Source organism: Mobula birostris, chromosome 24, assembly GCF_030028105.1.
Source record: "Mobula birostris isolate sMobBir1 chromosome 24, sMobBir1.hap1, whole genome shotgun sequence".
NCBI classification, from domain to species: Eukaryota; Metazoa; Chordata; class Chondrichthyes; order Myliobatiformes; family Myliobatidae; genus Mobula; species Mobula birostris.
Genome location: NC_092393.1, coordinates 42,401,372 through 42,461,314, shown reverse-complemented (window position 1 = coordinate 42,461,314; position 59,943 = coordinate 42,401,372). Strand labels below are relative to the sequence as shown.

At 40.5% G+C, this 59,943-nt stretch overlaps 1 protein-coding gene across 1 annotated transcript; it reads left to right on the top strand.

The window, feature by feature from the left end:
- Positions 1-18,355: 18,355 nt before the first annotated feature.
- LOC140187384 (cAMP-dependent protein kinase type I-alpha regulatory subunit) lies at positions 18,356-58,860 on the top strand. The gene is made up of 10 exons (XM_072242677.1): positions 18,356-18,941; positions 41,107-41,280; positions 42,267-42,358; positions 43,214-43,275; positions 45,905-45,951; positions 49,816-49,974; positions 51,475-51,535; positions 52,214-52,335; positions 54,589-54,670; positions 54,953-58,860. Exons 1-10 carry the CDS (start codon positions 18,771-18,773, stop codon positions 55,123-55,125), a joined length of 1,143 nt encoding a protein of 380 aa, XP_072098778.1. The 5' UTR covers positions 18,356-18,770; the 3' UTR covers positions 55,126-58,860.
- The last annotated feature ends 1,083 nt before the right edge of the window (positions 58,861-59,943 follow it).

Genomic DNA, 59,943 nt, shown 5'->3' with positions numbered 1-59,943 from the left:
CAATCTATTAATAATTACCAGTTTTATTGATATACAAAATATCTCAGGTGCAATTTCTATAGAGTTCCTCTGATTTTTTTTTGGTGGAAAATTGTTCAAAATCCCATTGTGGACAGGCAGTGAGATGAGGAGGATGACTGTGAAGATTATCCGTGCTTCTATTTCCTTTCCTTAACTGTGTGCAGTTTCTTCCTGATCCTAGGGCAGATCTTCTGCGCAGTTGTGACTAGATCCCTTGCCAGTCATAGTTGGTGTCTCATTAATACATCTGCAAAGCCTTTCTCCACCATCTAAAATGTGCTGATATTTTTCCAGTATCAAAATTTCAAAATCCGTTGTTAAATCAGCAGTTTTTAACTTGTCACTTCCATTCTAAATTATTTACTTGAGGGCTGGATTAACATAGTTATGATTTGTTAGGTGGCTATTACTGCTTGAAAATTTATTATGTGAAGCTTTCACATTTTTATAGCCATTAACAAAACGTTTTTCTCATAAGTCGCAGGAAATGTTCCCTCAAGGTCCCTCTTGTAATGCTAATTATGCTGAAATACTGTATAGTCATTTTTAATTTTTTTGATTGGTAGGGTTGATATCAAGCTTATTGTTCTTAACCACAACAGTCAACCTTAATTTATCTTAAAATATCATCTTTTAAAAATTTCTGCTGCTGACATTTGATTTAAAATCAATGCATTATTGGGTATTTTGCAGATCATCAGGAATGCTTTCATGCCATATTGTGGCAATAAGGGTTTGCCTAGTGATAATGAATGTTGCAGTCTCTTTGATATGGAGGCTTGTTGGCTAATTAAAACCACAGGCAGCCAAATATTTGCTTAAATCCCATGCAGATTGCAATTCACTAATTATTATTGCCATAGGTGGATTATGGATGCATCAGAAATGTACTGCTTGTGACAGATTAATGCCTCATTGTTACATCCAACTACATTTACTAATTGATAATAATATTATTAATTTATATAATTAAACAAAATCTTAATTAAATATATACATGGTCTGATTTTCTAGGTTAGCTATTTTTTATTGAATGTTGTAGTGAGTGAGAGAAATTCTTTACACAGAATATACTTTATACTTTTACTTTATACTTTTACTTTATACTTTATTGTCGCCAAACAATTGGTACTAGAACATACAATCATCACAGTGATATTTGATTTTGCGCTTCACACTCCCTGGATTACAAATATTAAATATTAAAAATACTAAAAATAGTTAAAATTAGTAAATATTAAAAATTTAAATTATAAATCATAAATAGAAAATAGAAAAATGGGAAGTAAGGTAGTGCAAAAAAACCCAGAGGCAGGTCCGGATATTAGGAGGGTATGGCCCAGATCCGGGTTAGGATCTGTTCAGCAGTCTTATCACAGTTGGAAAGAAGCTGTTCCCAAATCTGGCCGTATGAGTCTTCAAGCTCCTGAACCTTCTCCCAGAGGGAAGAGGGACGAAAAGTGTGTTGGCTGGGTGGATCGTGTCCTTAATTATCCTGGCAGTACTGCTCGGATAGCGTGCGGTGTAAAGTGAGTCCACGGACGGAAGATTGGTTTGTGTGATGTGCTGCGCCACGTTCACGATCTTCTGCAGCTTCTTTCGGTCTTGGACAGGTCAAATTCCATATCAGGTTGTGATGCACCCTAGAAGAATGCTTTCTATGGTGCATCTATAAAAATTAGTGAGGGTTTTAGGGGACAGGCCAAATTTCTTCAGTTTTCTCAGGAAGTAAAGGTGCTGGTGGGCCTTCTTGGTAGTGAACTCTGCTTAGTTGGACCAAGTCAGGTCATTTGTGATATTGACCCCGAGGTACTTAAAACTTTTGACCTGTTCCACTTGCGCACCACTGATGTAAATTGGGTCGTGTGGTCCACTACTCCTTCTGAAGTTAACAACCAATTCCTTCGTCTTTCTGACGTTGAGGGATAGGTTATTGTTTTCGCACCATGCCACCAGGTTCTTAATTTCCTCTCTGTACTCAAACTCTTCATTACCCGAGATTGCATGATGTGACTCAAATGATTGCCGTACAATATATAGGATCAGATTACATTTTATGTTGCTGTGCACTGAGACCCTGATCTTAACTTAAGCCATGATATGCATTAAGTTATGCTGCTCTAGGTGCTTTTGAGATAATGCTGGAAAGTTTTTTTTACTTTAAAGTTGCATTTTCAAATAAACAGCCACAGTGAACAATTTCCAAAGTCTACTTAAATCAGGCATGCTTCTCTCAAAGCAAGGCTACATTTCATGTGTGGCTTGAGTTGCAAAAATGTTACTTTTTTTTCTAATGTCTCCTTTGAAATCCTGATGGACGAAGCAAAGGCAACAAGGGAAAAAACTGTTCTCCATAAGCCTTATCCATCTACCACAGAAAGTATCCTGGATAAAAGTATCAGCGTTATTATCATCACACCCCTGGCCATGGCTCAATGACCCCAGAAGAGTAACAAAAATGAATATAGTGCTTACAGAGGACTAGAAAGGATTTGCAGCATAGAAAGCCAGTTTTTTGGTCTAACCCATCTATCTTGTCAATTACACTCCTTTCTTTCCTTCTGTCTATGTAACCCTTTATTCCTGTTGATATAATTTGCTTGTCTAGCCTTCCCTTAAATCCAAAACCACTTTTCACTTCAACCACTCCCACTATGGAAGTGCTTCTGAATTCTCCATTGGATTTCTTGATAACTTGGTACATTAATGGCCTCCAGATGTACTGCACTCTTCTCACAAGTAAAAACCTTGTATCTAGGCATGCTATCAAAATTCATCCTAATTTTAAAGAAAAACACAGAGAATGCTGGAGGAACTCAGCAGGTCAGGCAGCATCTATGAAAATGAGTGGACAGTTGACGTTTTGGACCTAGACCCTTCTTCAGGACTGAGAAGGAAGGAGGAGGGGAAAGAGGTTAGCTGGAAGGTAATAAGGTGAAGCCAGGTGCGTGGGAAAGGTCAGGGGCTGGAGAAAAAAGAACCTTACAGAAAAGAATTTTAAAGACCTCTGTTAGCTTACCTCGTCACTCCCATCCCCACGACATACTGGAATTATTTTCTTAAGGGAGAAAATTGACCAGCTGCCTAAACAAATTTGGGGAACAAATATATTAAAAAACAAAATGCATTCATAAAAATATATGGAAGGAATACAAAACAGTACATAGTTTTCTCTACACATACAGATATATCTTGATATTTATATCTTTTCTCTACAGACTTCCTATGTTACATATATCTCAGTTAGTACAAACACTGGAGTAATAGCTGCACAGTCCTCTCTGCGTATGAAATGCAGAAGTAGTAAGAGTCTGTAATACACTTCTGCTGTGTAATAATATTGGCCAGCTATGGCAATGTGTTGTTCCTTTATGAGATTAAAATTGTAAGAATGTAAGATGTAAGAATGTTCCTTTATGAGATTAAAATTAAAGCCATTTCTGTGATTATTTCCAGTAAAAAGGTTTTGAGATTGTCCAAAAGTCTTCTGCATAAGACCTTTACAGCACCAGATGAAATTGTTTCTGTCTTGGATATTGATTAGACCATAATAAACAGGAGAAAGAGCAGACTATTTAGCCTAAAAATCTTCTCTTCCAATCAATAAAAACATGGCTCATCTCCTATTTTAACTCCACCACCATATCTCTTAATCCAAAAATGCATTTGACATCTCGAACATAATGAATGAACAATTGCAGCATCTTTGGTAGAACATTCCACAGCTTCACAATCTTCTGAATAAAAATATTTCTCTTCTTGTTGGTTCTAAGATAATCCTTTATTCTGAGATTGTGACCCCTAGTTGTACTCCTTTTTCCTGGAGAAATTTTCTGCCACCTTTCATTCAGTCAAACCTCTTAAGAAGTTAAATATTTTGGATGAAAAAAATGAAATCTATTCTGGTCCACATTTATAAAGGACTTGCCAATAACGTTTGAATGATTATATATTACTGATACTGAAATTCCCATATCTTGATGGATTCTTGATTTGTCATCTTAACAGTTGTCTCAACTTTCAAAATCCCACTCCAAGGAAATACTACAAGAGCTGTCATCTTCACTGCTCCACTTCTTCCTCTGCTGATGTATGAAATAATCCACCCAACATAGAGATATTAAAGGCATGTTTGTTAATACATATGAAACGTTTACAGTCCAGAAGACTAATAATCTTCTAATTGCTAAAGAAATGCTCTTTCTTTCCAAATTGCTCTTTTCAAATATGCATTTTCTGAGGATACATTTTAAAACTCACATTAATAGGCATCCGTTAGTCTCATGAGACCATGGGCTTGTGCCTTGGAAGGTTTCCAGGGCGCAGACCTGGGCAAGGTTGTATGGTAGACCGGCAGTTGCCCATGCTGCAAGTCTCCCCTCTCCACGCCACTGATGTTGTCCAAGGGAAGGGCATTAGGACCCATACAGTTTGGCACCGGTGTGAACTCACATTAAACTCACATATAAACTCACATTCAGAGAGGGGAAAAAATCAAATGTACCTCCAGTAATGATTCTTCAATATTTCTCATGCTAATAACTAGCTACTTAACTGATACGGAGGTTATACAGTTTAATAACCTGATAATGGAGATTACATTGAGAGATAAGTTCCCACAAATGCTGGTGGATCTGGAGACACTGAGGTTACACTACATTAGTTACACTTGCCTATGATACTTAGGTTTAAAAAAATACCCACATTGTTAAATTGGTAAATTGCCTTATTACTGTCACATGTACTGAGGAACAGGGACACATTTTATTTTTCATACCATCCATAGTTCCATAGGGAAACAAAAACAGAATGAAGAATAAACTATCAAAATTACAGAGAAAGTGTAGTGCAGGCAGACAATAAGCTGCAAATATGGTTGCTGAAAATGAGAGTTGATAATAGATCGGTGAGGTCAACAGGATAGACAATGCACCCCCATGAGATTTAACTGCTCTTTTAAAGTAAAGGAAGGCATGGTGAGAGCGAATTCAATTTAAATCAGTGCAGAAATAGAAATAAAGGGAGTTAAAAAAGGATAGCGAAAAAAAAGCAAGGAATGAAAACTAAGATTTTTTTGAGCAACCTTGAACAACCTTAGGTAATGAAGTGCATAACTCTTTAATTCTTGGGCAATGTTAGAAGTGTATTTACAGTTCCTATTGCTCAACTTAAGTTGTTATATGAGTTTCAGAGTCCATAAAACATTACAGATTCATTCAGCAGCCATCTTGTGTGTATCAGTTCAGTCCAACAACAGTAAAAAAAAATCCCCTACCTTGTTTTCTTCTTCTATTCTTCTTGTGCAGGCACGCTTCCACTTCATTTTTGAGGAGTGGAGGGCATCTGTCCATGAATTCTTATTATATAGGATGCATTTTACATACTAGTTATTAGGTAGTCCTGGTAGAGCAAAGTCTTGAATTGATGAGAAGGAAATACCCAGTATTCATACATGTACTTTTAATGTGAATGCTACTGTTGAGGATGATTTAAGTTTAAATTAATTTAAATTTAAACATTCAACAATCTGTAGCTCAGTTGCTCAATTGACATTATTCTGTTCCTCTTTACAAGTGGATTGACATTGCAGCCTCTCCAAGCAATGTTCCCTCTAAGGTGTGTGCACACGTCTTTTGCTACTAGTGCACAAAGGAATTTAAACTGCTCACAAAGGGTTGTCACCCTCTACCTCATTGACATGTTAAGCGTATTTCACGATTGTGCACGATCACATTTCCTTTTCTGGTTTCTGATGTGGACAGTGTTGACAATGTGGAGTTTGTGGTGATTTGTCCTCTGATTTTAGAACTGGCTTAACTATACTGTTTTTATAGAAGAAATTATTCAGTGTGCCCATGTTGTTGTGACTGGGCAAAAAATTGCACAGCACAAGATTTTTACACACACTGGTCATTACAAATTAGAGGGAACATTGTCTCCAAGTTACCTTTGTGTGTGTGTGTGTTTGTTTAAGTGGCATAATGCAGGATTATCAGAGCAGCTTTCCATGTTGTATGTTCATGTATAAAATTTGCGTAGTGTGCTTCTTTCCAGGTGTGCGCATCTGCATCTATTTTCATACATAATACTGATAAAATGTACTTGGTATGCTTTTAATAAAGAAGTACTCAACCATACTCTGAATACCTTACAATCTCAATTATTGCCTTTGCACTTACACTCGGAGGCTACATTATTAGGTACAGGAGGTACCAAGTAAAGTGGTCACATAGTGTATTTCTGTATGTTCGTTGCCTTCTGCAGCTGTAGCCCATCCATTTCAGGGTTGGACATGTTGTGTGTTCTGCACATCATGATCATTTGAGTTATTGTGGCCTTCCTGTCAGCCTGAACCAGTCTGTCCACTCTCCTCTGACCTTTCTCACTAACAAAGAGTTTACACCCACAGAACTGTCACTCACTGGATGCTTTTTTAAAAATTATTGCACTATTCTCTGTAAACTCTAGAGTTGTACATGGAAATCCCAGGAGGTCAACAGTTTCTGAGACTGCAGTAGACTACAGACCTGCACAGGACTACATAAAGTGCACAAAACAGTTCAGGGCAGTACAATAATTAATTAACAAGACAATAGGCACAGTAGAGGACAAATTACAATATAATAATAAATGATGTAGATGTCAGTCTAGACTCTGAGTATTGAGTATTGTGGATATCTGCGAAGAAAAAGAATTTCAGGATGTATATTTCTCTTATATTAAATGGAACTATTGAACTATTGAATTGCAGTGTACAGGATGTACACAATATTTTTCACATTGCTGAGGTGATATCAATGTTGCTATTGTGCTGGAACAGCTTTGCTCAAGGAATGAAGAGTCAAATTTTGATCCCTAAACCTGTGATGTTTTCTGGTCTCATTGTTTTTTTTGCAGTACTGTACCCAGCGTTCTCAGCTATGTTTTGGTATCACATCGAGAGGTCTGGCTTCATGGGGATCTCAGGAGTATGCTGAGATGGATTAATGATTCAGCACTTCTGAATGAAATAGAAGTGGAGAAATTGATGGCTTGGAAATGGTTTAATGGTAGCAGTTCCAGAAATCGGGGGTGGAACTTTCAAAATGAGGATGAAAATTTAAAATCAGAAGCCTGTCAGTAAGGACAATACTGGAAAATGTGCAAGGTTTTTTGGATGAGCTGAAACTTACATAGGGTGAGTAATGGGTATCAGGTGTTGGTGTATTTGAATTTGGTGGTCAAAAGGATGGGTGAGGGTTTGTTGAAGGTGACTTGAGATGCAGTAGGAAGCAAATGATGTAGAGGGACCATTGGTTACAATTTCTAATTCTGACAACATTACACAGATTATAACGTAACAGAAAAGTGCCAGTACTTCGATCTGTCGGATGTAATGAGACCTCATGTTGGTGAAGCAATGAAACACTATATTTATAATAACGAGATCATGGTCAAAGCACCTTGTCAGGAAAAGAACCCCGTTTGGAGTTAGGCTTCCCTATTCCTTCCTTGTTTATTATGTCTTCTGAGAGAGCTGCTTCTCTCATTCTCTTGCTGTTGAAGTTGACCAGCAGGCTCAACCGCTGGTCAGCTTAAAAATGGTGTCATAGAGGGTCATAAAGACAAGCTTCTAGCACATTGGCTTTCATAAATCAGAGTACTGAGTATAGGAGTTGGGATTTTATGTTGAAGTTGTATAAAACATTGGTGAGGTCAAATTTGGAGTATTGCGTGCAGTTTTGGTCACCTACCGACAGGAAAAATATCAATATGATTGAAACAGTACAGAGAAACTTTATAAGAATGTTGCTGGGACTTAAGGACCTGAGCTATAGGGGAAGATTAAATGGGTTATTACTTTTTTGCCTGGAGTAGGCAAATGGGGAGAGATTTGATACAGGTATACAAAAATATGTGAATGTAAGTGGGCTTTTTCCACTGAGGTTCGATGAGACTAGAACTAAAGGTTATGGGTTAAGGGTGAAAGGTGAAATATTTAAGGGGACCCGAGGAGGAACTTTACTCGCAGAGTGGTGCAAGTGTAGAACAAACTGTCAATGGAAATGGTGGAAGTGCTAGATGCGGGTTTGCTTGTGACACTTAGGAGAATTGGATAAGCATGTGGATGGGAGAAGTATGGAGGGCTATAGTCCAGGTGCAGGTTGATGTGACTAGGCAGTGTAACAGCTCTGTGTGGACTAGATGGGCTGAAGGGCCTGGTTCTGTGCTATAATGTTCTATGATTCTAAGGATTAACCAGATTGTCTTTCTTTGGGATGCAGGCAAGGCCTTATTCAGGATCAGTATAGAAACTCTCCTTGAAACTTCAAAGTTTGGGATTTATGACATTGATGTGTTCTTGCCATGTTAGAGTTAGAATGAACCAAATCATTAAAAGGTGTTCACCAATTCCAGAAGGGAAGTTTTAGAGACACCAGACCAGCTCTGATGTTCATTCATTTACCATTTCTGTTTGAAGGTAAAATTGATTTTTAAAAATGCTAGTTTTGGAGAACTATTCACTAACCCCTACTTTCTTTGCAGTCAAGAATCTACTTAAAATCCACACCTTTACCTTCACATCCTTGTGTCCCACCAGAGCACCAGCTATAAATATACAGAGAGATAATGTTGGAACTGTGTACAAGGCATTCTTCTTCTTGTTTGCTGCTCCAGAAGAAGGCATGCCCACTGTCTTTTCTTTAAACTACTTACTTCCTGCCCATAGTTTGCAGTAGTGTCAATGTCAAGGAGCCTAAGTTCATGGGTTATGATTTCAGAGCAGCGTTCAGATCTATTGTTATTGGATTGGAATTGTCCACAGAGGTTCCATGCTTTATACTGTGAAGAGGAAGTTGCCTGTGCATGGTTTCCTTCTACATGGGGTAGCTATTCATCATCAGCTGCTACAGTGACTCGACAGGGCAACGTCCCGATACAGTGGCAAAGTGGACCAAAATAACTGGACACTATGCTCTGCTACATGAGTATTGATGCTCAAATATACCCTTTGTATAGTTCACCAAACTATATAGAGGGTACATATACACTTTGTATAGTTTTCTGAACCATACAAAGGGTACACACACCAAATGCTGGAGGAACTCAGCAGGTAAGGCAGCACCTATGGAAATGAATAAGCAGTCTAAGTTCCAGGCTGAGACCCTTCTTCAGAACTGGAAAGGAAAAGGGAAGACTCCAGAATAAAAAGTTGGGGGGAGGGGAAGGAAGGTGATAGGTAAAGCCAGGTAGGGTTAGGGTGAGGGTAAGGAAGGGGGAAGACTCCAGAATAAAAAAAATTGGGGGGGGGGGGAGGCTAGCTTGAAGGTGATAGGTAAAGCCAGGTAGGGTTAGGGTAAGAGTAAGGGAGGGGGAAGACTCCAGAATAAAAAAATTGGGGGCGGGGAGGGGAAGAAGGCTAGCTTGAAGGTGATAGGTGAAGCCAGGTCGGGTGAGGGTAAGGAAGGGGGAAGACTCCAGAATAAAAAAGTTGGGGGGGGGTGGAGGGGAAGGAGGCTAGTTTGAAGGTGACAGGTAAAGCCAGGTAGGTGGGAAAGTTGAAGGGTTGAAGAAGAAGGAATCTGATTGGAGAGGAGAGTGGACTATAGGAGAAAGTGAAGGAAGAGAGGACCTAGGGGAAGTGATAGGCAGGTGAAAGGAAGTACAAGGCCAAAGGTGGGAATAGAAGAGGTGGGGAGGGGATTGTTTACTGCAGGGAGAAATTGATATTCACACCACCAGGTTGGACACTACCCAGACGGAATATAAGGTGTTGCTCCTCCACACTGAGTGTGGCCTCATCTTGGCATAAGAGGAGGCCACGGACTGACATGTTGAAACGGGAATGGAAGTGGGAATCAGAATTGAAATGTTTGGCCACCGTTAAGTTCCGCTTGTGGCAGATGGAGCATAGGGGCTCAATGAAATGTTTCCCCAATTTCCGACGGGTCTCACCAAGGTAGAGGAGGCCACATCAGGAGCACTGGACACAGTGAGTAGGCAACACCAGCAGATTTGCAACCACCAGACGGGCTAGTTAGGGCCCTGAATGGAGGTGAGGGAGAAGGGTATACGTTTTGTATAGTTCACCAAACCCTAAAGGCAGAAGGAAGGGTCAATTAAACAATGAAAAACAAAAATAAGGTGTTTCCCTTTATTATCTAAGACAAATAATCTAGGATCGGAGAGGTCATGCAAAAGATTAAAGATCAGCTTTATTTGTCACATGTACATTGAAATATTGAAACATACAGTTGCAACTGTGCAGGGTACTGGTGAGGCCGCATCTGGAGTACTGTGTGCAGTTCTGGTCTCCTTACTTGAGGAAGGATATACTGGCTTTGGAGGCAGTGCAGAGGAGGTTCACCAGGTTGATTCCAGAGATGATGAGGGGGTTAGACTATGAAGAGAGATTGAGTCCCCTGGGACTGTACTTGATGGAATTCGGAGGAATGAGAGGAGATCTTATAGAAACATAGAAAATTAAGAAAGGTATAAATAAGATAGAGGCAGGAAAGTTGTTTCCACTGGTAGGTGAGACTAGAGCTAAGTGACATAGCCTCAAGATTTGGGGAGTAAGATCTAGGACAGAGATGAGGAGGAACTGCTTTTCCCAGGGAGTGATGAATCTGTGGAATTCTCTGCCCAATGAAGCAGTGGAAGCTACCTCAGTAAATATATTTAAGACAAGGTTGGACAGATTTTTTTTGGATAGTAGGGGAATTAAAGGTTATGGGGAAAAGGCAGGTAGGTGGAGATGAGTCCATGGCCAGATGAGCCATGATCTTATCGAATGGCGGAGCAGGCTCGATGGGCCAGATGGCCTATTCCTGCTCCTATTTCTATGTTCTTACGTACAATGTGTAGTTTGTGTCAACAACCAACACAGCATGCTTCCCGTGCCAATATAGTATGCTCACAGCTTGCTAACCCATACGCCTTTGGGAGGAAACCAAACCACCTGGAGGAAGCACAGTCACACAGAAAATGTCTGAACTGCTTACAGACAGCCACAGGAATTGAACCCTGATTGCTGGTGCTTAAGGCATTATGCTAACTGCTCTGCTACCAGGACATGTATTGTATACTGTGTACAGTTCTGTTCACTGTATTACAGGAAAGGTGCGATTGCATTGATAAGGATGTAGTGCAGATTCATGAAAATATTGTCAGGCCTAGAAACTTACAGCCAAGAAAAAAAATTAGACAGACTAGGGTTTCTTAATTTGAAACAGGGGAAGCTGAGGGAAGTCCAAATCAGTATCAAAATAAGTTTTATTATCACTCACCTGAGTGTTGTGAAATGTGTTGTTTTGTGGCAGCAACACAGCACAAAGATAGAAAATCACTGTAAATTATAAAAGTAAATTAATAGTGCAAATTAAAGAAATAACGAGGCGGTGTTCATAGGTTTTATAAGACCATAAGATATAGGAGCAGAAGTAGACCATTCAGCCCATCGAGTCTGCTCCGCCATTCATTCATGGGCTGATCCATTTCTTCCAGTCATCCCCACTCCCCTGCCTTCTCCCCATACCATTCGATGCCCTGGCTAATCAAGAACCTATCTATCTCTGCCTTAAATGCACCCAATGACTTAGCCTCCACAGCTGCTCGTGGCAACAAATTCCACAGGTTCACCACCCTCTGACTGAAGTAATTTCTCCTTACCTCTGTTCTAAATGGACATCCTTCAATCTTGAAGTCGTGCCCTCTTGTCCTAGTCGTCCCCTACCATGGGAAATAACTTTGCCATATCTTATCTGTTCAGGTCTTTTAACATTCGGAATGATTCTCCGAGATCCCCCCCGCCAACCCATTCTCTTGAACTCTAGGGAATACAGCCCAAGAGCTGCCAGACGTTCCTCATGTGGTAACCCTTTCATTCCTGGAATCATTCTTGTGAATCTTCTCTGAACCCTTTCCAATGTCAGTATATCCTTTCTAAAATAAGGAGCCTAAAACTGCACGCAATACTCCAAGTGTGGTCTCACGAGTGCCTTATAGAGTCTCAACATCACCTCACTGCTCTTATCTTCTATACCTCTAGAAATCAATGCCAACATTGTATTTGCCTTCTTCACCATTGACTCAACCTGGAGGTTAACCTTTAGTGTATCCTGCACAAGGACTCCCAAGTCCCTTTGCATCTCTGCATTTTGAATTTTTTCCCTATCTAAATAATAGTCTGCCCCTTTATTTCTTCCACCAAAGTGTATGACCATACACTTTCCCGCATTATATTTAATTTGCCACTTCTTTGCCCATTCCCCTAAACTATCTAAGTCTATCTCTGGTCTCTGTTTCCTCAACACTACCCGCACTTCCACCTATCTTTGTATCATCAGGAAATTGAGCCACAAATCCATTAATCCCATAGTCCAAATCATTGACGTAAAAAGCAGCGGTCCCAACACTGACCCCTGTGGAACTCCGTTGGTAACCGGCAGCCAGCCAGAATAGGATCCCTTTATTCCAATACTCTGTTTTCTGCCGATCAGCCAATGCTCCACCCATGTTAGTAACTCCCATGTAATTCCATAGGCTCTTATCTTGCTGAGCAGCCTCATGTGCGGCACCTTGTCAAAAGCCTTCTGAAACTCTAAGTACACCATATCTACTGCATCTCCTTTGTCTATCCTGCTTGTAATTTTCTCAAAAAATTGCAGTAGGTTAGTCGCAGGATTTTCCTCTTAGGAAACCATGCTGGTTTTGGCCTGTCTTGTCATGTACCTCCAGATACTTCATAATCTCATCCCTAACAATCGATTCCAACAACTTCCCAACCACTGATGTCAGGATAACAGGTCTATAGCTTCCTTTCTGCTGCCTCCCACCCTTCTTAAATTGCAGAGTAAAATTTGCAATTTTCCAGTCATCCGGTACAATACCAGAATCTATCAATTCTTGGAAGATCATTGTTAATGCCTCCGCAATCTCTCCAGCTACTTCCTTCAGAACCCAAGGGTGCATTCCCTCAGATCCAGGAGATTTATCCACCCTCAGACCATTAAGCTTCCTGAGCACCTTCTCAGTCGTAATTTTCACTGCACATACTTCACTTCCCTGACACTCTTGAATGTCCGGTATATTGCAGATGTCTTCCACTGTGAAGACTGATGCAAAATACACATTCAGTTCCTCTGCCATCTCTGTGACTCTCAGTACAATATCTCCAGTGTCATTTTCTATGCGTCTTATATTTACCCTCAACACTCTTTTACCCTTTATATACTTAAAAAAGCTTTTAGTATCTTCTTTGATATTAGTCACCAGCTTCCTTTCGTAATTCATCTTTTCCTTCCTAATGACTTTCTTAGTTTCCTTCTGCAAGTTTTTAAAAAGCTTCCCAATCCTTTATCTTCCCACTAGCTCTGGCTTCCTTGTATGCCCTCTCTTTTGCTTTTACTTTGGCTCTGACTTCACTTGTCAGCCATGGTAGTGTCCTTCTTCCACTCGAAAATTTCTTCTTATTTGGAATATATCTGTCTTGCACTTTCCTCATTTTTTGCAGGAACTCCAGCCATTGCTGCTCTGCTGTCCTTCCTGCTAGTGCCCCTTTCCAGTCAACCTTGGCCAGTTCCCCTCTCATGCCATCGTAATTTCCTTCATTCCACTGAAATACCGACACATTGGAATTTAGTTTCTCTTTCTCAAATTTCAAAATGAACTCGATCATATTGTGATCATTATTCCCTAAGGGTTCCTTAGCCTTAAGCTCTCTTATCACCTCCGGATCATTACACAACACCCAATCCAGCACAGCCGATCCCCTAGTGGGCTCAACAACAAGCTGTTCTAAAAAGCCATCTCTTTCTTTTTCTTTTCATTCAACCAGCACAGGCATAGAGTCACAGAGTCATTGGAAAGTACAGCACAGAAACAGGTACTTTGGCCCACCTAGTCTGTGCTGAACCATTTAGACTGCCTACTCCTATGATAGCTCTCCATACACCTACCATCCATGTACCTATCCAAACTTCTCTTAAATGTTGAAATTGAGCTAGCATGACCCCCTTGTGCTGGCAGTTCATTCCACACTCTCAATATCCTCTGAGTGAAGAAGTTTCCCCTCATGTTCCCCTTAAACATTTTACCTTTCACCCTTAATCCTTGACCTCTAGTTAGTATCCCACCCAACCTCAGTTGAAAAAGCCTGCTTGCATTTATCTTATCTATACAAACTTATAATTTTGTATACCTCTATCAAATCTCCTCTCAATCTTCTACATCCTAAGGAATAAAGTCCTAACTTATTCAATCTTTCCATATAACTCAGGTCCTCCAGACCCAGCAACATCGTGTGCTCTTTCAAATCTATTTATATGTTTCCTGTAGATAGTTGACCAAAACTGCACACAATACTCCAAATTATGGCTCACCAATGTCTCATCCAACTTCAGCATAACATCCCATCTCCTGTACTCAGTACTTTGATTTCTGAAGGCCACTGTGATAAAAGTTTTCTTTACAATCCTATCTACGTGTGTTGCCAGGTTCAATGAATTATGGACCTGTATTCCCGGATCCCTTTGTTCTACCACACTCCTCAGTTCCCTACCTTTCACCGTGTGAGACCTACCTTCGTTGGTCCTACTGAAGTGCAACACCTTGCACTTGTCTGTATTTAATTCTATCCACCATATTTCAGCCCATTTTTCCATCTGGTCCAGATCATGCTACAAGGCATGAAAACCTTCCCTGCTGTCCACTACAACCCCAATCTTGGTGTCATCCGCAAATTTGCTGATCCAGTCAACCACATTATCATGCAGATCATTGATATAGATGACAAACAACGGACCCAGGGCCAATCCCAGCGGCACTCCACTAGTCACAGGCCTCCAGTCAGAGGGGCAACCATCTACTACCACTCTTTGGCTTCTCTAATGTCTAATCCAGTTTACTAACTCATCTTGAATGCTGAGCGACTGAACCTTCTTGACCCACCTCCCATGTGGGACCTTGTTAATGTAGACAACATCCACTGCCTTGCCTTCATCCACTTTCCTGGTAACTTACTCAAAAAACTCCATTAGATTGGTTAGACATGACCTACCATGCTATCTTTAATCAGCCCACTTCTGCCCCTCAGAATACCTTCCCACTACTGATGTCAGGCTCGCTGATTTTCCCAGTTTATTTTTAGAGCATTTTTTGAACATTCTCCAATCCTCACCTGTCACTAAGGATGCTTTAAATATCTCTGTTAGGGCCCCAGCAATTTTTGCACTTGCCTCCAGCAGGGGCCGAGGGAATACCTTGTCAGGCTTTGGGGATTTATCCACCCTAATATGCCTCAGGACAGCAAAAATCTCCTCCTCTGCAATCTGTACAGAGTCCATGAAGTAGATGCCACTTTGCCTCACTTCTATAGACTCTGTGTCCACCTCCTGAGTAAATATAGATGCATAAATTTCATTGAAGGTCTTTTCTATCTCTTTTGGCTCCACGCATAGATAACCATTCTGATTTTTCGGAGGACCAATTTTGTCTTTTGCTCTTAACACATCTCTAGAATCTCTTAGGATTCTCCTTCACCTTGTCTGCTAGAGCAACTTCATGCCTTCTTTTAGCCCTCCTGATTTCTTTCTTAAGTGTTCTCCTGCATTTCTTGTACTCCATAAACACCCAATTTTTCCTTATACCTGCTATGCACCTATTTTTTTCTTAGCCAGGGCCTCAATATCTCTTGAAAACCAAGGTTCCCTACACCTGTTATCTTTGCTTTTATTCTGACAGGCACATACAAGCTTTGTACTCTCAAAATTTCACTTTTGAAGGCTTCCCACTTACCAAGTACACTTTTGCCAGAAAACAGCCAGATTCCAATCCACACCTGGCAGATCCTTTCTGATACCATCAAAATTGGCCATTCTCCAATTTAGAATTTCAACCCGCAGACCAGACCTATCTTTTTGCATATTTAATTTGAAACTAATAGCATTGTGATCATTAGATGCAAAGTGCTCCCCTACACAAACTTCTGTCATCTGCTTTGTCTCATTCCCTAACAGCAGACCATGTATTGCACACTCTCTCATTGGGATTTCTATATACTGATTAAGGAAACTTTCCTGAACACATTTGACAAATTTTATCTCAACTAGTCCATGGGTCAAGTGGACTCCTGTAATATTGACTATTGTGACTCAGTGATTCTGTGAATGTGGAGACGATGGTCACTCCAAAGAATAACTATGAGAATAAGTCTTTATTGGGGAAAAGAAAATCAGGACGGGTGTCAAAAAACCATAAAACATGCGAACAAAATTAGACTATTTAGCCTATCGAGTCTGCTCTACCATTCCATCATGGCTGATCTATTATACATCTCATCCCCACTCTCCTGCCTTCTCCATAATGATCTTTCAAGAATCATTGGATTCTGGCATGGTTCTGGAGGACTGGAAAATTGTAAGTGTCACTTCACTCTTTAAGAAAGGAGGGAGCCAGCAGAAAGGAAATTGTAGACCAGTTAGCCTGACCTCAGTGGTTGGGAAGATGTTGGAATCAATTGAGATGAGGTTTTGGTGTAGTTGGTGATGCAGGTTAAGATAAGACAAAGTCAGCATGGTTTCCTTAAGGGAAAACCTTGTCTGACGAACCTGTTAGAATTCTTTCGGGAGATTACAAGTAGGATAGATAAAGGGGATGTAGTGGATAAGGTATATTTGTATTTTCAGAAGGCCTTTGACAAGGTGGCACACATAAGCTACTACCAAGTTAAAAGACTATGGAAAGTTACTAGCATGGTTATAGCATTGGCTGATTGGATGGACAGTGAATGGGAATAAAAGGGTGTTTTTCTGGTTGACTGACAATAACTAGTGGTGTTCCACTGGGACCACTTATTTTTATGCTGTACATCAATGATTTAGATGATGGAATAGATGGCTTTGTTGCCAAGTTTGCAGATGATACGAAGATTAGCGGAGGGGCAGGTAGTGTTGAGGAAAAAGGAAGACTGCAGAAGGACTTAGACCGATTAAGAGAATGGGTAAAAAAGTGGCGAATGAAATGCAATGTTGGAAAATGTATGGTCGTGCACTTTGATAGGAGAAATAAATTTGCAGTCTTTTTTTTCAAAACAGGGAGAAAATCAAAAAATCTGAGATGCAAAGGTACTTGTGCAGGACACCCTAAAGGTTAACTTGCAGGTGGTGAGGAAGGCAAATGCAACGTTGGCATTCATTTCAAAAGGTTTAAAATATTAGAGCAGGGATGTGATGCTGAGGCTTTATAAGGCACTGGTGAGGCCTCACCTTGATTATTGTAAACAATTTTGGGCTCCTTATATAAGAGGTGCTGGCATTGCAAAGGGTTCAGAGGAGGCTCACAAGGATGATTTCGGGAAAGGGTTATTATCTGAGGAACGTTTGTTGGCTCTGGGCCTGTACTTGCTGGAATTTAGAAGGATGGGGGGAGGGATCTCACTGAAATCTTATGAATGCTGAATGGCCTGGACAGAGTAGATGTGGAATCCCTTGGTGGGGAGTCTAGGGCAAGAAGGCCCAAACTCAGGATAGAGAAGCGTCCATTTAAAACAGAAATGTGGAAAAATTACTTGGGCCAGAGGGTGGTGAATTCGTGGCATTTGTTACCACAGGCAGTTGCAAAGGCCAGTTTGTTAGGTGTATTTAAGGTGGAGATTGAGAGGTTCTTGACTGGCATGGCATCAAAGGTTATGGGGAGAAAGCCAAGGAGTGGGGCTGGGGGAGGGAGGAAGATCAGCCATGATTGAATGGTGGAGTAGACTCAATGGGCCAAATGACCTAATTCTACTCCTATGTCTTATAGCCTATCCCTTTGCCCTCCATAGCTGCTGCTTGATCTGCTGAGTTTGACAGTTTTACCTCGCACTGTCTCGAACCTTTGAGTGTTGCACGCACCCAAGGCACATTGCTAACTCTATTTCTAGATGGCGGGAAGGTTTTGGGGAGCCGTTAATCTCCGATCCCTCAGCCTCTTCCTTGTACTGGCGACTGTGGTCAACCATGACGTCCAGGATGGTGGCAACAGCAAATATTTCTTCAATCCAGCCACCTCTCGATTGTGCATGTGAGGCAGGGAGGTGCGATGCCGCGGGAGTGCACTGACCGGCCGCCCGCTGTTTCCACCTCCCCGTGGCTGAGGGAGGGAGGCTGGCGGCCGCCCGCGGGTTCCACCTCCCCGTGGCTGAGGGAGGGAGGCCGGCGGCCGTCCGCCCGCGGGTTCCACCTCCCCGTGGCTGAGGGAGGGAGGCCGGCGGCCGCCCGCCCGCGGGTTCCACCTCCCCGTGGCTGAGGGAGGAGGGAGGCCGGCGGCCGCCCGCGGGTTCCACCTCCCTGTGGCTGAGGAGAGAGGGAGGGAGGCCAGCGGCCGCCCGCCCGCGGGTTCCACCTCCCCGTGGCTGAGGGAGGGAGGCCGGCGGCCGCCCGCCCGCGGGTTCCACCTCCCCGTGGCTGAGGGAGGAGGGAGGGAGGCGAGGCCGGCGCCGAGAGCGAGGCGGATTGACGTCAGTCGGCGCGGCTGATTTCCGGTGAGAAGTGACAGTGACGGTGACTGGGAACGCTCGCTCTGCTCCGCCGCTTGCATCAACGGGGGCCCCTTCGACTGGCGGCTCGAACGCTCGGCCGGCCTCTTTAGCCGCCGCCGGACGGAAGGCAGGATCGCTGTGCTGTCGGCCCGAGGTTTTGCTCTCCCGGGGGAGGCGGCGGGGCGGCGACTGGTCTCTCGGAGCCTGGCTGTAACCGGCTGTTGAGGGGAACGTCGGCTGGCTGGTTAAGATGGCGGCCGCGGGGAGCGGGGATGAAGAGCGCAGCCTGCGAGAGTGCGAGCAGTATGTCCACAAACACAACATCCAGCAGGTCCTCAAGGACTGCATCGTGCAACTCTGTATCGCCAGGCCCGAAAAGCCCATCACCTACCTCAGGGAATACTTCGAGAAACTCGAGAAAGTGAGTTCCGAGTGCTTTGTTTCTCCTTTCCGCACAGGGAGCAAAACTAATCTTATTTGTGCTCGTAACAGGCGTTGTTACTCTAACTTTGCGTAACTATTATGTGGTGGTTGGTTGGAGAAAGTGTTATGCAATGCAAATATTGCAGATATTAAAAGGGAATGGGGTGGGGGGAGGGTTGTGGTGGAAATGGACTTGTTTACGTTTTTACACAGTTTGTTGAGCCAGATGGAACAAAGACGTTGTAAAACAGGATACGAGTACGAGACATATACAAACAAGGTTAAAACTGAAAAGGCGCTTCGGCAGTAATAAAAAAAATACTTAATTGGTTAGTTGCAAAAGTACGATCTGTACTCCAGAAATTCTAATGCCATATCTGGATTAGACCCTTCAAAGATCAGGGAATTATTGCACTTAGAACTGAAGTGAAGAACTGTGCATTTATTTAGATGTAGTTGTCAAGTTATGGTGAAAACATAAAATCATATTTCATTGAATTTTCAAGGTGATAGTATGATTTTATATACACATTACCAGACCTGTCCAGTCACAGCTTACAAACCTGAGCTGTCACTTCTTGCTAGCTTTCTTTTTAATGGTTCCTTCCATTTTCTTATGTATGCTAACCCTTAGTGACCTCATCCAAATATGTTTTACTAGTTTATTCCAACTTGCCATGACATATCAGAAATTTACATTGCCTCCATATTTCAAAATGCATTGTTTATCATCTGGTCCCTGTTACGTCAACATTTTCTTCAGTTAAATATTGTGGTGGTGGGGGGGGGAACCAAATCTTACTGTTTTTAAGACTGTAATCCTGAATATATGTTTGCTCCTCTCCTCATCTGTTATGGTTTAACCATGATATCCAGTTTGGTGTCAAATTAAGACTTTTGTTAGTTTATATTGATTAATTCCAAGTCTGCTTCTGTTTTTATTCCCTCTGCTGCAAAATGGAGTCATAGATAGGCACAGGCCTTTTGGCTCAGTGATTCTGCTCTCTCCCCCCCCCCCCCCATGCTAATCCAACCCTAGTCCATTGTACTGTTCCCATATCTGCACTTCAGGAGCAATGTTCAGTAGCCATTGTACATTTTTGGGATGTGGGAGGGAACTGGAGGAAATTTACACAATCACAGTGAGAACATGCGAACTCTACCCAGATGGAGTTTGAGGTCAGGATTTAACCTGAGTTGCTGGAGCTGGGAGACAGCTGCTTTACTGGTTGCTTCAGGGTGCTGCTTCGTTACCTCCTGGCTATTTCAATTTGCTTTAGTTTGGTGTCTGATCTTATCACCGCCCTTAAACCTGTTCATCTGAAACCCTGCAGCCTGTTCCTTAACACCAAGACCTGTTCCCATCATTCCTTTGCTTTTCTATGCATTCTGGCTCATGGATCATCACTGTTGCAGTAATTATTCACTCCCTCCAACTACTTCATGTTTCTCTTCCTTTGTCCTTGCAAAGCTCTTGTATTTAAGAATTAGGACATTTGGTCTGTTGAGTCTGCTCCACCATTTCATCATGGCTGATCCAATTTTCCTCTCAGTCCCAACCTCCTGCTTTCTTCCTGTATCCCTTCATGCCCTGACCAATCAAGAATCTGTCAACCTCTTCCTTAAATATACATAAAGACTTGGCCTCCACAGCTGCATGTGGCTAAGAATTCCACAGATTTACCACTGTCTGGCTAAAGAAATTCCTATCTTCATTCTAAAAGGATGCGCCTCTATTTTGAGGCTGTGTCCTCTGGTCTTAGACTCCCTCTCCAGAGGAAACATGCTCTTCACATCCACTCTGTCAAGGCTTTTCACTATTCGATAGGTTTCAATGAGGTCAACCCTCATTCTTCTGAATTCTAGTGAATATAGACCCAGAGCCATCAAATGCTGTTCATATGACAAGCCATTCTTTTGTGAATCTCCTTTGAACCTGCCCCAGTTTTAGAATTTTCTTTCTAAGATCCAAACCTGCTCTCAGTGCTCCAAGTGAGGCCTCACCAATGCTTTGTAAAGTTTCTAATTCTAGTCTCTTGTTTCTCCTTTGCTCATCCTGCTATCAATGCTTATCCCTTTTAAAATTCTAAGCACTATTACCAGGCCAAAATCCTTAAATTCCTCCTTGGTGCTCTCTAACTAACCTTTTAATTGTTTGTCTTAATATCTCATAGCTGATATTTAGTTATGCTCTGGTAGAACCTTTGGTAATGTTTTGCTGTGTGAGTGTATCTGTCATCTCTTCAGTGAAGTGTAATTATACTGGCTTTTCATATTGAGATCTAGCAACTATTATTTGCTATTCTCATTTTCATATGGTAAATAGCATTATTTCTTTGGGCTTATAAAGATCAGAAAATTGAGTATTTACAAAAATGTTTATTACTTTGGAAATCAAACTGCAAGTGCAATATTTCAAACTTAGTCACAGAATGAACTTGAGGAACTCTTCAGCTTTGCTTCTCTTAAAATCTATTATCATTAGCCCTGAATATATTTGGATTTAAAGGCAAAAAACCGTAGCTGCCAACAGTTTGAAATAAAAAACGTGAAGTATTGTGAATACTCAGTGTGAACACTGAAAGGCCATTGACCTGAATTGTTAACTTATTAACTAAACAAGATTGTGAACTAATTTGAGGCCCTCTTTCCTTTTCCAATTACAGCGGTTTCAGAAAAAGTCATAGACATGTGAAATGTGGCTGACAGTCTGATTAAAGTAAACCAAATCGTAGTTAGTAATTCTGTGAGGAAATGATAGTGATGTGGTTATATCTGTTAAAATCTGACACAACATTTCAGTCAAGCAGTTAATTGAGTGCCTATATTTCTCTAAAGTTTCTAAACAGTGAAAGTATTTTTGCATATTGAAAGTGAGTACATCATCAGAATTTAAAGAACCTTGTTTCTGTAAGATCTAAACCTAAGAGAATAAATTGAAATGCTGAAACTTTTCAGAAATCACCTCTACGATATCCATCAATTTGGGAAAATGGAAGTAAAATGAGGATTGCAAATTTTAAATGATCAACTTTTGGACCATGGAATATTTAGTCTTCCTGGTATCACACACAATTGATGAGAAAGCTGATTAATTTATAATGCATAAATTATGATTCATTTTTAGGCTGGTCAGTTGGTTGATGAGATGCTCTGTGTTCTAATTATATCAGATAAGTTTATGGTTAGGAGTTGATTGTATTGATTGTAGTTAGGAAGGTATTGAATTTCACTTTGCATAATCACTGGCTCTCGTCATTGTATATTTGGAACAGAATTGCTTATTTAACAATTAACATTTAACAATTACAGCAGGAAACAGGCCATCTCGGCCCTTCTAGTCCGTGCTGAAAATATACCAGAATATTGTCTCAATATTTTAAAACTTCAACTGTCTGCACAGAAAGTTTGCCAAAAGTTGGGATATTGCTAGATTAGCATTTCACATTTTTAAAGCAATTCAGCTTTGATAAATTGGGGACAATTTTAAGAAATTCTCATGCAATAGACTCTTTAATGGATTGTTCATTTATTTAAGAACTAATTTTCCAAGGATACAGCAAGCAGTACCAAAGGCACACCAGTAAAGTGGTATAACCACTGACAAATATGTTACTGTGTTATAGCTTTGTATGTAAACATCACTTAATTGAGTCATGTGTTATGTTAAGAGCATGGTGGTTGTGCGTCATATCCGACAATGACAGGAAATCTGTGTGTGAGAGTTTTTAAAGTGGAAAAGGCGTTGCACTGGGTCAATTCCACTCTCTTAACCTCGGAAGTCTTCGTCCAGTGGTACAAATGTCATCATAACTGAGGTCTTCCTTGGTTGCAGTGGTTGTGCCTTTTCATGCCCTTCGTTCTCCAGAACGTTGCAGTACCACCTCCCTGGCCGTTATATTTCACTGTAGATCTCATCCACTCAGTTTCCCAGAGCTGATAACTTCGCATGCTAAGACAGGCATGTCTCTATCTTCCCCTGGGTATGAGGCTGCTGGCGACCCTCAACTGTTGTAGCCTACCTGTTAAAGCATGTACCAGGGTTGTAGCCACTGTCGCATGCAAACAGCTACTTGGAGCTGCAGGTGAGAGCTGAGTGGCGGGGACCAAAGGTGAGCGAACGGTTCCAGATTGGACATTTAAGCCCTTCACCAGTGGTGCTACCCTTCCCTGGACACCCCACACACCCCTGTTAAGAGAATATTGTGCATTCAATGGTGTATTTTCTTCTGAATCTGACCTTGATTTTAGACTTTTGTTGAATCCTGAATACAAGGTCATGGATCTGCCTGGGCTAATGAAGTAGCATGTGTTGTTGACTGTCAGTGAGTGTGATTGCAACTTTGCAATGATGTCTCTATTACTTCCTTTCAACTTAAGGATTTTTGATTTTTTTTTAATATTTAGAGGAAAGCAAGGCTAAATTTTGACTTGTGCTTTAGTGGTATGAGAAAGCCTGCACTGCACCATTGAATTCTAAATTAAGATATTATTTTGAAAACTTTGAATTTGTTTAAAGTCCTCGAACAATTTTTGTGTATGTGAATTGGTATGAAAATGTTTGGTCAGTGGTTAGTTGGAGAAAACTTGGATGAGTATGCAGTGATTGGGCCAGGATTAGGAAGAGGTCATATTGGTTTGGAAAGGTGATCTTTGAATGCAGGTGCTCATTAGAGCTGAACTGCTATTATCGATGACAAAAGCATATGCCTATCTTGGCCATTTGACAAAGCATGTAGAATACAATTGAAGTTATTACTATAGGGTTCCCCTTGTCCTCACCTACCACCCCACTAGCCTCTGTGTCCAGCACGTAATTCTTCATAACTTCTGCTATCTCCAGTGGGATCCTGGCACCAAGCACATCTTTCCCTCCCTCCCCCACTTTCCACTGCCACAGGGATTGCTCCCTATGCGACTCCCTTGTCCATTCGTTCCTCCCCACTGTTCTCCCTCCTGATATTTAACCTTGCAAGCAGAACAAGTGCCACACCTGCCCCTACACCACCTCCCGCACTACCATTCATGGGTCCCAAACAGTTCTTCCAGGTGAGGCAACACTTCACCTGTGAGTCTGTTGGGGTCATCCACTGTATCTGGTGCACCCGGTGTGGCCTTCCGTATACTGGTGAGACCTAATGTAGATTGGGAGACCGCTTCGCTGAGCACCTTTGCTCCATCCACCACAAAAAGTGGGGTCTCCTGGTGGGCACCCATTTCAAGTCTACTGCCCATTCCCGTTCTGACATGTCAGTCCATGGCCAAGATAAGGCTGTGCTCAGGTTGGAGGAGCAACACCTCGTATTCCATCTGGTTAGCCTCCAATCTGATGGTTTTTGAACTACTGGTAATTGACCCCCACCCCCACCCCAATCCTTTAACCATTTCCCACTCTTGTTGCCCTCTCTTGCTTTCTCTCCTTACCTGCCCATCACTCCTCTCTGGTGCTCCTCTCCTTTCCCCTTTCTTCCATGGTCTACTGTCCTCACCTATCAGATTCCCCCTTCTCTAGTCCCTTATCTCTTTCACCAGTTGTCTTCCCAGCACTTTGCTTCAACCCTTCCCTCTACCAGTTTGGCCTATTACCTGCCACTACTACTTTCCCTCCCTGCCCCCCCCCCCACCACCTTCTTACCCCTTCCTTTCCAGTCCTGATGAAGCATTCTTGGCTCAAAAGGTCAATTGTTTACTCTCTTCCATAGATGTTGCCTGGCCTGTTGAGTTCCTCCAGCATTTTGTGTGCATTGCTTTGAAAGTTTTTAAGTTTTTAGTCTTTGCTGGCAAAGCTAGTATTATTGCTCATCCTGTAATTGCTCTTGAAAATGTTGTGATCTAACTTTCAAGTTATTGTCGTCTTAATGAAGATCTTCCCAAATTGTTGGTCTTTAATAAATTTTTGAATTTGAATCAAATGACCTTGAAGGTGATAACTTGAAGGAGAACCTGTAGCTGGTGGTTTTCCTTTCCCCTTGCCCTCATTGGTAGACGTCAGTGATTTGCAGTGTTAATGGAATAGTGTAGGTAAGTAACTCTAGTGTATAAGACAATACAGGTAGTGGAGGGAATAAATATTTATGATGGATTGGGTGTAAATCAAATGGATTACTTTATCGCAATTCTTGAATAAATGTCATAATTGGGAAGTATAATCAGTCAGGCTTTGTAATAGCTGGAGTAGAGCAACTTGCTCTGAGCTGACCTGTAGTAATTATAATGTTTATATGTAATCTCAGTGGATTTTTGGTCTGTAGTGACCCTCATGGTGTTAATGTGTGTGTGGGGAGGGGTAAGGAGCATGGGAGAGAAGTAGAGTCTGTGATGAACTACTGTCAGGGTTAGGTATTTAGACACTTGTGACAGTTGGTAAATGCTACATTGGTGACATGCATCAACGCTGATCTTGCTGCAGGTAGGCACGGTGTATTACATTTTCTGCTTGGATCTTGCTGCATACAGGCATGGCCTATTACACTTTCTGCAGCGTTATGTGGGATTTAACAATAATTGAACATCTCCAATTCTGACCATATGATGGAATAGAAGCCAATGACATTGCATGTCTTGTGGCAAAAACAAAAACACAAACTCTTTTGTTAAGAATATGAGTATTTTCACCTTCATGCTCTTTCACCTTTTACTAGGGCTCACAGTGCTATCACTCATCACTGCTGATCAATTTTCCACATTCTACTTAATGCTGCTTTGCCTCACTTCTACTTGTATTTGGAAAAAACTCTACTAGAGATGTAGCTGGTTCTTGAGTGTTTGGTATAAGCCAAGAAGTTTGTTCCATAATCTTTGCTGTATGGCACTTGAGATGAATTGTATTGAAGATTTCTTATTGGAAGGAAGCAGGGATGGATTGTGCATTCATCTTGATGATATGATGTAGCTTTACAGAAGGGATGGTTTGCACCTGAAATGGAGGGGGACTAATATCCTAGCAGGAAGGTTTGTTAATGGGGTTTAAGTTAGAGTTACAGGGCAATGGGAACCAGAGTGCCAGGACAGTTAGTGGAGAAGTTTTGGAGACAGGTGTTGGTAAGACCTTAGACAAAGGCAGGAATCAAAAGGTTGAGCACTGAGGCAAAGCAGCATCAACTTCATGGACCCTGTACAGATTACAGATGTGGAGGTGTTTGCTACCCTGAGGCAAATTTTGGATGGATAAATTCCCAGGGTCTGACAAGGTGTTCCCTCTGACCCTATGAGAGGCAAGTGCAGACATTGCGGGGGCCCTAGCAGATATATTTAAAACCTCCTTAGCGATAGGCGAGGTACCAGAGGATCGAAGGATAGCCGATGTTGTTCTGCTGATTTGAAAAAAAATGCTTCAGATGGAAACCATGAAATATAGGCTGGTGAGTCTGACATCAATTGTGGGAAAGTTATTGGAAGGTATTCTAAGGGACTGGATATATAAGTATTTGAACAGACATGGAGTGATTAAGGATAGTCAGCAAGGTTTTGTGTATGGTAAGTCATGTCTAACCAATCTTACAGTTTTTTGAGAAAGTTGCCAAGAAAGTGGATGAAGGCGAGACAGTGGATGTCGTCTATGTGGACTTTAGTAAGGCATTTGACAAGGTACTACATGGGAGGCTAGGCAGGAAAGTTTAGTTGCTCAGCTTTCAGGATGAGGTAGTAAATTGGATTAGACATTGGCTTTGTGGGAGAAGCCAGAGAGTGGTAGTAGAGTGTTGCTTCTTTGACTGGAGGCCTGTGAGTAGTGGCTTTCATAAATCAATGTTATATTGAAGTTCTACAAGATGGTGAGGCCTAATTTGGAGTAATGTGTGCAGTTTTGGTCCCCTACTTATAGGAAAGGTATAAACAAGGTTGAAAGAATGCAGAGAAAATTTACAAGGATATTGCTGGGTCTGGAGGACCTGAGTTATAAGGAAAGATTGAATAGGTTAGAACTGTATTCTTTAGAATGTAGAAGATTGAGAGGAGAATTGTTAGAGGTATACAAAATTGAGGGGTATGGATAAGATAAATGCAAGCAGGCTTTTTCCACTGAGGTTGGGTGGGACTACAACCAGGAGTCCTAGGTTAAAGGTGAAAGGTGAGAATTTTAAGGGGAACGTGAGGGGAAACTTATTCACTCAGAGGGTCATAAAAGTGTGGAATGAGTCGCCAGCACCAGTGGTGCATACAAGTTTGATTTCAAGGTTTAAGAGAAGTTTGGGTAAGTACATAGATTGTGGGGGTATGGAGGGCTGTTGTCCCGGTGCAGGTCGATGGGAGAAGGTAGTTTAAAATGTTTTGGCAGGGATTAGATGGGCTGATGGGCCTGTTTCTCTGCTGTACTCTATAACTTTTAATCCTCAGTTTTTTTTTCCTTTGGTATTCTCCCTTTCTGGTGATTGTATTCTTGAGTGCCTATAGCCAAGTGTGACATGATAGTGTCATCACTGATCAGTTCCTGAAGTTCTGCACTTAGTATATTCTATGCCTTTGCATCTTTCAGTCTTTCTTCTAATTGTAGTGTACTGTTTCTTCAACTGCTGAAGGGGATGTGTGTTAATAAGGAAAAAATTGGTTTCTATATCTGACGTCTTGTCATGAGATTTCTCTGCCAATCATAGAACGGTAGAACATTACAGCACAGAAACAGGCCTTCTGGCCCTTCTTGGCTGTGCTGAACCATTTTTCTGCCTAGTCCCACTGACCTGCACTTGGACCATATCCCTCTATACACCTCTCATCCACGTACCTGTCCAAGTTTTTCTTAAATGTTGAAAGTGAACCCGCATTTACCACTTCATCTGGCAGCTCATTCCACACTCCCACCACTCTCTGTGTGAAGAAGCCCCCCCCCCAATGTTCTGTTTAAACTTTTCCCCCTTCACCCTTAACCCATGTCCTCTGGTTTTTTTCTCCCCCTGCCTCAGTGGAAAAAGCCTGCTTGCATTCACTCTATACCCATCATAATTTTATATACCTCTTATCAAATCTCTCCCCTCATTCTTCTACGCTCCAGGGAATAAAGTCCTAACCTATTCAACCTTTCTCTATAACTCAGTTCCTCTAGTCCTGGCACCATCCTTGTATACCTTCTCTACACCCTTTCAACCTTATTAGTATCCTTCCTGTAATTTGGTGACCAAAACTGCAGATTTGGCCTCACCAATGCCTTCTACAACCTCACCATAACATTCCAACTGTTATACTTAATACTTAGATTTATAAAGGCCAATGTACCAAAAGCTCTCGTTACGACCCTATCTGCCTGTGACGCCACTTTTAGTGAATTTTGTATCTGTATTCCCAGATCCCCCTGTTCTACTACACTCCTCAGTGCTCTACCATTTACCTTGTATATTCTACCTTGGTTTGTCCTTCCAAAGTGCAATACCTCACACACTTGTCTGTATTAAACTCCATCTGCCATTTTTCAGCTCATTTTTCCAGCTGGTCCAAATCCCTCTGCAAGCTTTGAAAACCTTCCTCACTGTCCACTACACCACCAGTCTTTGTATCATCAGCAAATTTGCTGATCCAGTTTACCACATTATCATCCAGATCATTGATATTGATGACAAGTAACAATGGACCCAGCACTGATCCCTGTGGCACACCACTAGTCACAGGCCTCCACTCAGAGAAGCAATCCTCCACTACCACTCTCTGGCTTCTTCCATTAAGCCAATGTCTAATCCAATTTACTACCTCTCTGTGTATACCAAGCGACTGAATCTTCCTAACTAACCTCCCATGTGGGACCTTGTCAAAGGCCTTACTGAAGTCCATGTAGACAACATCCACTGCCTTCCCTTCATTCACTTTCCTGGTAACCTCCTCAAAAAACTCTTAATTGATTTGTTGAACATGACCTACCACGCACAAAGCCATGTTGACTCTCTCTAATAAGTCCCTGTCTACCCAAATATTTGTAGATCCTATCTCTTAGTACTCCTTCCAATAATTTACCTACCACCGACATCAAATTTACCGGCCTATAATTTCCCGATTACTTTTAGAGCCTTTTTCAAACAATGGAACAACATGAACTATCCTCCAATTCTCCGGCATCTCACCCGTAGATACCAACATTTTAAATATATCTGCCAGGGCCCCTGCGATTTCGACTCTAGTCTTCTTCAAGGTCCAAGGGAATACCCTGTCAGGTCCTGGGGATTTATCTACTCTGATTTGCCTCAAGATAGCAAGCACCTCCTCCTCTTTAATCTGTATAGGTTCCATGACCTCACTACTTGTTTGCCTTATTTCCATTGACTCCATGCCAGTTTCCTTAGTAAATACAGACGCAAAGAAACCATTTAAGATCTCCCCCATTTCCTTTGGTTCCATACATAGCTGACCGCCCTGATCTTCAAGAGGACCAATTTTATCCTTTACTATCCTTTTGTTCTTAATATACCTGTAGAAGCTCTTTGGATTATCCTTCACCTTGACTGCCAAAGCAACCTCATGTCTTTTAGCCCTCCTGATTTCTTTCTTAAGTTTTTTTTTGCACTTTTTATACTCCTCAAGCACCTTATTTGCTCTCTCTTCTTCTTAATCAGAGTTGCAATATCCCTTGAGAACCAAGGTTCCTTATTTTTATTCACTTTGCCTTTAATCCTGACAGGAACATACAAACTCTGCACTCTCAAAATTTCTCCTCTGAAGGCCTCCCACTTACTAATCACATCCTTGCCAAAGAACAACCTGTCCCAATCCACGGTTTTTAGATTCTTTCTCATTTCTTCAAATTTGGCCTTTTTCCAGTTTAGAACCTCAACCCAAGGACCAGATCTATCTTTATCCATAATCAAGTTGAAACTAATGGTGTTATGATCACTTGAACCAAAGTGTTCCCCTACACACACTTTCATCACCTGTCCTAACTCATTTCCTAATAGGAGATCTAATATTGCATCCTCTCCAGTTGGTACCTCTATATATTGATTTAGAAAACTTTCCTGAACACATTTTACAAACTCTAACCTGTCTAGACCTTTAAAAGTATGGGAGTCCCAATCAATATGTGGAAAATTATAATTCCCTACTATCACAACATTGTTTCCTGCAGTTGTCTGCTATCTCTCTGCAGATTTGCTCCACCAATTCTTGCTGACTATTGGGTGGTCTATAACGGGTCCTCAACCTTTTTTTTGCACCACGGACAGGTTTAATATTGACAATATTCTTGTGGACCGGTGGGGGGGGGGGTGTTCAGGTAGGGTTAAACTCACCTCAACATGTCTTTTACAGTTAGGGTTGCCAACTATCTTGCTCCCAAATAAGGGACAAAAGTAGCAGTCAAATACGGGACACTTGTGTTTACGGGAGCATCAGCAGTTGGTCTGCCACCTGTCCTCAGGGGAAGGAGAGATAAGGAACAATGAAGCAGCATCTGGAGATGTGTAATGAAGGGACGGGAGAGAGAGCTGTCTAATGCGGCTCCCCCTTTGAACCCTGAACTGTTTGAAGTGATGGACCGGCGATCTGGAGATGTGTAATGAAGGGACGGGAGAGAGAGCTGTCTGGAGCGGCTCCCCCTTTGAACCCTGAACTGTTTGAAGTGATGGACAGGCGATGCCCCAGCAGGGCGATAAAAAGGGACAGGTTCGCTAAGGCAACACACACACGACACCCGAGGTAACGAGACCCTGGAAGCGGTGCACCTCTCACAAGTCGGTGGGAAGCTCTTGAAAGGCTGAACGGGGCATCAGCCTTAAACGCACAGGGTGGAAAGGTACGATCAGCGGGAACCCGGTGTGTGTCCACCCTCGCTTGGGTGCCGGGTTCACTGCAGAGGATTGACCGCATCTGGAGGAGGGGTCACAGTCGGTGACCTCAGGTGACATCACAAAGGACCCACCCGAAAGCTGCTTGTGAGCAATATCACCGGTCTGTGAGTGGAAGCCGTTTCTGAATGATCAGTCGTTCTCGTTCTCTCTCCCCCCCCCCCACGTTGTCCATCACCATGGCAACGATTACTGCAACCTGAACTAAATCGAACTGGACTTTTGTGTCACTTTGAAATTGGTCATTTACCCCTAGACAACGATAGAGCTTGATTGATGCTGTTATCTTAATTCTGTGCACATGTGTGTTTATCATTGCTGAACTGTTGCATTTATTATCCTTTCGATTACTGTGTTGCTTGTTTCTTTAATATAGCTTTCTTAGTTCTAGTAATCCAGACTCCAACTGAGTGATCCATTTCTGCTGGTTTGGCAACCCAGTTATGGGGTATGTAACAACCCCAAGAAAGACTACCATGACCATGAAGCCTTGCGCGGGCACCTGTGTGTGCATGCGCGTAGGTGCTGATTTTTTTCCACAAATTGGTTTTGGCTTAATCTTCCGGACTATACTGAACAGACATTATTTCTACTTTATATAGGCTGTGTATTTATCATATCATTTCTGCTTTTACTATATGTTAGTGTTATTTTAGGTTTTATGTGTTATTTGGTTTGGGAACGGTCAAAAATTTTTCCCATATAAATTAATGGTAACTGCTTCTTCGCTGTACGCCATTTCGGCACGAAAAGTTTCATAGGAACGCTGTACCTTAGCAGGGGAAATATGGGACAAGGGTGGTCCTGTATGGGACAAACTAATTTAGCCCAATATACTGGATGTCCTGGCAAATAAGGGACAGTTGGCAACGCTATGTTCAAGTTCAACAGTGCATGACAGGACATGAGGAAGGTGCAGCTGACTTGTATCGTTTTCTCGTGGCCCGGTAGCACATGCTTTGCAGCCCGGTGGTTGGGGACTGCTGGTCTATAATACAACCCCATTAATGTGGTCATACCTTTTCTTTTTCTCAGCTCCACCCATATGGCCTCAGTAGACAAGCCCTCTAATCTGTCCTGCCTGAGCACTGCTGTAACATTTTCCCTGACTAGCAATGCCACCCCTCCACCCTTCATTCCTCTGCCTCTATCACGTCTGAAATACCAGAACCCTGGAACATTAAGCTGCCAGTCCTGCCCCTCCTGTAGCCAAGTTTCACTAATGGCTATAATGTCGTAATTCCATGAGTCAATCCACGCCCTCAGCTCGTCAGCCTTCTCCACAATACTCCTTGCATTGAAATAGACACCCCTCAGAAGATTATTACCACCACACACAACCCTTCTATTTGTGACTTTGCATGAACTTTTAACATCATTTATTTTCACCCCCGCTCCACTATCTGCTCTGGCACTCTGGTTCCCACCCCCCTGCAAATCTAGTTTAAACCCTCCCCAATAGCATTAACAAACCTCCCTGCAAGGATATTGATCCTCTTGTAGTTCAGGTGTAATCCATCTTCTACCTGCCCCAGAAGAGGTCCCAATGATCCTGAAATCTGAAACCCTGCCCCCTACACCAGTTCCTCAGCCACGTGTTCATCCGCCAGAGCATCCTATTCTTACCCTCACTGGCACATGGCACAGGTAGCAATCCTGAGATACCACCCTCGAGGTCCTGCTTTTTAACTTCCTACCAAGCTCTCTATACTCACTCTTCAGCACCTCCTCACTCTTTCTTCCTATGTCATTGGTATTGATGTGTACCATGACATCTGGCTGATCACCCTCCCACTTCAGAATGCTGTGCACGCGATCAGAGACATCCCTGATCCTGGCACCCGGGAGGCAACAAACCATCCAGCAGTCTCTGTCACGACCACCGAACCTCCTTTCTGTACCTCTAACTATCGAGCCCCCTATCACTACTGCTCTCCTCTTCTTCCACCCTCCCTTCTGCGCTGCAGAACCAGACTCAGTGCCAGAGATCCGGCTGCCGCAGCTTATCCCAGGAATATCATCCCCCCCAACAGTATCCAAATCGGTATACTTGTTGTTGAGGGGAATGGCCACAGGGGAACCCTGCTCTGCCAGCTCTTTCCCCCTCCCTCACCTGATGGTAACCTGATTACCTGCATGCTGCTCCTTTGGCATAACTACCTCCCTGAAGCTACTATTGTTAAACACCTCATTCTCCCGAATGATCCGGAGGTCATCCAGCTCCTGCTCCAGTTCCTTAATGAGGTTTGTTAGGAGCTGCAGTTGGATGCACTTCTTGCAGGTGTCGTTGTCAGGGACACCAGAGAACTCCCTGACTTCCCACATCCTGCAAGGGGAGCATTTCAACATCCTGCCTGGCATTCTCTCTAAACTTACTAGTTAAAAAAGAAATCTAATGAGAAAAAAAAACAACAACTTGCCAGAACCTAGCCTCACCTCTGCCTGTTTATGTCGAAGCCTGTTGAGCCAAAGCCGTCCCACTCTTACTCAGTCCACTCCGACAATGGCCGCTTCGCTAGACGAAATTTCTTTTATAGTGCGCTAGCTGACCGGCTGTCTTCAGCTCCTCTGCTCCCAATTGGTTGGCCGTTTAAAAAAAACTGAAAAAGCGGACGAATCCTCTCCTCCTGTGCTCTGACAACAGGATTTTACAATCCTTTGTAAAAGCTGGAGACCGTCCACAACCTCAGCCTGCTTGTCATGGTGTCTGAACGGCAATTGAAAGTCAATTCTTGCAAGCAATTAAAGTTCCCTGACTTCATCACATTATCATCACTGAGGCCTGACGTGGTCATTCTGTCATAAACCTCGAAGCAGGTGGTCATGGTAGAACTCACAGTGCCTTGGGAAGACTGGATGAAGGAGATGTTCTTGCATAAGAAAGTCAAGTACCAGGAGCTGGTAGAGCAGTGAGACATGGGTGGAGGACATGAGCAATAGAGATGGAGTATAGAACTGTTGCTGGCTGCTCACTGTACAGAATCTATTCTTTCCTTGGCATAATGGGGGCTGCAAAGGGAAGAACCACCTAAACCATCAGAGGTTGCTGACCGAGCCTTCAAATGGCTGTGGATCAGTGCTGCTGGAACATAAGCCAGGGCCCGATCAACCCTGTCTGTCTCCTGGGCGAGAGTTTCTGATATTGAAAGACCCGAAACACCTGATGACCCCAGGTTACATCACTGATGATGTGTCCCAGTGCATTCTTGGATGCATCTCAGCAGCAAGGGATCAGGAGTCAATGTTGAGAGCTCTCTGTGGGGTTACTCCAGGGTATTGGTAGGCCTATTTGCTTGGTCTATTCTTGTGGGGTAGATCATGATTCTGTGATGGAATCTTAAAACTGGCTTTGTCCTTGCAATTTAATGAGTAGGCTATTTCATAGGGCATGGAGTGAATAACTATGGTGTGATCGGTTGTCAGATATGGGCCAGACTGGGTAAGAGGCAGCTGTGCTTTTATATTGTTTTTTGAATGTTTAAATTTTCAAACTGAATTGAACTTTAACGACGGTTGTAAATTTTAACAATTGGCTCTGGTTCTAAGATGGCACCATTCAGTGGCGACGGCGTACTGCTCTGAAAGGAATAATCAAATATTCTCGTTTAGGACTATTACGACTGAAGTCCAGTTACAGCCATGGATACTTCAGTTAGCGGGATTGTTTTAAGGCATTAAAAAAAATCTAGTGATATGCAAAATTGACAAACCTTGGATGGCAGACTTGGGTCCTGAGTGCAGTTCTCCATTAAGAAAGTAGAAGTGGAGCACCGTGCCGCCAGACAAGTTTAATTGAAATGCAGATGCTTCACACTTGTACTTCCAACTATCCTGCTGGTGAATGTACAGACACTGGAATATAAAATTGAAAACCTCAGAACAATATTGCTGTACCAGAGGGATATCAGGGGCTGCTTTGTACTTTGCTTCATGGAAACATGGCTCACACCCACCATTTCGGATGCAGAGCTGTAGCTCAATGGCTTCACCATTATCCACAAAGACAGGACAGCTCAGTTTTTTTTAAAGGCAGAGGAGGTGGAATATGTTTTATGATTAACTCATCGTTGTGCACAAACATGGCAGTTCTCTCTCAGTCTTGCTACTCCGACCTGGAATATCTATTGGTCAAATGCTGTCCGTTTCATCTGCCGCCATCCTGGTAGTGGCGTACATTCCACCTCAGAACCTGCCTGATGCTGACCTGAAGAAGCTGAGCAATGTAATCAGCAGGCATGAAAATGTGCACCCTTATTGTGGGAGATTTCAGCTAGGCCAGCTTGAAGAAGTCTCTGAACAGCTAACACCAACATATCTCATGTGGAACCAGAGGAGCCAACACAGTTGACTAATTTTATACCACCATCAAGAGCACTTACTCTGCCATCCCAAGCCCATACTTTGGAAAGTCTGATCACCTGGCGGTACTTCTACTCCCAGTGTATGGGCAGAGACTTAAGACCGCAGCACCAGTGGTGAGGAGTGCTGACAGGAGTTGGTCGATTGGACAATATTCAAGGATTCATCTCAGAATGTAAATGATACATCACCATTTTCATTGATTTCATGAAAACCTGGATGGATGAGTGTGTGCCTTTAAAGAACATTTCGGACATACCCAAGTCAAAAGCCATGGGTGAACCATCAGATTTGTAGTCTGAGGGCTAGATCTGTGGCACTCAAGACTGGTGATCCAGAACCAGACAAAAGTACAGGCACATTCTACGGAAGGCTATCTAAAGAGCAAAACAGCAATTCAGATTGAGATTAGAGTCTAAATCAGATGCAGGTCAGCTTTGGCAGCTTTTGCAGGCCATTGCTTCCTACAAAGCAAAACTTAACATGATGAATGTCTTGCACATGAGCTCAACACCTTTTATGCACACTTTTAAAGGAAGAATGAAACTAGATTTGTGCAAATCCCTGCAAGATTTGGTGCCCCTGTGATCCCTCTCAGAGGCCAATGTCAGGACATTTTTCAAGAGGGTGAACCTTCAATGCGTCAGGCCCTGATGGTGTACCTGGAAGGGCTGTGAAAACCTGTGCCCAACCAACTGGCAGGAGTGTTCAACGATATTTTCAATCTTTCACTGCTGTAGTTGGAGGTTCCTGACTGCTTCAAAAGGGAGACCAGTGCCCAAGAGCAGGGTGAGCTGCTTCAATGAATTTCACCCAGTGGCTACTGTGATGAAGTAAGAGGGTGGTCATGGCTAGAATTAGCTCCTGCACAAACAAAGACCCAGACCTGCTGCGACTTGGGAAAAGATTTGTTTTCCAGCAAAACAATGACCCCAAGCATAAAGCCAAAGCTGCACAGGAATGGCTTAAAAACAACTTAAGTTAATGTACTGGACTGGCCAAGTCAGAGTTCAGACCTCAATCCAATTGAGCATTTGTGGCTGGACTCGAAAAGGGCTGTTCACTCAAGATCCCTGTGCAATCTGACAGAGCTTGAGCAGTTTTGTTAAGAAGATTTGGGAGAAATTGCCATGTCCAGGTGTACAAAGCTGATACAGACCTATCCACACAGACTCAAAGCTGTAATTGCTGCCAAAGATACATCTACTAAATACTGACTTGAAGGGGGTGAGTAATTATGTAATCAATTATTTTGTTTAATAATTGTAATGTAGACAAATTTCTCTCAGGATTAATAAAGTGTGTCTATCTATCTATCTATCTATTTGTAGAAAGTTGTTTTCACTTTAACATGAAAAAGTCTTTTCTGTTGATCAGTGTCAAAAAAGCCAAATTTAATCCACTGTGATCCAATGTTGTAAAAACAATAAAATATGAAAACTTCCAAAGGGGATGAATACCTTTTTATAGGCACTTTAGTAAAAGAGACACGAGCGGACATTAGACTGCTGAAAATGACACTGGAAAGATAGTAATGGGGAAGGAAGAAAGAAATGGCAGACAAACTAAGTATTTTGCGTGAGTCTTCACTGTTGACACCAACCACATGCCAAAAATTTGAGCGTGTCAGTAGGCAGAGTGAGTGCAATTGCTATTACTAAGGAGAAGGTGTTTGGGAAGCTGAAAATTAGAGTAGGCAAGTCAACTGGAATAGATAGAGTGTGACTTTATAAGGCATTGGTCAGACCACATTTGGAATATTGAAGAGTTTTAGGCCCCGTATCCAAGGAAGGGTGTACTGGTGTTGGAAAGTATTCAGAGGAGGTTTACAAGAATTATCCTGGGAATGAAAAGGATAACATAAATGCTGTGCAAAGGTTGGAGCTATACCATAGCTACACATATGTGCCTGAGACTTTTGCATAGCACTGTATGAGGAGTGCTTGATGACACTGGCCCTGTGCTTGCTGGGTTTTAGAAGAACGTTGGGGGATCTCACTGAAACCTGTTGAACGCTGGATGAAGTGGGTGTGGAGAAAATGTTTTCAAAAGTGGAAAGCCTGGGACCAGAGGGCACAGCCACAGAATAAAAGAACATCCCTTTAGAACAGATGAGGAATTTCTTTATCCAGAGTGGTGATCTGTGGAGTACATTGCCAAGGTGACTCTGGATGTCAAGGAACTGTGTATATTTAAAGAGGAGTTTGATAGGCTTTGATTAGTAAGGATGTCAAAGGTTATGGAGAGAAAACAGGGGAATGGGTTTGAGAAAAAAAATATATCAGTCGTGATGGAATTGCAGAGCGGTCTTGCCTAATTCTGTTCTTATGTCTATAAACTAATGAATACTATGTCACTAATTTGCTCTTTTTTGCACTATTTTATGTTTCTTGTTATAACTTATATTAACTTTGTATTGCACTGTATTGTGCAACAAAACAAATTTCACAATATTATGTAAGAGATAATAAACCGGATTCTGATATTTTTGATTCTAAACTTGTATGCATGTGCATAGCAATTTCTTGATGGAACTTTCTTAAAACTTCACTTGTTCACTTTTACTTAAAAAATGGTCTTGAGCTTTACTGGTGCGTTAGTTGTGGCAGCTTTCACTTTGCCATCAGGAGTACTGCTGCTAATTGGGAACAAAATTGCTTGAGAGACTCCTGGATAGGTACATGGAGCTTAGAAAAATAGAGGGCTATGGGTAACCCTAGGTAATTTCTAAGGTAAGGACATGCTCGGCACAGCTTTGTGGGCCGAAGTGCCTATATTGTGCTGGCGGATTTCTATGTTTCTATGTAACAATGTTCTTGGTGGGCAGAAGGTGATGAATGAAATTAATTCATCCACCCACTGTTTTGGTCCATTTTAAACATCTATGCTATTGCTAAGTTATTACTGGAAGAGATGGTTTTGGGAAAGGCCAACTCCTGCTCTTTCGAATCTTTTACTTGCTATAAACTTGCAAATCTACACTCTGTCATCTTCAAAGGTGATGATGTTGAGCTGTTTTTGAATTCCTTCATGCAGTTAGGGAACAGGGTTCCAGCCAGAAATGCATATGTAATTTCCTAGGCAGTTTGGTGTGTGTACTGCTCCCCTGCACCTGTTGCTGTTGTCACTCCAGATTTGAGAGGTACTTTCACAGAAGCCTTCAAGTTCCTATATTGCATATTCTAAACTGGAGAATCAGAGAGGTAATGTATTGAGTGCTGAAGAAGAAAACAATGTTACTGAGGCTCCTCGCTCATCCAGGCAAAGGTGAAGCATGCCATCATATTTCTGTATTGTGCAACAAAAGGCAAATCTGTTGCTGCAGTGTAGCTTCGGATGGATATTAACTTGCATCTCTGACTAAACATGTTGAAGTTGATGGAATTCAAAGTTCAAACTAAGTTTATTATCAAAGTACATATGTCACCATATTTGTCAGCGTGAGATATTGATTTCTTGTGGACATACTCAGTAAATCCAAGAAACATAATAGACTCAATGAAAGACCGCATGCAACAGGACGAACAAAGAACCAAAGAGACGAAAAACTGTGCAAGTACAAGAAAAAACTAATAAGCAATAAATATTGAGAATATGAAATGAAGAGACTTGAAAGTGAGTCCACGAGTTGTCAGAACAGTTCAGTGATGGGCGAGTGAAGCTGAGTGAAATTGCCTCCACTGGTTCAAGAGCCTGATGGTTGAGGGGCAGTAACTGTTTCTGAACCTGGTGGTGTGGATCCTGAGGCTTCTGTACCATCTTCCTGATGGCAACAGCAAGAGGAGCATGGTTCATTGCCTGACGCCTGATAAAGTAACAGTCATGTCACATTAGGCGAAGCTCAAATCTAGTCTAAGTCATTCTGCAAACTCATTCACTTCAGGTGGCTTTTCATTACGAAGGTTAGTTTATTTACAGTGATAATAGTGTTCTTAATTTAAAAATATTAATTTTTGAAGGCCTAACCCCAGGGTCTGGTGATAAAATGATAGCTATACCAAGCTTGTGATCTTTCAGAATCAGGTTTATATCACTGGCATATGTCGTGAAACTTGTTGTTTTGCAGCAGCAATACATTGTAATAAAAACTATAACTTATAAAATGTATATAAAAAAATAAATAAGTAGTTTAAAAAGAGAGGGACAAAACTACTGAAGAAGTGCTCATGGGTTCATTGTCCATTCAGAAATCCAATGGTGGAGGGGAAGAAGCTGTTCCTGAAACATTGAGTATGTCTCTGTAGGCTCCTGTACCACCACCTTGATGGTTGCAATGAGAAGAGGGCATGTCTGGGTGATGGAGGTCCTTAAAGATGGATACTGCCCTTTTGAGGCATTGCCTTTTGCAAATGTCCTGATTGCTGAGGAGGCTAGTGCCCATGATGGAGCTGGCTGAGTTTGCAATTTTCTGCAGCTTTCTCCAATCCTGTGCAGTGGCCCCTCCATATCAGATGGTGATGCAACCAATCAGAATGCTGTCCGTGGTATATCTGTACTATGTGTCCTTGGTGATGTATCAGATTTCCTCAAACTCCTAATGAAACATAGTAATTGCCAAGTCGCCTTTGTAATTGGATCAATATGTTGGCCCTAGAGTAGTACCTCAGATGTTGGCACCCAGGAACTTGAAACTGCTCACTCTTTCCACAACTGATCCCTTTATGAGGACTGGTGTGTGTTCCCTCAAATTCCCCTTCTTGAAGTGCACATCAATTCCTTGGTCTTACTGATGTTAAGTGAAAAGGTTGTTGTTGAGATACTACTCAACTAGCTGATCGATCTTACTCTTTTATGTCTTCTCATTACTGTTTGAAATTCTGTCAACAGTGTTGTTATAGATAGTTTGAGCTGTGCCAAGCCACACAGTTGCAGGTGTAGTGAGAGAAGAGCAGTAGCCTAAGCATACATTCTTGAGGTATGCCATTGTTGATTGTCAGGAAGAGATGTTATTTCGATAATAACATCGAAATCTGTGGTCTCCTGGTGAGGAAATCAAGGATCTAGTTGCAGAGGGAGGTACAGAGGCCCAGATTTTGAAGCCCGTGTATTAGAATTGAAAGTACGATTGGGTTGAACGCAAATTGCAGCAGGTCCTTAGGCAAGAGGGGATTCTAGCCATGACCAACCTCTCGAAGCTCTTAATCACAGTAGGCGATGGTACTGGGCGATGGTAATTGAGGCAGTTCACCTTGCTGTTGGGCACTGGTATGATTGGTGCCCTTTTGAAGTGGGTGGGAACCTCTGACTGCAGCAGTGACAGACTGAAGATGTCTTTGAAGTTTCCTGCATTTGGCTGGCTCGGGTTTTTGGAGCTCTACCACCTATGCCATCGGGGCCTGTTGTCTTGTGTGGTTTCACCCTCTTGAAAGATGTTCTGATATCGGCCTCTGAGAAAGATCATACGCTCACCAGATGCTGCAGGGATTCATGCAGGTGTAGTTTTATTCTCCCTTTCAAAGTGTATATAAAAGGCATTGAACTCATCTGGACATGAAGCATCACAACCATTCATGGTGTTAGGTTTTGCTTTATAGGAAGTAATGGCCTGCAAACCCTGCCAGAGCTGACGTGCATCGATTCCAACTTTAACCTCAATTGGAATTTTTTTTTTCATTCTTAAAATAGCCTTTTGTAGATAATTTAGATGGATTGCTGGATGGGGTAGGTTCTCATCTGTTGCTTGACTAATCACTGAAAATTGATTTATTGTACTGTGGATGTCCTAATTTGAAGGAAACCATGAATTGTATGTCCAGTCAAAGCTGCAGCATTTTGTGTGAAATTACTGCTAGACTGTTCTTTAAAATAACAAAATGGTGAAATATTCCTTTTTCATCCAGATTCCTATGTTGATTATTTTGCATTAAGTTTCCAATTATGCTTTATTATGAAGAACATGGCAAGGATTTAGTGCAAATGATGGTACTTAGTTGTTTTGTTTTCATTGTCTTTATTTGTACACGAATCTGGCACAGATGAAGGCCACCTAGAGCTTTATGTCTAGGTCAATTAACATTTCCCCCCTTTTTTTTTATATAACAAAAGGAGGAGGCCAAACAGATGCACAATCAGCAGAAATCGGGTTCTCGATCTGACTCGCGTGAAGATGAAATCTCTCCCCCGCCACCCATGAATCCGGTAATGAAGGAGCGAGGACGCCGCGGGGCAATTAGTGCTGAAGTTTACACAGAGGAAGATGCAGCATCATACGTAAGAAAGGTAGGTCTGCATTCTGGCCAGATGCTGAGATACTTACTGAAATTCTTTTGCATATCAATCACTGGTCCTGTTGATTTTTCTAACACATTACCACAACAAAGGTGTGTTTTGTTAGACTAGAAGCAGTAAGGTAGATTTTCAGTTAGTACTATCAATGTATTGGACAGATTTACTCACATCAGCATGCAAAATTTAGAATATTACACCCAATAGAATTGTGGTCAAATCCACAAATTTGTGAGTTTGTTAGGTGTTGAAAAATGGAATTGGGTTTTACTGCCAAAATTTTTTCTAAGGTCTTATGTATATTAAAGACAATTAAATAGGTCAGTACAGTTTTTAAGTACAGTCGGCCCTCCTTATTCGCGGGTTCCGCATGCGCGGATTCAACCAACCACAGATCAGGAAAACCCGGAAGTTCTCTCTCCAGCACTCGTTTGAGCATTTTTCTTGTCATTATTCCCTAAACAATACAGTATTTCAACTATTTACATAGTATTTACATTGTATTAGGTATTATAAGTAATCTAGAGATGATTTAAAGTATACGGGAGGATGTGCATAGGTTATATGCAAATACTATGCTATTTTATATAATGGACTTGAGCATCTGTGTTTTTTGGTATCCGTGAGGGGGGGTCCTGGAACCCATCCCCCACGGATAAGGAGGGCTGACTGTTATTGCCATTCATCTTTATGGCTTCTCACAGGTGGAGGCTGGTTAAAGTCCTTACCACTTGTAAATCCAGTTAAGGAATGTATTTTAGTGGAAATATCTGAAAGGAGACGAGTACAATTTTATGCTATTTGATTAGGTTATTGAACATTCTGTGTATGGCTATACAAGTCATTTTTTATTTTGGAAGCTGTAATCTACCGAACAGAATTTTCCACAGTATCCATAAGCAGGAAGGCTACCCTACAATGTATTGTATTTTATCAGTCACCCATTATAAGCAGTACATATTTATTTTGCAACTACTTAGGTAATTACTAAGGATTACAAGACTATGGCTGCCCTGGCTAAAGCCATTGAAAAGAATGTGCTATTCTCTCATTTGGATGACAATGAAAGAAGGTGAGGAGTTTTTAATATTAGAGATTTTGGCATGAATGTAAAGATTGTTTTGGGCTATATAATTAGTCTTTCAGCTTCAATGATTTAGCAGCATTTGTTGGGCTTCAGTTTAACTTAAAGATCTGAGAAGTCACTTAAGATTTGGTTTAGTGCAGAGTGATGTATTGCCTAATATGTAAAAGAGCAACCTGTTTTGCTTCGGATGTTCAGAGTTCTTTGGTGAAGTTTTCATTCAGAGTTCTTTAGTGAAGCTTTCAAAATGGAAAGTTTAGATAAATATTCAAGATTTTATGGCTATTGATCTTTAATGTTCACAGCAATTGCTTACATATTCTTCAAAATTATTTCTTTGATTATAAATTGAATTGAGTTTCTTAAATGTAAGCTCTCATGAATAGACATGTGGAAAATTGACTTTTGATTTGATTAGAGAAAATGCTTATTCAGTCTTTAGGTCCTTATTGTCTGCACATTATCTTTGGGTTAAGTTGATCTCTAATCATAAACTTTTAAAGACCCTCCAATGATGGACCATTTCATGGCTTAGATTATTTATACAAGGTTTGTCACTGTATGCATATTTTAATAATTATCTGCATTTTCGCTTCTCACTCTCCCACCACGTTAGTTGTCTTTGGGTTAATAGTGCTGCTTTGAAATTGTCAAAATAATGGTCCATGATACCTGTGGTGTTCTCGCCTAATATACTGCAATGTTCCTGATGGGAATGGATGACAGGGTTGAATGCACAGTGGCCATTGGTCTTGTTCGAATTTAATCTGCAATTTTAAAAATTTGAAGTGTTGTCTATTTCTGCATTTGCTAACTTCAAGTTTTAATGTTTATTTCTTATAGTGATATTTTTGATGCAATGTTTCCTGTCACATACATTGCTGGTGAAACAGTCATACAACAAGGTAAAATCAAAACTTTGACCATTGGAGGGAAACAATATTTAAATTTAATGTTGGTAAACATCATGGTTCTTTCTTGTGCTTCTGCTTTTAATTCTCATAGTTCTAAACTGAAGGATAGATGGAGTCAAAGTGAAGATACTTGATTTTTAGCTTTCCATCCAAGCCACCAATTGTTTGAAGGGGGATTCTTGTTGATTTGTTTTCTAGGCTTTTCTCTAAATACCAAGTTTATATAGTGTAAGGTGCAATATAGCCACATTTGCTTTTAGTTCTATCCATGACGTAGCATTATTGCAACTATGTTTTTGTTAGCATATGATATTAAAATTAACATTCAAATATAATGAGAAAATGTACACCACAATAATGAATAATCATGAGGAGGAAAAATTTAATTGAAGGGAAATAATATCTTGATAGTCATAAACAAAAGGGTGAAGAACTCCAGGAATCTATGTCCAACCCCACCTCATGTTACCAAGGTAGAATTTGTAGGTTTTCCTTTGACCATGTGGGTTTCCTACAATGATTTGGTAGTCACCCACATCCCAAAGATAAGCTGGTAGATTTATTAGCCTCTCTGAGGAGGGGACAGATAGGCTCATATGTGAATTGGCTACGTGGAAATCAAATGCTGCTGCTGGAATAGATGGAGAGTTGGCATGGAAGCTTTCGACCTGTTTACTCCTATGTCGGGAGAAAGTATGAGAAAGGTTGAAACAAAATTGCTTTTTTGTGTCTGTCTTTGATTATCAAAATCTGAAACTGATATCTCCTGTTAGGATAGTAAGCTCAAGTGCTGCAGAATTTGGATTTTGAATGTTGTCTATTTAGAACCATCTGTGACATGCCCTTTTTTCATTACTACCATCAGGGAGGAGATGCAAGAGCCTGAAGGCCCACACTCAATCCTTTAGGATTTCAGCTGCTTCTCCTCTGCCATAAGATTTTTGAACGATCCTTGAAAACTACTTCACTTTTCCTCTTTTGTACTTTTATTTTTTCTTTGTAACCCATAGTAACGTAATGCCTACATTGTACTGCTGCCGCAGAACAACAAATTTCACAGCCAGTGTCAGTGACAATAAACTTGATTCTGATTTGCTGCTCTTTAAACACCATTTGGTGTAGAGATCCAATATTTAGTCTCAATGCCTTTGAAGGAATCGTGATTATGTATCAAAGTCAGGACGGCCTGAAACTGAGAGGTGAACTGACAGGCACTAGTGTTACCCTGTGCCTGCTGTCTTTGTTCTTTGTGATTTGGTCATAAGTTTGATAGCTGAATTTGGAGAATCTTGGCAAGCAACTCAATGTACACACTATAGGTATGATGTACAAGTGGTGGATGAGATACCAGCCAAGTGGGCTTCTTTGACTTGGATGCTATTGATCATCATGAGTATTCTGTCATACGTCTGGTTTGTACTTTAGATGGTGGAAATCCAGCTGCAGGCCTTCTACCCATAGCCTTTATGTGATTGGTCTACTTGAATGTCAGGGTAATAGTAACCCCAGAATATTGGTCAGGGACTTGGACCTGTAAATATATATAGATAGGTTAATACTATATTGATTCCAAAGGAAATTGCAGTGTCACAGTACCATTGCAAGTGCACAGTTTTACAAATATTAGAAGAGAAGTAAGAAAGAGTAAAAAAGTTACCTTAAAAATAAGATTTCCAAGTTCACACTGATAAGATGGTAGTGCAAGAATTAGCACAATATTATACAGTAATGGGTGCACATTCACACGGTCCAGATAAGAAGTGATGGTAATATTGCACAGAGTGTCCCAGATAGAAGGGTGTGATAAACCCTGAGCTCTGGTAAACGTAGGTTAATAACAGTCTAACAGGAGGGTTCATCACTTCCCAACAGTAGGTTGACTCATGATAGAGCCTAATGGCTGAGTGTAGAATGACCTCTTATAGCACTCTTTGGAGCAGTGCAGTTGTCTTAATCTATTACTGAAAGTGCTCTTCTGTTCTGTCAAGGTGGCATGCAGAGGGTGAAAAAAATTCAGTAAGTGTCAAAGATAGATAGTTTGGCTTCATTGAACTCAGAATTGAGTTTGTCATCATTGACACGTTGTATATTTGTTGTTTGGTGGCAGCAGTACAATGCAAGACTTATGTTACAAAGTAAATAACTCAAGATGATTATTGAGATGGTGTTCATGGATTCATGCACCTTTCAAAAAGTCTGATGGTGATACTGTTCTTAAAACATTGAGTGTGCATTTTCAACCTCCTGTACTACCTCCACGATGGTTGTAAAGTGAAGAGGACATGTCCTGGATGGTGAGAGTCTTTAATGATAGATAATGAGATTAGTTTATAGTCTGGTTTTTTTTTTGTTGGGGGTGGGAGGATGAAGAGACTGTTTCTTGTGCAATGGATAGAAAGGGATGAAAACCAGAAATCTGGTTGAAGATTGGATATTTGAGTCTGTGGTAAGGGAATGAGGGAAATGATTGTGATGTAAGCTTGATTAGTCGCGAAATGTTATATGTTGATGTCTTGGTCATTGTTTTGGTGGGGTAAATTTTTTTTAAATCCTTTATAATAAAGAATTAAACATACAGCAATTTTTTGATGTAAGATTTCAATGTATATTTTTCTTTTAGGCGATGAAGGAGATAATTTCTATGTTATTGATCAAGGAGAAATGGATGTAAGTTTGCAGCCTACTCAATGGAATTAGTGATTTATTTTGCACTGCTATTTCAATGTGTGAATGCTGAATTGTACTTCTGTTATGATTTGTCTTTTTTTTAAATCTTGTGCATAATGTATTTATTCATAATAACTTTCATTGATGAAAAAGGCAGATTATTGCTAATTGTTAGCAAATTGTACCTACCACCAATTTGGTACAGATTTAAATGTAAAAATACAAATACTGCATGCTTTTTTAATTGAAATACCACTCAATTAATGGCCTGTGGGACTGCAGTATAATGGAACCGATGCACTGTTCCAATGGATGATTAAATTTCAAATGTTGACAAAATATCTTTCTCTTCCCTAAAATTCATCATGGTAAATTGGTCATGTGTCTTACTGGGAAATACAAATGATGCCTGAAGTGTTCATATTCCCACATTGCAGAAGAAGCCAGTATAGTTTTTCTGAAGGTTTTTGGGCATTGTGTGATCACGCACTTAAAGTAATTGCAAGATAGATTTTTTTTATTGCATATAATATTGCTATTTGATGAGTTACACTTCTGGAACACTGGTAATTTTTGATGTAGTATTTGAGTTGGATGCTTCCAGCCATCCCTACTTTACAGGGTACTGTATGTGGATATAGTGTAACACTTCTGAGAAATTGGCTGTATGTATTAAAAAATTAATCAAGTTTTTCAGAAGTTCAGCTGTTGTTTGAAGTGCACTGACAATTTGGTATTGCTAACATGCTGTTTAAAATGTTGTCCTTGCATCTGATAAATGTAGCTGATTTCTCAATGCCTATATAATTGAACTCCAAATGGTGAAAGTCAGAATATTTTAATTCTGAATAAAAGTAAGAAATGCTGGAAGCACTCAGTTGGTCAGTAGTATCTGTACTGTGGGGGGGGCGGTGTGGAGAAGGAGTGGCAGGTCAGTGTATTGGGGCAAGATCCTATATCAGAAATAGAGAAGCAAGAAAGCAAGCATCTTGTTTAAGTTGTGGAAGGGGAAAGGGGTTCAGACCAAAATTATGAGAAAACAGTTAATTCTAAAGTTAGTAGTAAGAGGGAGCACAAGTGAATTAAAGATGCAACCACATCTATGATGGATGGGGGGAAAATGGTTCCTTGAAATTATTTGATTTATTATGAAGTTCCAAGAACTGCAACATTCCAAGATGGAAATAGTATGGTGCTGTTCTTCAAGCTTCTATTGAATGTCATAGGATCAATGTACAGTACTGTGTAAAAGTCTTAGGCACCCTTGCATAGTACTGTTACCAGGGCAAAGACAGATGAAAATGGGTTAGGATTGGCGTAACAGGCGATGGAAGCTCAGGGTTACCCCTATAGAGTGTATAGAGCTGTTCAGTAAAGCTGCAGCCCAACTTGTCTCTCACTAACACCCTGACTTCTGCTTCTGTTGCTCCTATTATGGCAAATTCAAGCTTGAGGATTAGTGGCTTGTCTTCCTTCTGGGAATTTTGCAACTTGGGGATTTAATGTTCAGCTTAATTTTGGATAACTGCCTTTTTGTCCCTTGCTCTTCATAGTTGTGACTATTTCAGTTTTTTTGCTTCATCTGTCTCTAACCTTTTTCAAAGTACAGGGGATTCTGGTTAATTGGGCCATTGGTTAATTTTGGTAGCTGCTTATTTGGTACAACTCTTAAAGAACAAAAACGGATGGATAAAATAGCAAGAATTCTCTGTTTATTTGGGTCACTGCTGCTTAATTGAGTCAGGGGACAGTCATTTTATTTATTGAAATACAGAGCAGAATAGGCCTTTTGAGCCACGCTGCCCAGCAGCCCCCTATGTAACACTAGCCTAATCATAGGACAATGTACAATAATCAACCTACCAACTGTCTTTGGATTGTGGGAGGAAACTGGAGCATATGGAGGAAACCCAGGCGGTAACTGAGAGGATGTATAAATTCCTTACAGACAGTGGCGGAAATTGAACCTGGTTAACCACTATGCTACCATGCTGATGACCAGTTTCTAACTAGCGTCAGACATGTGCACTTGTGTGGCTGTTAAACACAACACCATGCTTAGAATAAACAGTTTTTAAATAGCACCAATTATATGTGCTTGTATTCAAAAGCAGTGATTTTTGTCACCGGTAGTTGCCAAGAAATAAAGCAGTAAAACAATTTAGAACTGTTTTGTTCACTGCAGTTTCAAGCATTTAGTCTTGAAGATGCCACAAAATGGCAGAGAATGAAAGTGAAACTATTTCACTACAGCAAAGTACAAAGTGAATTTATTATCAACGTACATGTCACCATATACAACCCTGGGATTCATTTTCTTGTGGGCAGACTCAACAATTCTATAGAATAGTAATTATAACGGAATCAATGAACGACTGCCAAACTAAGGCTTTCAACCAGAGTTCAACAAACTGCAACTGCAAAAGGACGAAACAGTAATATAAATAATAAATATTGAGAACATGAGATGAAGAGTCCTTAGAAGTGATTGCATTGGTTGTGGGAACATTTCAATGATGTGTGAGTGAAGTTACCCCTTTGCTCAAGAGCCTGATGGTTGTGGGGTAGTAACTGTTCCTAAACCTGATGGTGCAAGTCCTGCAGTTTTTGTACCTTCTTCCTGATGGCAGCAGTGCAAAGAAAGCATGTCCTAGGTGCTGGGATCTCTAATGATGGATGCTGCTTTCCTGCGAGAGCATTTCATGTAGATGTGCTCAATAGTTGGGAGGGCTTTAGCCATGATGAACTGAGCTACATCCGCTACTTTTTGTAGAATTTTCCATTGAAGAGCATTGGTGTTTCCATACCTGGCTGTGATGCAGCGAGTCAGTATACTCTCCAGTACACATTTATAGAAGTTTGTCAAAACTTTTGATGTTATATCGAATCTCCGCAAACTTGTAAGGAAGTTGAGTTGCTGCCGTGCTTTCTATATAATTTGCACTTGCATGCTGGGCCGAAAACAGGTCTTCTGGAAAAATAACACCTAGGAGTTTAAAGTTCCTAACCCTCTCCACCTCTAATCGTCCAATGAGGACTGGCTCATGGACCTCTAGTTTCCTTCACCTGAAGTCTATAAACAGTTCCTTGGTTTTGTTGACATTGAGTGAGAGATTGTTCTGATGAAACCACTCAGCAGGATTTTCAATCTCTCTCCTATATGCTGATTCATTACCACCTTTGATTTAGCCTACAACAGTGGTGTCATCAGCAAATTTGAATATGGCATTTCAAGTTAGGAACTACAAAGGATTTTAAGGTATTGACACTCATCTTGAATGTTCCAATGAAAACAAAGATTTGGAAGATACAGTCATCGAAAGCATTGTATGAAAACAGTCCATTATCTGCAAGGTGCGCTGATCTTGTTCATTTATAGTCAGTCTGAAGAAGACGTACACTCGATAAATCCCTCTGTTGATAACAATTAGGAAATAAATACAGCTTTATAGTACTGTAGTGGTGTTGATAGTGCTCTAATTTGTTCTGTATTTCATTTAAATACATAATTTGTTAATCAGTTAAATGGTAGTTTAGCTTTTGTACCTTTTAACTATTTCCATGCAACCTCAGCTAATTGAGGTAGCTGCTTAATTAGGCAAAAATGTACTGGTCTCTTTGTGTCCCAATTTACCGGAATCTACTGTAACTGAAATTGATTTTGGTCTGCATCCAGGTGAAACTCTATTTTGTAACTTCTAACATGCTTCATTTTTTATTTTTTCTAGTTCTGTTGAAGGGTCCTTGACCTGAAATGTTGCATCTGTTTTCCCCATGGATGCTGTCTCACCTGCCGATTGCTACTGTCATTTTGTGTTTCCAGCATCTGTTAACTGTTCATTTTGATTCTGCTTTTGATTTTAGGTTTATGTTAACAATGAATGGGTGACTAGCATTGGAGAGGGTGGCAGTTTTGGAGAACTTGCATTGATTTATGGAACCCCAAGAGCTGCAACTGTCAGAGCAAAGACCAATGTGAAACTATGGGGTATTGATCGAGACAGCTATAGGAGAATCTTGATGGTAAGAGTAACACATTTATATTACCTTTCTGTAAATTAAGTTTATAATTTGCCTTTATTGTTCTAGTCAATGCATACATGTCATTTGAATTTGATAGTTGCCAGGTGATGGTGAAAGATGTGCAGCCAAAAATAAATCTTAGTCTGCAGGGTATTAATTTCACCATTATGATGTTGAGTTTCATTCTTGCCCAGGGCAATCCAGATAATTAATGAAAAACACAACTGTCTTTCTGATCCTGTAACTCCTTTTGACTTCGAGCACTGACCTTCTTTCCTCTGTTAAAACTGCTTAATTGCAGCAAACAGCTAAATGATCCCCTAACGAACAGATCAGGTAGTTCTACACATTTGGTCATGAATGTTGGAAGGCCATCATTAAGCTAATGGGATGATTTGGCTCCAAGAGCAATCCCAGGTGACAAGCTGAGCATCATCCTAGGCAAAGTAGTCTGCTTGATTGCCAGTGTAAGTGCACCCATTTCCTTCTCCATCAGTGTTAGTATGACTGAGTGTAAATATCTACAAAGTGTGTCAGGCTACTGTAACAGAACTTCCCAAAACAGTGTACCCAGGTGTTCTAGGCAGCACATACATGAGAATAACACCACCTATAGGTTCCACACCAAATTGCGTATCATCTTGGAATTGTTGTCTGTACGTTATTGCATGGCTAAATTCTGGATACTTTAAGTGAGCAATATTGTGGATGTACCTTCAATAGGTGGATTGCAGTGTTTCAAGCTGCATGACCTCATCTTTGAGGACAATTAGCTACTAACTCTGATATTCCATTGTTGGACTGTATAGTGTGAATAATGAAGCAAGTAATGTGAATGTTTTTGAAGTATTTGCACTCTTTACCATACTAACCTGAAGTACATTTTGAAACTCTCTGGTTAGGATTAACAATCTTAAAATTCATGTTCTCAAGATCCTTCAGAATCTTAAAATCTTTAAATATTGTACAACGTTATTCATAATGTTCAGGATCTTGCTGTTTCTGTCAGATTTGCACCAATTTTGGAAAGCCTTTTTACTTGTACTAACCCAGTATGGATTTAGCCCCAAACTCTAATATGTGGGATACTGCTGCTTACTTAAATCATCTAGCTGCCCTATTGAGTTATCAGTGGAATTGGAACCCCTCCTGTAACAATGTTATACAGTGATTGTACATGCCTATTAGTGATCCATTTTGCACAGCAGCTTCAGCAGTTTTCAATATTTTCAAATTGATCATCATATACATATTTTATATTAAAAGTTGCAAGGTTAAATTGATATCTTGGTTTTCCTGAAAACTGCATTTGCACTACACCAAGGGATTGCTTAACATATGTAAAAGGATATATAGCATTTATCTTAAATGTCTTTTAAACCTTGTGTATTATTCTGTTAATAAAACACATAAAATTTCAAGATCTGGGCAAAAAGCATCAAAATATAAAACTGTTAGATGTGAAATCTTGTGGTAATTTTATAATATTTCCTTTTATAGGGAAGCACACTGAGAAAAAGAAAGATGTATGAAGAGTTCCTCAGTAAGGTCTCCATATTAGGTAGGGAAAAAAATGCTTTACTTTCCTCTATATGAGCAAAAATTTGTCCAGGTGTTTGAGAATTTTGGTAAGGAGAATTATGGATCTTGAATTTATGCAGAACCCTTTGAAATCAAAGTCCCAAGTGTTTTGTACTCAATAATGCATCTTCTGAAGTGAAGGTTCTCAAGAGAAGCCCCACCCCACCATCCCTTCTCCCTCTCTGGCACCATTCTTTCTTTCCTTTCTCCCTTGGTTCACCCTCTCTCCTATCAGATTTTGTCTTCAGCCCTTTACCTCTTCCACCTCTCACTTCGCAGCTTCTAACTTTATCTCCCCTCACCTGGTTTCACCTGCCACCTGGGACTCTTCCCTGCCCACACCACCGTATTCTGGCTTCTTCCCCCTTCCTTTCCAGTCCTGAAGAAGGTCCCAATCTGAAGTACCTACTACTTATTCCCCTCCATAGATACCGCCTGATCCGAGTTCTTCCAGCATTTTGTATGTTGCTGATGCGCTTAGCTGCATTCTAGTTTGAGAAACCTATAGTGCAAACAGAATTATGATTAATAATGTATTGAAGAGGTGATTGTATCAATATTTTGTAATTTTGTGATGTTTATTTGATATAATTAAACATATGTTATTCAAAACATAAAATAATTTTTCTCCTTTGTTCCATTTCCTGTCCCCAAACAGAGTCACTGGATAAATGGGAACGGTTGACTGTGGCTGATGCATTGGAACCGGTGCAGTTTGAAGATGGACAGAAGATTGTGGTGCAAGGAGAACCTGGCGATGAATTTTTCATTATTTTAGAGGTAGCAATAATATGAGACAATATCCCATTAGAATATAGATTAAGTATTTAACAGACTATTTTGTTTACTAATATACCAGCAAAATTTAGATCATGCAGCCACTTGGTGTTGTTGGTTATGGCTATTTTGCAAGTCATTGGCTCTTCAGGAGTTCTTTGATTTGTACTGCCATGGGTGCCACAGTAGCGTGGCGGTTAGCACAACGTTATAGCTTGGGGCATTGGAGTTTAATATTGGGGCCATCTGTAAGGAGTCTCTATACAGCTTCTCTGCGGAATATGTGGGTTTTCCCTGAGTGCTATGATTTTCCTCCCACAATCCAAAGATGTACTGGGTAAGTTAATAGGTCATTGTAAATTGTCCTATGATTAGGTTGGGGTAATTGAGGCTGTCAGGGGAGTTGCTGGGGCAGTGTGGTACAAAGAGCTGGAAGGCATACTCTATTGCTAAATAAATTGGTAGCAATTGTTCAATGTTTACTGTCCCTTAAGAATGAAATTTCATATAATTTTTCTCAGCATTGTATGTTCTAATTTGCTTTTCTGAACAACAGGTTTCTTAGCTACAGTATTGTCAATTTTTTAAGGTCTTGCACTATGTCCTTTTTATAAAGATATTTTGTTCATTCAGAACATGCCTTCTGCCACAGATTGTTTAAATTCTGATAATAAATTTAGTGGTATAATCACAAAAACTCCAATTACTTGCCCTGTGGTGATGTCCCAATCAAAGAATTCCCATTTTATCAAAAGACTAAAAATCAGTTGTGCTGTGTATTATAACCATTTTGCAATTAATCTCAGTCTAGAAAATGAAGTAGGAATTTGCATGAAGTTTGAACGGGGACTTCCATTGGACATGAAATCCATTATTTTGTGAATGCTCTTTCCAGAAGCTTAACTATTTCAAGTAAAAATATCCAAAAACTCAAGTTCTTGGCTGATGTTTCTGACAGGTGTTGCCATTGTTCACTGTTGTTGGAGATATTCTGCTGAATGCTGTGCAAAAGTTACCTTTACTTTACTTTATTGTCGCCAAACAATTAATACTAGAGTGTACAATCATCACAGCGATATTTGATTCTGCACTTTGCGCTCCCTTGAGTACAAATCAATAGTAAATACTAAAAATTTAAATTATAAATCATAAATAGAAAATAGAAAAGGGAAAGTAAGGTAGTGCAAAAAAACCGAGAGGCAGGTCCGGATATTTGGAGGGTACGACCCAGATCAGAGTCAGGATCCGTTCAGCAGTCTTACCACAGTTGGAAAGAAGCTGTTCCCAAATCTGGCCGTACGAGTCTTCAAGCTCCTGAGCCTTCTCCCAGAGGGAAGGGGGACGAAAAGTGTGTTGGCTGGATGGGTCGTGTCCTTGATTATTCTGGCAGCACTGCTCCGACTACGTGCGGTGTAAAGTGAGGTTCATTCACTTTTTCTTTAAACTCAAATTCTTAATATCCTGGAATCGACAAAATATGTATTGTATCTGTTAAGGCTTGATTTTTGTTGTGAATCTTTGGCATCTGCTTTCAAGCTGCAACACATTTAAATTCTGGCTGTTTCCTTTTAATACTTTCTAGTGATATTTTGACCTCAGAGAGGAATTAGTTCTTCTAAATCCTGCCATTTTTTTGCTGGCAGTCAGGTAGTCTGTTGGGGATTGATTTTGTAAAATTCCCATTTTCATTGTACTTGAGTTTTGAGTATTAAAATACAATTTGTTTATTTTGGGACAATTTCTTTGTATGTGGCCTGGTGATCAGGCTCAGGAAGTGGTTTGCATTTTTTTGATAGTTGTAAAATCTTACATGTTTGCACATTAGGGTCATATTTGTAATAAAGGCACACTACTGGTCTTGGTTTGAAGTTAATATTACTGTGCCATGTCTTGGTTCGAGCTATTTTAACCATTTGAAATGTATACCTTAAAAAAGGGCTCTCAACCTTTTTTATGCCATGGAGCCTTAGGAATGACCAAGAGTTCATGTTGGGTCTGTGGAGCCCAGTTGGGAACCCCTGCCCTGAGATATTCAGTTTTAGTGATGAATTTCTGTTAGTGTTTTCCACTGCAAAGTTTACAATACTAGGCCTTTATTGCTATTGCTATAATTAATATGAAAAATACTCATGTGTCTTTTATAGGTAGACATAGTGTGCATTGCTAGATGTATTTGGGACACTTTCAGTTTACAGTGTTAAATGTGGATGTGCAGCAATGGTAACATTATTGCTTCAAGTGTACTTTATTTTATAGGGTACAGCAGCTGTGTTGCAGCGCAGGTCGGAAAATGAAGAGTTCATAGAAGTTGGAAGATTGGGGCCATCAGATTACTTTGGTGAGTTCTTTGTGTTAATATTATAAAATTTGTTTTTGAAATGATTGAAATTTTGACTGTAAAACTAAATGCTGTCAGAGGTATGCCAGAGCATTGACTACCCCAAAAGTCCTCAAAGCAAGAGTAGTCTTTAGCTCAGTTAGTCAATGGCAAACAATGGAAATCAAATCTGGAAAGCTAGTATTAACATGCTGAACCAAGGACAGTACAGAGGCTTGGTTGTTTTGGAAATTTCGTGGAAGTATGGATTTGATTTGTGTTTTTTTTTTCTTTTTCTCTCAGGTGAAATAGCTCTTCTGATGAACCGTCCTCGTGCTGCCACAGTGGTAGCACGTGGTCCATTGAAGTGTGTGAAATTGGACAGACCGCGATTTGAACGTGTCCTGGGTCCTTGTTCAGACATACTTAAACGGAATATCCAGCAGTACAACAGCTTTGTATCGCTGTCTGTCTGAAATCCTCTTTTTCTCTGCTGCAGCATCCGCCCGAGCAAACTGCCTCATGTCTGTCTGAAGTGCCGCTTTCTGTGGCAGACCACCACCAGTCCCACAGCTTCCTGTCCATCAGAGAAAGCATTCCCTTTGTAGAATTTAATGCCACATTTGTTTTCTTTTTCACACTGCACCAGCTTCCAACAGTCAATCCAGCTTTATTGTATTTTTATTTTGCTTGGTCAAAATTTTTTTGTTTATTGAATTTAAAACTCTGCTGTTTTAACTAAATAGTGTGATTAATACCCAGGTGATAAGCTTTGGTTACGAGCAGAGGATCTTTGAACCCTTTAGCTTGCTCTGTTTCAAAATGTTGTAGTGCATTTATGTCTTGAATCATGTGAATGTGTGGAAATTGAACATCTTGGGTTTAGGCTTGGGTGAGCAGCTTGAAATTTGAATTCTTTTTAAACCCTTGGTGTGCAAATTACCACAAAGCATGCCTCATATGGATAGGACTGATAAAGTTTAAATATGCATTGGGAAAGCAGCATTTTCTGTTTGCACCTGGCATTTACTTGAGGGAGGAAAATGACTAAATTCAGATCTTTTGGACTTGAAGACAACAAATACTTGAGCTGTGAGACGAGTATCCCCATTTTAATATTTTGAAAATAATTTGAAAAGCTATTTAGTTTGAATTTTTTTTATTATTTTACGCCTTGCTTAGTCTTTGCAATTTTGTGAAATTAATATATACTCCATTCGCACGAGGTTAAATTTAGACCATTTAAAAAAAATCCCTCTTAATTTTGATCTCATTTAGTAGTTCTGTGCAGTGCGTGAATCAGCCAGATAGTTGCATGAGAAAGATTAGTTATATACACTATTTATGATTTATGCATATCAAGTTACAATACAAATAATTAAGCATCATTAAAATTTGCTGATGTTCTAGTCTGAAGGGTTTAGTTCACAGGTTGGCATTTTTCTGTATTGATCTAACCTTGTGGTTGCAGGATCTGCTGAATCGCAGTCATAGAGATTTGAACACCTGATATTTTATGCAATGAGCAAGTTCTAAGCTCATATCAGAATATTTTATTGTGAACTAGGAATTAGTGGAGCTCATTTTTTATTAGTCTCCCTCCTGGAATTGTGGACGAGTAATTTGTAGCCAGAAAATTCCTAGTTCGAGATGTGCTGATTGAGTTTGCTTTTTGGTACTTTGTCTATTCTGATGGAGAGATGCAGTCATTTCATCTCCAATAATGAAGAGTAAAATGGCCATTCTTCCTGTGAGCTGTGTTTTCTGGTGGCCAGTTGTGGAGTTATATTGGCTTAAGCCGAGGAAAATTCTACAGCCTAAATTGAGTACAGATCTATGGTATTGAAAACTGTAGGGAGGAATAAAAAGAACCAGGTATTTTAGTTTTTTTTTCTACTCTAGACGACAAATAAAATAACTTAGTTCCAAAGGTGTGTTTAAATTCAAGGACATTAGGTGAAATATTTGAATTATGCCCTTTCTGTTAATGTGGGATAGTTGATTTTGAATGTCTGTTACTATTTTCTGATAGAATTGGAAAATTATTTTCAGTTAAATTAATCAGTGATAGTAGTAGGGCTTACAAAGAATCCATATCTACAAAAAGATATTGTATTGACACAATACTATTTTTTGCCAAATACCCTTTTTTCCCTCTCCCAAATCATTTACACAAGTAACCCCAATGGTGAAGCTGAGTTATAGTTACCATGTCAAGGTAATGTATGGATTTATTCCCTAGCCATGTGTTAGAAGCTTTCAATCTGTTGCTGAGGCAGAGCTAGAGAAAGGGTTGCAAAATAAAACCTTGTCTATGAACCATATATAATTTCATTCCAAGGACAAAAAAGTAAACATTCCTTTTAGTAACAAACCAGCGCCATCACTGGTACTGATGCAGATACTCCATGCACTAGTACTTGACCAGCACATGACTGTGGGGGGGGGGGGGGGAGCTGGCATCACTAAATCTATTGCAATCCTGGCCCAGCTTGTAATATACGTTGTGTCTTGGTTCTCTAATAGTATTGGACATGAATAGGTATTAACTAACTGCCCTGCATTAGACTAGATGATGCAATATGATAGCTATTTAAATAGCTGATAATTAAGTTGGTGCAGTGCTGTTGAGCCCTTATTATTTTGCAATTAATCATAGCTGCACTTTCCTACAGCTCTCAGTAGCTGGCGCTGCTGTTCCATTGTTGGCATACATCAGAGCTCAGCCAGTATTATGCAAATATATACCCAGACACTGTAGTAAAGACAGAAACCAAAAAAAACTGGATAATCCCAACTAGCCAATATATTGGCATTCTGAAGTGTACTACAACAGCTTTGTCATAAGGCATGAAGTGCATTTTATTTTGAGGCTTCAAAAAAAAGAAAGGCGGAAGCTTTGCTGAGTCTTAATGACCTTTAAGTATTTCACAGCTTTGTGTTAAATATGCATCCTTTACATACACACTTTACTAATTCCACATAGCGGTAATTAGATGAAATTATATTCATTATTCTATATAGAATGACTTGGGCTAGGATTGTATGGCAAGCCAAAACTAAATTGTTTGTGATGTAGGGTTGGGCATAGGATACCAGATAGATTGTTTGCTAATAAACTAGATTTATAATGTACTAAATATTGCTTTGCCTGATGAAAACTTGGAAAAGCATTTCAGCTGCCTTTTTATTTAGCACACAATACAAACTTTCTTATGATACTTGCAGTTTTTTTTTGTGTCAATGCACTTCCCTGTGTAGGTTGAAGAAAGTGCTGGCGTAAAAATCCATGACGAAGCTCAGCACTGAAAGTGTAACACTTTCATGTGGGAAGTGGAGATGTTAATTTAAACTTGTTTTTGATTTGGCATCAACTGTTTATTGGGTAACCATGGTAGCACTATCATGGAGCACCATGTCCAGATCTTGCATCTGCTTTCTTCATTTGCAGCCTTTGGTTTGTGGTGTTTAATGTCTGCTTACTGTTGAACTGCAGTATACTCTTCGTAACTAGAGCCAATTTCCGTTTCATCAGTGTAAACATCTTGGAAATTAAGTTGCGACCAAGCTTAAGTTTTATTTCTGGGATGGACAAAATTAAGCTGGTTTGCTGCTGGAAAGTGTCCTCTCCAGATACACCAGTGTGTTGGAGAAATGAACTCTAGTATTTATTGGTAATTGGACAGATAGTTAGAAAATCATTCCAGGATATAGTTTACCAGTGCCCAAAATTACTTGTACGAATGTTAATGTAGTATTCCAGTAATAAACATTGATTTTTTTTTAGACCATTCGCATATTTTGGTAAAAACCTGACAGCCCTGGCAACTAACAGATTGGCTTTGGCTTGTTGCACGTCCTTAAAGTTTTTATTTACCTAGGTGATTTTATTACAAAGCAGCTGATATAAAGTTTATTGAATAATCTGATACAGTTGAAGCTTTATCTTATGTGTGCAATCAGAACTGTATGTACAAATGATCACAGTTTGATGTAGTTTGCCTTAGCTATCTTATGGGAATTAGACATTCTCAGCATCTTACCGACAAAATAAAATTGCAAAGTGAAAATAGTGTGATAATATGTAGATTATCTAAGGACCATTTTTGTATTGTTCCCAGATTTACTGTATGTGCTAAAAAAAAATAATCCTTTTGTTATAGTGTCCTAATGACAGGTCAAGCAATAAAAATTAATTCTTAAAAAGAAAACTGTTTCCCTCTCTTCCGAACTGATTATAAAGCAAAACTGTAGTGCTTGTGTTCTTCAGTGAAATTTACTGCAGTGCGTGTTTTCTATAATCTGTTGGCAAATATTGCCACTGTAAAAAAAAAGCCCCTCCTAAGGTTAATGTTGAGATCATTTAAAAACTCAATAAAATGATTGACATTCAAACAATCACCTTTGCCAAAAATGTACTCCTGAATGGTACTAGTATTTTTCCCCCTATTGTTTACAAATGAAATCAAGAAAAGCAGTATTCTTGAACAATTAAAAGTTTAAATACACTGTCTAAAACTCATGCCACCTTCAATAAGTATGTCCAGGATCCTTGCCTTTATTCTTAATGCTCACATTTCTCATTTGCTGAGCAGAAAATCAGGAAATGTAGAGTGATAGTTCTGCATGGCAATGTCGTTGATGTTGACTTCTATTTACTGACACCTGAACCTTAATTCCAACTCTTTCCCAGTCTTCAAATTTTCTATTAGCACTATCAAAAAATGGCCTTTAAATATCCCCTTCCTTGCTAACTACTCCTTTTCCTAATTCCTTGTGCCCACAACTTTCTCACTTATTTCAAAAACATTCAAAGGCACTGATTTTTTTTTTATGTGACTGATAATTGACAGAAGCTCTGCAATTCAATAACTATATGGGACTCAACAACTATATGGGACAACATTATTTGTCTACTTAGAGAACCTGGAAAATATTGTTCAGCTCCTGATTTGCTATAAAGTGCTACTTGACATAATTCAGAAAACTTTTTATACGTACGCTGGCAACACTGAGCTTTCTCTTCCTTTGATTCACCATTTATCCATTGGTGATGCTTATTTGTTACTGAGAAGTTTCCTTCAGTTAAAATATTGATAAACTCAGGCCATTGTTCCGCACCTGCAAGGAAGCTCCGTTACCTAACTGTTACTATTGACATCTGTCAGGAATTGAATCATGTGGTTCAGGACTTCGTAATAGTCAAGCACAAGATAACAACCACATTCAAGCCTTCACTAAAGCAGACTATTTCCAGCTCTGTATCATCTTAAGTTCATTTACTTTTTTCTCTC

Bases quoted from the DNA above. Each gene is read 5' to 3' on its own strand.
- LOC140187384 (XM_072242677.1), top strand. From the start codon at position 18,771: ATGGCGGCCGCGGGGAGCGGGGATGAAGAGCGCAGCCTGCGAGAGTGC. The intron at 18,942-41,106 runs GTGAGTTCCGAG...ATATAACAAAAG, and splicing joins ACTTCGAGAAACTCGAGAAA to GAGGAGGCCAAACAGATGCA. The intron at 41,281-42,266 runs GTAGGTCTGCAT...GCAACTACTTAG, and splicing joins CAGCATCATACGTAAGAAAG to GTAATTACTAAGGATTACAA.